Raw genomic sequence first — 72089 nt, forward strand, 5'->3', positions numbered from 1 at the left:
CCGTAAAATACGGGATCGTCCTGTATCTAAAATTGAAATGATGCGGCCTGTATCGAATCAATACGGGATGCAATTTGTCCCATAAACTGGTCAGATGGTGTCACGGTGAAATCGTTCCAAATCGTTAATATAACATTGGTACAAGTTGGAAACTTTTCATACGGTGTGTAAGGGGTCATCTGAAAAGTCCACACATTGTACTGAAATGTGCTAATATTGTGGAGGGTGTGGTAGGGGACCATCTGAAAAGTCCACATATTGTGTTAAAACTGGATTCTTTTTTATTGAAAAACAGAAGTTTCAATATAAATGTTCAGTAAGATGTACAAAATTACACAGATCCAACAATGTATGAATACTATCACTAAGTCATAAAGACAAGAAGTACAGGTCAAGGAAGAAAATAAAGAATTAAAATTAAGTAAATTAAATAAAAATGGTAAATATACATATAAACCAACACAGATGTACACATAAATAAGATAAAAAAGATAAATAATCAAATAAATAAAAATAATAACATTTTTTATAAGTCATGGGTCAGGAAAGTTCTCGGCGTATAAGAAAGGAGATACACTTTTTATTATTTATAACTCAAAAAGCATTTATTGCTAAAACTGAGAAGGATGTGGTAAGGGACCATCTGAATACATTTCGTGGTATTTTTCATCTTAAATGTCAACTCAATTTTATTGTCACTACGCCATTACACAAGTGAAATGAAAAGCTTATGTGCATGGTCCAGACATTGCAGCCTTACATGTAAATACAATAAGTATAAGTACACTCAACAGAATAACAATAAGACAATGTACAGAATAACAAGATAACAGTGTACAGAATAACAATACACAGATGTTTACATAGATTGCATGTTACACAATACAATTACACAATATACAAACTGATAATGTAAATAAATATCTCATGTACAAATGTAAATTCACATTGAATTCAATAACTGTATATACCTCTACCTTGCACATACATTACCACTTGCACATGTACATACACCATTGTCCTATTATTTGTATGTCTATTTATACTCTTACCTTGTTTTATATTCTGTGTTTCACTGTAATGATGTGTGTGCACTTGTTTCTCCTATCACCAAAAAATAAAATAAAGAAATTCCTTGTGTAAGTGAGAACACTTGGCAATAAAGCTCATTCTGATTCTGATTCTTCTGAACAATTAGAGGCAATTAGAGTTGAATTAAGCACAGTATACATAGTATACATAACGTGCAGTGATGTGTAGCATATGATTGTGTTGCCATTAATCCTCAGATGTGCATGAAGGTGTAGATATTAATAAAGATAGATGTGATATATATATATATATATATATATATATATATATATATATATATATATATATATATATATATATATACATATTGAGTCCAGTGAAATGAGTGTTAAGGTCCTAGGGTATGGAGTTGTTAGCAGTTCAGCAGTTTGTAGTATTACTATCTGGTACGGGCACTCCCTATACACATGTAACAGTCTGTATAACACACCTACTTCTAGAAACTCCACTGGCATACCACGACTTAGTCATAATTATTACTTAAGACCCCCAACCTTTCATTTTGGCTTCTTCTGTAGGAGTTCAACCTTAATTGAGTGTGCCCCCCCACCCCCACCCCAGTAATTCACACCCTGATGATATGGTGAAGGTCAACTGTCTAGCAGAATATAAACCTTAGGATGGGGGCGTAGCCAGAGGGGCGATCTGGGATCCATCAACACCTCTGTTCCCCAAACAGGCTTCTCCTGCCCGGAGCACCACATGGAAAGTAAGTGCAGAGTGGAAACTGGATGCCAAAAAAAGTCCAAGCTCCGCACCTCATCCAGATTAGCATTCCTTCCATCTGACACATGTGCTGTGAAGCAGATTATCATCTAAGTGGACAAAGCACAATTTAGAGGAAGGTGAATGCCTCAGAGACAGGGTGAGGAGGTACCTAATAACAACATCATTCACCAAGGGTAATTGCACCATGGGAAAATGAGGCAGTTATGTGATTTGGGAATGGTGACCTGGAGCTTGTGGAATGTAAATATGATGCATCATCCAAGTTGAGAGTGAGAATTTATATTTCTGTTGATATAAAAATTAAGATAGTCTGGCGTCTTAAAAAAGGCCCTCAAATGATGCTGTTATAGGATACATAATGTATCATGAGGAATCAAATTTCCCTTGATCTTTTTTTCAGATAAAAGAGCTTGATGTAGCTACTATAAAAACATACTGTAAACTTTCTCCCCACTCCAAAGAGACCATCGCCACTGAAACTGAACTTCTGCTTAGGGGCGGCCCTGCCATGTTACTATACTGTTACGAATTCTGCTTACTGTAAATAAAATACAACCTATTGCAACAAATTTACGTGCTTGAAGAAGAAATTATAAAGAGGGTGAGCGATTTCGGGTCAGGTTTGGGCTAAAAATGTGATGGTACCAGTTGGGTCGGGTCACACGATTTCAGGTATGGGTTCAGATTCGGGCTTCAACTTTATGCCCTTGCAGACCTTCATTGTGCATTTGTGTAGAGTATGTTTCAGCCTTAACCCTTGAGCATTGTTCATTTGTGAGTCACATTTAAATTGTTTGTGGTTCAAAATTGACAAGAACATACAAATTGTTTTTTGTTTTTTTAAAGATATGTAATAACACTTACTTTTCTAAAGTAAAAACACTAAAATTGTGCATTTTTGGGGGACATTTTATGGTATTTAGACCTTATTTAGCTCTAAATTAAATTACTACATTATTAATTTTCATATAAAATAAGCACATTTTATGTTATCTTCACTTTAATAAAAACCTTAATTTCAGTAAATTGAAAGTGTGTCAAAACATCAAAATATGTGATATGTGCATTGGGTGGCATCTGCTGAAAAAAATAAAAATAAATAACAGTTACCTGAAATGATAACTCTGTCCAATAGATGGCTTCAGTGCTCCATGCATTGGCATCTCTAAGGCTTTTTTTCACACTGCAGGAAAAATCCAATTTTTTAGACTGACTGTTCAAACTGCATGTTATATGTGGACAGATCAGATTTTTTTTCTTTTCAGACTGCAGTCGTTTTTGCTAGCACATCCACATTAGTTGTCATAGTAATGATGCAAACTTGTGTATGTTCACCATGTGTGAGAGTTTAGCAATGGAAGTTTTTCATGAGGGCAGTATCCAAATATGAACATATTCTTCACAGAAAACAGTAACTGGGAGAGGTGGCATATGCAATGTTTATTGCTGCTAAAGCTAAAGTGTCCTGTATTGAAGCATAAAAGGGTCGGACAGCGAGACACTTGAAGTGGACTCGCATCCTGTATTGAAGTGAAAGTGTCCCATATTTGCATGAAACCTTCAACCTTATTGCACTGTGGTGGCTTGCAGCCGACGTGTTACCGCACCTTAGCACAACTCTTTGGGTGAGTAAAGCCAATGTCTGTATTATTTTGAAAGATGTTTTCACTGCTTTGTCTGCCCTGTAACATATACTTGACATAATGGGTGCATTCCATTAAGAAGTGATCATCACTTTTCCCCTCATAGTCTTTACCTTCTGCTGTCAGAAGGCTGAAAAATGTAATAAAACTGTCACTCTAAACTCAAGTAATTTTTTAATTGAAAATTCTCTTGTAATGATCCTACAGTGTGGCCATCATTACTGTTTTCCCTTCAAAATGTCCTGTGAAGGCATCATTTATGACATTTGGAACCTAGTACATCTTCTAGTCGCAACACCTGACAAAACAACCCGTCGCACACAACGAATGACCAAAAAAATACAAATAAAAAATCATATCAGACTGTTCAGATTGAGACACATTAACAAAAATCCAATTTTAATCAGATTCCAAACCACCTACAAATGTGGTTTGGATCAGGCTTGTAAAAAAATTTATTTGTGTTTTTGCCTTTTCAGAGTCAGACCACAAAAACCTAAACGGATTTGAGTCAGATTGGCCTCCCCAAATTGTTGTTTTTTTTTTCCTGCCTGTTTGAACATAGCCTAAAAGACATGGATATATATTTAAACAAAAAAACAATTGTTTGTCAAAAGCATTTTTTTTAAACCACTTGGGTTGAAATGTCAGATTTTGCAATGATGCTCCAATATGCTGTCAAAACTGACCAGGCTGCCACAGTCAAAAATCTGACGTGGCATTATCTGTGTGTGTTTTCTGCATTGTGGATGTTTTATAGTCTCTATAGTCTGTTTTATAGTTCATTAAATGTGTGATTGTGTTCTGCATTGTGTATTTTGTCAAATAAAATAAAAAAATTGTTTTGTGTTGTAATCTTTCCCATTCATTACCTATTGCAGGTAATTGTTGCCATGGAACAACAAAAGTGTTTCTTTTTCTCTTTTTTTTGTCACAATGCCTCAACTCAGCAAAATCTAATCCAATCCAAATTGTGTGTGTGTGTTTAGATAGCAAATGTAGGACAAATAACCAAGTCTTGGACCACTCAGATGAAGGATACCATTTTTATTAAAGAAACAAAATGTAAATGGGTCAAAAATGACCCGAACAACACATGAGGGTTAAAGGTCAGAAAGAGGGCTAAAAACTAAACCTGATAAACTAAAATATGACACAAAAAAACTTTATTAACACTTAAGTGGACTTCTCAATTTCCTCACCTGATGTTACCGCACAGACTGATCTCACTGTGCACTTGGAAACGTTAGGCTGAATTTTCTATAGCTAAAATTGGTCTGTGCTTACCAAAACACTGCCCCCAGTGGTAAAAGTGGTAATTGCTGTTATGGGCACCTGTGAGCTCAATTTTCCAGGTGAAATGTCCATGGAAGGGGTGCCAAGGTGAGTTGTGAAGCGAGTTGTTTTCAGCTGTATAGGGTGTAATAAAGTCATGAGGAATGCATATTTTATAAACTGAACCCCAAAACCTAACAATCAGTGGAGTAAAAATGAAATGTCAGAGGATAAAATATGAGATCAAAATCCCGCCAAATGTATTGCGGTCATGGATCCAAAAATAATAAGCGTGAATCAAAATAATAAGCGTAAATCAAAAAAATAATAAGCGCAGATAAAAAAAATAATAAGCGCAAAAATAAATAAAAAGCGCACATCAAAATAATAAGCACAGATCAAAAAATAACAAGCATGAATCAAAAATATATAAACATTTAAAATATGCTGCAAAAAAACACCAACAAAAATAATCAGAATTGCAAACAAAATCATGTTTTCCTTGGTTATATTACTGTTTTTTGTGCTCTGACAATTTTGCTCATATTTTCATTTTTTTGTATGTTTACTCTGTATTTTTCATTGCTTTTGTTTCCAAGTTCTGTGTATGGTTTTCCAAAACTTGTGAGTAGAGTTTCATGTAAATCAGGGGGCATTTTGCATCCCAATTGGTCCACTAGTTCTTGATCGACAGCTCCTCCTCTAGCCAATCATTCGAAGAGGGGAGGTGCCGTCATTCCAATGCGAATCCAACGGCTGCTGCTCAATATTATATTATAAGTGGTTGATAGATACACTGCTTGTGTCTGTTTTGAGTATTTTCTGCCAGCTTTAGGAAACAATGTGTTGTCCATATAGGCCTTTATCATAGTCTGTTCAGGAGGAGTTTTGTGCAGATGTGTGGATATTATGGGTGGAATGCACAAAGAATAAATTGTGTCCACCGTTAGCTTTGTTTATTTGCATTAGAGGTCTACACAGGCATTAAGTTGAGCCTGAAGCCAGCCCGTACTTACTCCCTTTGTAATTTCTTCTCCAAGCAAGTGCATTTGTTGCAATAGGCTGTATTTTAATCAACATAGGCAACATATATAACAGCATAGTTACAGCTTTTAACAAGGCATGGTGGCCTGTCAGCACACTAGTGCAGGAAAAAACATTGGCTAACCATTTAACAAGCACTGAAACTTTGATGGGTGAAAAAACAACCTTGTGTAACAGTCTAACAGTCACATGAATTCCTCTTTGCAACATGAAAAAAAAAAAGATATACATTCAAACAACATCAATAATATACATACCCAACTAAACTACAAATCCCTCTCCACAGCCCCTCCCGAAAAAATAAAAAGCCAAATAACCCCCCCCCCCCGAAAAAATAAAAAGCCAAATAACCCCCCCCCCCCCCCCCACTTCCTGACAAACAAATCCCCTTTCCCCAGGCTTCTAAAAAACATCTCCTCAAATGCCGCCACATCTCCCCGTACCACTCCCTAAATGAGGGTGCCCCAGCTGACTTCCATCCCCTGAGGATGACTTTTCTGCCAATCATGACTCCGGCTAGGACCCAACTTTTTAAATATCTGTCCCTTATATTAACAGCCATCCCACCACCCAGGATACAGAGTCTGAGGCAAAATGAAAATTGAGTGTCCAATACCTCACACATAAAGCTCTGAACCCCCAACCAAAAATTCTTGGATCTTAACACATCCCCAAAAATCATGTGTTGTGTCCCCGTCTTCTGATTGGCACAGCCAGCAGGTGCGTATGTCTTTAAGACCCAACCTATACAATCTAGAGAGGTCCAGTAGAATCGATGCAAAACCTTAAATTGCATCAGATGGACCCTTGCATCCCTAGATGTAGACTTGATGCTTTTTAGAATCCTAGCCCACACTCCCTCCTCCAATACCAAATTTAAATCTTTCTCCCATAATCTCTAGAGAGAAGACGAAGCTCCATCCCCCAGATTCTGAATTAGCAGGGAATAATACACCGATGCCTCATAACCTTTTCCAAAAGCAGTAATCACAACTTCCAGAGTATCTGCCGCTTTAGGGGAGTGTATACTACTCCCAAAATTAGTACAGAATAGGTGGTGCAGCTGTAAATACCTAAAGAACTGAGATCTAGGAATCTTAAAATTTTGAACCAAATATTCAAAAGATCTCAGCACTCCACTCTCATATAGGTCACCTGTAGAGTGTAGTAACCCCCCTCCCAATCCACTCCAGCAGAAAGGGGACTTATTAATATGCAATTTAGGGTTCAGCCATATACTTGAGGCAAAATTTAAATAAATGTCCGAATTAAACACTGTTGAAATGTAATCTGGGACTTTTACCATTCCAAATAAAGGACTTCGCTATGCTATCAAATTTCTTGAAAAAAGAGAGACGGACATCTATAGGGAGAGACTGTAGCAGGTAGTTGAATTTTGGAATACAATTAATTTTAATAACATTAACCTTCCCAATCATAGATAAATGTAATGAAGCCCACCTACTCACACTGCTCTAAAACATTTTTATTAAAGGGTCAAAATTAACTCTAATTAAATCACACAAATTTGCTGGGAATAAAATGCCCAAATACTTAATGCCCTGTTTAGGCCACTGGAAGGAACCTGGTTGAAAAGCTGTTACTGGGCAGTACGCTGTCAGAGCAAAAGCTTCGGATTTAGACCGATTGACTCTGTAACCTGAGAATTTAGAGGAAGTATTAATAATCTGTGGAGGCTAGGCATAGATCTAGTGGGGTCAGAGACGAATAATAAAATATCATCTGCGTAAAGCAAAAGCTTATGCGCCACACCTCCCGCCGTCACCCCTGGAAAATCATCCTCCTTTCTTATCGCGGCTGCTAATGGTTCCAGGGCAAGATAGAACAATAATGGGGAAAGAGGGCAACCCTGCTTATCCACAGTAAAATAATCTGAAATTAATCCATTTGTTTGTACCGCCGCTACCAGGTGTCTATAAAGTAATTTAATCCATTCAATAAAAGTATTTCCGAACCCGTATATTTCCAAAACCTTAAAAAGATAATCCCATTCTACGATATCAAACGCCTTTTCGGCGTCAAGTGAGATGGCAGCAACCGGAGTCTGGTCATTTGCCACTGACCACATGATGTTGATGAAATGCCTAATGTTATCAGAAGAGCAGTGGCACTGAATGAACCCCACCTGATCTGTATGTATAAGAGATGTCATAATTATATTTAATAGGTTAGCCAAAATTTTAACGTCTAACTGGATCAGGGAAATTGGACGGTAACTCACACTCGCTTGGAGTGTGCTTTTTAAAAATCAGACTGATCCGGGCTTGTGTCATGGTTGGCGGAAGCTTTCCATTCTTTGATGATTCCGTATAAACTTCTAACAAAAGTGAAGCCAGTTTTGTAGCATAAGATCTAAAAAATTCAGTGGCAAAGCCATCTGGCCCCGGAGACTTGCCTGCAGGTAAGGCCTTAATTACCTCATCAAGCTCCTCCAAGTTTATCTCAGAATCAAGAGAATTTTTTTGCTCAGTCGTCAGTTTAGGGAGATCTAATGGTTCCACAAAGTTTCTAATATCTTCATCAGTAGATGAAGACGTGGAACTATAAAGATCAAGATAGAATTCTTTAAAAGCATTATTAATATCAATGGCCGAGGTAGAAATTTCACCACCAGCAGATTTCACTGAGGGAATGGTAGAAAAAACTCTCTCTGCTTTATATATCTAGTAAAAAGCTTCCCTGTTTTGTCTCCGGACTCAAAGTATGACTGTCATGCCCTAAATAACCAAAACTCCACCTTCCGTATTTCAATTGGGTCAATTCTCTGAGGCCATCAGACGACATTCGGCGCTTCAGCTCTGTCTCAGTACTTTTAATATTCCCTTCCAACTCCACGAGTTCTCGTGCTTTGGATTTTTTAATGAATGAGGCATACTGTGTGATCCGACCCCTAAGAACCACCTTAAGTGCCTCCCAAGCCACACCCACAGAGGATACTGAGGACCAGTTGGTGTCCATATAAACATTGATTTCAGCCTTTAACATTTGTTGGAAAACAGGATTTTGCAAAAGGGATACATTAAAGCGCCAACTACATGATTTATTTTTCTCCATATGTGGCAACACCTCTAAACTCACCAGGGCATGATCTGAGACTAAGATGTTTCCAATTGAGCAATCAACAACAGATGAAATGAGGGACTTAGATATATATATAAAAAATCTATTCTAGAGTAAATCTTAGGAACTGATGAAAAAAAATGTATAGTCCCTACCAGATGGGTTCAAAAGTCTCCAAATATCTGTAAGACCAAGATTTTTACACATCCTGTAAAGCGTAAATGTTGCTCTAGGGGGCTTACACACTTTTGCTTCACTATGATCAAGGACTGAATCCATCAATAGATTAAAGTCTCCTCCCAATATTATATCATAAGGGGTGCCAACGGCTTGCGACATCCCTTCAAGATCTATAAAAAAGTCCTGATCATCAGCATTAGGTGCGTAAATATAAGCCAAAATCAACCTTTGCCCCTGAATTTCTGCTAAAACAATAATGATTCTTCCTAATTTATCTTTAATCTGTTTGAGACATTTGAATTGTAGATGTTTACTTATCAATGTAATGACTCCCCTGCTCTTACTCGAGCCAGCACTAAAGAAAACATGTCCACCCCATATCTTCCCAAATTTTTCAGCTTCCTGCAGGGAAAGATGCATTTCTTGAAGAAACACTATATCATATTTCCTTCGTTTAAGAGAAGAAATAACCTTCCTTCTTTTTTATGGGGTGCCCCAACCCACTGACATTCCACATGGAGAGAGACAATCCACTCTTACTAACATTTGACATTTTGACATATTAGAAAAAACAGATTGTGTGACAAAAATAAAATTATAAAGACCACATTCCAACATTAGAGCAACAGTCAAACCCTGAAATTCCCCCGGACCAAACAAAAAAAAAAATAAAATGTGCGCATTAACCCCGCGCACGACAGCGCCAACCGGCGTCATCCCTCTAAACTCAAACAGTCCATGTATGCCTACGAGAGTCCCCGCGACAACTTTGTCATCGGATTGCTCAAAATAATGTACACATTTTGTGAGACAGAATTACATAACAGAAGAAAATCTATAATACAAACTCCAGCCAATAGGCAGAATAAAGACAAAGAACGTGTAGATTCCTCCGCATAACTGTTCTGAAAGTGCAATCCTTCACAAAACAAACTCCAGCCTGTAGCAGAACCAGCAGAAAAAATAAAAATAAAGGGCTGTTCTGTTTCCGAGTGCAGTAGATGACCTAATCCTCCCAATGTCCTGTAAAGAATACTCCACAAAACAAACTCAAGCCAATAGGAGGCATAAACACAAAGAACGTGCATATTCACCCGCACACTGTCCCAAAGGAGTGCCACCCCACAAAACAAACTCCAGCCGCCAGGCGGAACCAGCAAAAAAAGAAACAAAACAGGCGCCCAATTTCCTTGGACAGTTAAGTAAATGTTCCGTGAATCAGGTCCACTAGAGTGCAAAGCGAGCACCACACAATGACTTATTCATTCCATAGGCTTTATGAAGGACATCACTTGTTGAGGACAAGTAAATACTTTGCGGCCATCTTTAGCATCAATTCAACCTGGCCTGGAACTTCAGTGCAAAGCAACCCTCCGTCGATGCAAAAGTTTCTTGAAGGTGTGTTATTCCACAAAACAAACTCCAAGCGGAACCATCACAAAAAGAATCAAAAAGGCGCCCAGCTTCCTCAGACGGTCAAGTGAAGTCAGTTCAATGAGTCAGGCCCACTAGGCAGCAACATGAAAATCACCAAATGGCTTACTCACACAATTGTCTCTATGAAGGACAATGCTTGCTGTGGGCATGCAAATATTTTGTGGCCATCCTTAGTATCTATTCTCAATTTGGCCAAAAACATCAGTGCAAAAGCGACCTTCCATTGATGTAAGAGTTTCTTGCATTCATTGAATCGATCACGTTTCTCTCTTGTCGAATTCGCAAAGTCTGGGAAAAGAATATGTTGTGGTTCTTCCAAGAAAGCCTTCCTTTACTCCTCGCCTCGCGTAACACGAGATCTTTATCGGATGATCTCAGAAATTTGGCCAGAATTAATCTCCGAGCCGGAACTCTGTGAGCTCGCTCGATTTCCAGCTTATGGCCTGTTATGTTGAGCAGACTCGGAAAGAGCTCGTCTAGGAATTTTACCATATCTCGACCTTCCTCATGCTCAGGAATTCCAACAATTCGGATGTTGTTTCGCCGATTACGATTCTCAAGGTCTTCCAGCTTTTCCCAAACACGTTCCAAATCTACTTTGGTCGCTAGCGGGTTAGCAGCTAATTCCCTCTCCGATGACTCCAGATAATCAATACATTTCTCGACGTCCCCAATTCTTGTAACCAACTCAGAGAATTTCGTCAACATCGCAGTGATCCGCCAAGTCCGCCGTGACCTTCGCCAGCATTACAGACATGCTCGACAGTTGACGTTGAATTTCTCCCACCGCACCGTCCAAACTGAGTCCCTTGTCTGCGGCCCTGTCTGGGGTATCAGCTTGAGCACGTAAGTGTCTTTTAATATCTCCAGAGCCCGAGGATTTTGAATTCTTTGACATGTTGACTTCATAGAACAGTTCTGTAGCAGGGTGTATCGAATCTCACTGGTTTAAGACACAAAAATAATTAAAAACTTGCAAAGTGCGCAGAGCTTGCCGTTCACACGTCTGACCCCCGCATGGTGCCATGCGACTCCCCGTACTTGCTTGTTTTGATTATTGAGGCAATAACCTCCCCCCATCCCCCCTGGAATCTACGCCCCTGAATTCAGGGGTTGCTTTAACCAAACATTCTCTGTAATTTATTGATTTTTTTAATTTTATGAATTTAAAATGATGTCCATCATTTTGACAGATAAAAAATAAATACGAAAATAATTTTAACCATGTGCATCAGTTCTGACTTCACTCTCTCTCTCATACACACACTCCCGCTGTGTGTGCCCTGTCTATTCCCTGGTACGATGCATATTAACAGGCGCCATGGCAATTAACACCTGGTAATACGCATCTCTTTAGACCAATTGTTTTCAGATTTCATTTCGTCAGTGTGTAACTACATGAGAATAAATCAGGCACACTGGAAAAGTTCTGTGTAATCATGCATGTATGTATGCACTTTTTCATTCTTTACAAGAGGATGGTTATTTATTATAGCCACACATAACTTTTAAAAATCTTGTTTTAGTGCAGCGGTTAATAGGTAGAACTTTCACCCTTGAACTCAAGCACGGGGAGTCAAAAATCTATTTTATAAGCCTATTCACTGTAATGTATTTGCTATTACAATGGATGCAACACCCCTGAATGTAGGCCTAGTACTTAAAAAATTAAAACAAGTATGATGGATAAAAATAGATCATTATGAAAATTTTACAACTCAGAATGTCAGAGTGACGGATAAAGATTTTTTTTCTAGCCCAACCTCTGAACATGATGCCACACACAACATCCCTAATAATTTCATTTCAGCACAAAACACCACTAAAACTTGCACTTCAAAAAACTGTGACCGTTAAACCAAACCAGATATAAGCAAAACATCAAAGGTTGTGCAAGCATATTATCTCACTAACTTGCATAACAAAACTAATCAAAATGAAAGACTGAATATTTTCCAGTTATTATTGTAATCTAATACAAACCAATGCATCACTTCAAAGCAATGGCTTACAATTCATTGAAATGATGAACAGTACACTTTAACTAAGCCAACCAGCAAAACATTCAAATAAAATTAGCTTTTAAAACTTGCCAATAAATTCACTACACAGGTCTGAATCACACTCAAAAGCGGTCATTTTCAACTACTATGTCAGCTTGACGTACATGATCAAAGCTTTTGATTGGATAAGGGGTAAAGGCAAACATGCCCCTCGGGTCGTCATTGAATGCTCATTAAACATGCGCAAGTTTAAGATGTGGAAATTATATTATTTCTTAAAATAAATGTATGATTATGCTACATATTTGCACAATAGCACCACATTTGGTGGGGCTCAGTCCCACCTGCCCCTAATGCAGAGACGCCACTGTTATGGGCATATCAAGCTTTTCCATTCAGGCTCTCGAGGGCAAATTTAAAATTGGCATAAAATAGTTCTTCTGTGGTCAGCTTTTGTTGCTTTGCTGAATTGATACAAACTATTTAAAAAGTATGTTTGACGCTTTGGGTAGTTTTTGAGTGGACTGAATGTGCAAAATCCAGCAGACTGTGCAATCTGAAAATTGCAAGCACACGAATACCATCAAGTGCAGAGGGAGACGTGAAAAAGAACTTGTTCTATTTACATTCAATATGAAGGTCAACATAAATAAAAACAGAACTTATTTACTTTCTTAAAGTAGAATGCATAAGCGGAGTGTGGGACACAAATCCTACAGTATCGATGTCTTACCAATGTGGCTATTTGTAACACCTGCTGTGAAAAAGCAATAACACACACGCACACAGTTTGCAGTTACAGTGGCTAATTCTGCTAACATACAAGTAGCTGTCCGAAGACTTCAGCTTAAAAAAAATGGGATGCTTAGCATACACACTGAAACTTGCAGCTCAGCTGTTTTATGAGAGAAGTACCATCTCCTTATTACATTATTTCATATTCAATAATTATGTCTATTTAGACAATAGGTGCACTAAAAATAGTAGAAGAAATTATACATTTGTTGTTTTTCAGACCTGCCTCAAGCTTGAATTCACTCAACCTAATGAACCTAAAGATGGAGGTTTTTTGAACCGTATCCTGCCATCCAAGCAGCTTCCATGAGCCCAAGACTGAGGCCACATGTACCCATTACACGTTATATTTGGAGTATCTTCTATGTGTCTCTAATGCCTTTTAGCACTAGCGTTAGTAAGTCCTACTTAATGGCCAGATGCTGCCATGTAAGGCTTAGTCTGTCGCAGCACTACACAACCCAAACAGAACAACTACACGACTTTGAACATAACACATTGAACTTACTAACCACTTCCTCCCAATAACCATTAACGGAGTGATCTGTGTTTCTGTTCGAGACTTCTAGAGAACCTCCAAACACATGTTCAGCAAACTTCATGGAGAGAACTATAATGGAACTGGAGAAAAGGGGGCAGAACAGGAGTGAGAGCTACCTCACTCTGCAGGAAACACGAGGGTGCCAAACAGACCGGATTCTGGATCCAGACCACAGAGCCGAGTGGCATTCCTTCTCTGCTGTGTGATAGCTCTACCTGCCGCTTCTGTCTGACCACAGACACTACAGGCCAAACCAGACTCCATGGAACAGTCATCACAGTGTGCAGAATGGGCCTCGCTGAGGACTTTCAAGTGGTTATGCTACAGGCCATGAAATGTGCACAATCAGTAGATCTTCATGAGGTGGAACACATGCCGGCAAACCAAGATTCTATATTAACTCACGTTTATGCACAAGGACAGTTGCAAAAACAACATGTTTTGCACAGTAAACACTAGGGAAAACACATTTAAAAAATGAACTAGTCATTGGGTTTGTATTAATTTACACGCCTTTATAAATCTGAACAGACTTTAAAAATGCTACAGACAAAAACTGGGCATCGCACACCAAACAATTGAGGATCACATACTACCCGACTTTCAAGTCGATCTGATCCGATCACCAAATAATGTGGAAACATTTACCCTCCCATTCTAGGAGATGCATGGCAGATGTAAACAAACATCTGCTGTTATTGTTGCTGCTACTGTGTTCTGAGTCGCGTTAAACACGGGCCAAACGCAATTGGGTGCGACGTTGAATGTGAAGACGTGGCCAGTATGGCTTCTAGAAAATACAACTTGAGTTGAAGGTGAGTGGTGTGAAAAGTTAAGCTCCACTTTGAGTGCTTGTATGCCATCTCCATTTCTAGAGCTTCATGGCCCACCACACTCGATTTCCTTCAGATTTGAGTCATGGAGCATCATACACTACAAGATTTCCTCTGTAGTCATAGGTAGTCGGTTTGATGTTTGAAAGATGTTTGACATCTTTCAACTAGATGCAATCATAATCTGAGGGTATGAAATCGGAGTCTTTACCCATATGCAATTTTCTGTGAAATCTTTAAACTCCGACTGGCCCAAAGTCTGCAGGCTGGAGCCGACTAGCGTCGACTAGCACCAGTGAGCACCAGCATGGCCCGAGTGCAAAATTGTTACTTAAGATGTGTAGTGAAATCCAGCCTTTAGCTGACTAGCCAATATTCCTGTATAATTAGTCTAGTTTAGGGTGATGTTCACGAGACACCGATCAGACATAGTTCTTAGGAGCTGTAAACACAATAGTTTCTTACTTAAAAAAAAAATAAAAAAAAAATGGTTTAAACATTTTTAACTTTTTATGTTGACATGCCTTCTTAAAAACGTGGCCCTCATGATGCGAGACTATGAAAAAACAGCAAGATGCAACATATCTGCCAAAAACGTCAGTCTGCATGTGTTCCTGGACCAACCAGTGTTGGGGGGTAGCTAACTACAGTGCATCTGGAAAGTATTCACAGCGCTTCACTTTTTCCACATTTTGTTATGTTACAGCCTTATTCCAAAATGGATTAAATTCATTATTTTCCTCAAAATTCTACAAACAATACCCCATAATGACAACATGAAAGAAGTTTGTTTGAAATCTTTGCAAATTTATTAATAATAAAAAAACGAAAAAAAAAAATCACGTACAGAAGTATTCACAGCCTTTGCCATGACACTCAAAATTGAGCTCAGGTACATCCTGTTTCCACTGATCATCCTTGAGATGTTTCTGCAACTTGATTGGAGTCCACCTGTGGTAAATTCAGTTGACTGGACATGATTTGGAAAGGCACACACCTGTCTATATAAGGTCCCACAGTTAACAGTGCATGTCAGAGCACAAACCAAGCCATGAAGTCCAAAGAATTGTCTGTAGACCTCCGAGACAGGATTGTATCGAGGCACAGATCTGGGGAAGGTACAGAAAAATTTCTGCAGCATTGAGCACAGTGGCCTCCATCATCTGTAAATGGAAGACGTTTGGAACCACCAGGACTCTTTCTAGAGCTGGCTGCCTGGCCAAACTGAGCGATCGGGGGAGAAGGGCCTTAGTCAGGGAGGTGACCAAGAACCCGATGGTCACTCTGACAGAGCTCCAGCGTTTCTCTGTGGAGAGAGGAGAACCTTCCAGAAGAACAACCATCTTTGCAGCACTCCACCAATCAGGCCTGTATGGTAGAGTGGCCAGACGGAAGCCACTCCTCAGTAAAAGGCACATGACAGCCCACCTGGAGTTTGCCAAAAGGCACCTGAAGGACTCTCAGACCATGAGAAACAAAGATTGAACTCTTTGGCCTAAATGGCAAGCGTCATGTCTGGAGGAAACCAGGCACCGCTCATCACCTGGCCAATACCATCCCTTCAGTGAAGCATGGTGGTGGCAGCATCATGCTGTGGGGATGTTTTTCAGCGGCAGGAACTGGGAGACTAGTCAGGATCAAGAGAAAGATGAATGCAGCAATGTACAGAGACATCCTTGATGAAAACCTGCTCCAGAGCGCTCTGGACCTCAGACTGGGGCGAAGGTTCATCTTCCAACAGGACAATGACCCTAAGCACACAGCCAAGATAACAAAGGAGTGGCTACGGGACAACTCTGTGAATGTCCTTGAGTGGCCCAGCCAGAGCCCAGACTTGAACCCGATTGAACATCTCTGGAGAGATCTGAAAATGGCTGTGAACCGACACTCCCCATCCAACCTGATGGAGCTTGAGAGGTCCTGCAAAGAAGAATGGGAGAAACTGCCCAAAAATAGGTGTACCAAGATTGTAGCATCATACTCAAAAAGACTTGAGGCTGTAATTGGTGCCAAAGGTGCTTCAACAAAGTATTGAGCAAAGACTGCGAATACTTATGTACATGTGATTTTTTTCATTTTTTTATTTTTAATAAATTTGCAAAGATTTCAAACAAACTTCTTTCACGTTGTCATTATGGGGTATTGTTTGTAGAATTTTGAGGAAAATAATGAATTTAATCCATTTTGGAATAAGGTTGTAACATAACAAAATGTGGAAAAAGTGAAGCGCTGTGAATACTTTCCAGATGCACTGTACAACTAGCGATGTTACTAACTTTTCAGTAGCTTGACAGTAGCTCAGCTGCTTTTAAAACAGTGTAGCTTTTCCAGTAGCAAACTACTTTTTCCAGCAAGTAGCGGTGTTGCGCGACCAAACGCTACATCATGTTTTGGTGAGATTATAACTAACAACCTTCTTTATTGCATATAATCCAAACATTTAACGGCAAATCATCTGATTAATTTGTATATTCTGGCTGCTGCTCAGAATCAGGCAGTGTCTTTCTTCTTCTTTTGTAACGGCAGATCACATTCTAAAATAGTGCATTACCACCATCTACTGGTAGTTTATTACAGCTCACGATAAGAAGAGTGTGTGTTCCATTCAGAAGAGCTCATCCCTATGCCCTAATCACTTCAAAGTGTTTGCCCTCCAGAGTGAGAGCTTCGGAGGGTTGAAGGGTGTAGGGCTCAAAAATATCAGTCATTCGGAACGCACTTCAGCATCATCTATCCACACCGAAGGAGCCGCTTCCGTCGCACCAATAAAATGCTTTAAAACTTTTAGACTTTATGAGGAAATTTAAGCTTCATGTTTAAATATTTGTTTTATTAAAAATTAACCAGAAAATAAATGCACAGTACATTTACTTATTAAATAAATAAACCCAGATAGCAAGAAACTTTGGGCCAAATGGAAGTTAGCTGTCACATCTGGCCTAGATCTGGCATGGTTAAACACATGTGGGCAAACTTTCACCATATATATTTAGCCAAAGCTTTAGAATTGGAGGGAAATTTCTAAACTGGCATTGAGGTATGTGGCCCAGCTGACATTACAGAGCTGAGAGCCATGTGTGGCTTGGCTATGGCAAGCCATGGAAAATGTTAACTTGTGGTTAACATTTGGTTTATATTTGGAAAAACAAATGTAGGCAGGTGTGGAAGTCCACACCTCAGCTTTTTCAACAATGCCATTGGTTGGTCTCATTGTTGTAGCATCTTCTTTCAATTCCTATTGGTGAAGGAGTGAAACTGTCACTGCAGCAGCAACTTAAATACTGGAGAGTGTCCATTTTTCCCACTCTTTTCTCTCCTCACAACTAATCTTTAACATGTTAATTTTAATTCAAATAAAAAAAGATTGTGATTTATTGTGCAGTAAATTAAAGTACTGCGTTGGCTTGGTGTTCTTCTGGTTAAATTCTGGGAGAATGCTGGCATTTATTCTATCAGCCACATACGGGCCACATAAGGGTCGTCAGGCCTTAACCGAACTAAGCCAAACAAGAATTACATACAAGGCCCATGTATGGGCCACACAAGCTTTACTAATTTGGCTTGCTACTGGTGGAGTTATGGCACTGTTTTGGTTCAGTTCTGGCAAAAAAATATCTGTACCAGATTTGGGCCGTGATTCATTTTCTGAGCTGGGCCACATTTCAGCTGTTTATTTGGGCCAAAGCTGCGCCAAAGGTAATTTGCTGACTAGGAAATATTACTGTGTATACTTATTTTATTTTAACTCCTATATTATAATAACATATCAGTGATTGAGAGTTCCCCAGCCACTGAGGGTTGCGTCAGGAAGGGCATCCAGCGTAAAACTTGTTTCAAGTCAAATATGCGGATCATGGATGGTCCGCTGTTGCGACACCTAAAGGGAGCATCCAAAAGATGATTACAATAACATATCAAGCGAATTTACAATAAAATAACAAGCAACAGCCAGTTTCAAACAGAAAGCACTGGTTTAAATGTTTTGAAAAGGTAATTATAATTAAAAGCTTTTTTTTTCTTGCAGTTGCAGCAGCTTTTATTTACATTACACTTGGCAAACCTCCAGATTTATGACATACGGTCCAGTTCCGGTCCACATGGCAGCAAAGTGTCCATCAGTTGAACCCTGTGGAAACGCCCCTTTTAAAGTGCCCTTCGAAGCAGCTATTTATGAGTCCTTCGGTTTGAAACAACCCTTCAACATGGCGGCCATGATTGATCCCCCTTCGAAGTGCCCTTCAGAGGTGAATTTATCCCGTTTGGAACACAGGGAGAGTCTGTCTGATGGTTATGTAAAGCGACCAACCACATTCGTACAGGGGCGAGTAAAAGTGAAATTGATAAAAGAACACCATTTTAATCTATGAAACAAAGAATGTTTCAGACACTTTGTTGTTAGTAGACTACACAACAGCATATTTACCTTTACTTTTTTAAATTAAATAATTAAATTACTTATTGCATTTTGAGGGATTTATTTTCGGTTCAGAATATGTTTATCTGTGCATTATTGGGAGCAGCGATAGAAATAATTCCTATCATCCACAACTATTTGAGAACACATTTTCTCAATTTCTTAGCATTAAATTAACTATTATTTTCATGTAAAATAAATCTAATTACTGGTAAAAGAAATAATTTATTATGACATGTATTATTATGAGACAGTCTATTATAGGGTGACCATACGTCCTCTTTTTTTGGGCCCGAAAAAGGCTTCCGGCCAGGATTTTAATGTCTCTAAACGTCCAGGAGATATTTGTAGAGCAATCTCTGTATGTGACCTGTAAAGCTGGCACTAGCGTGTCAATGGCAAAAAAGTCAGAAAATACAATGTACAAGAACACAGGTGATGGGAGAAACAAGCCCTGAGTCTCTATTCACATATTATCCATATTAAATATTATGTGACAAGCACAAAACTTCAGCCCAAGGAGAGGTTGTCATTTATTCCCATTTCCATTATTAACTGTATTAATGTTACTATTCATTAAATGTATTAAATTAATAAAGTTATTACTTAAATGATATTAGTGTAAATGTTATTATTATTATTGGCTTGATAGTCACATTGAAAAAATATTGCCTCAGTAAGTAGCTTCAATGTAGCTAGCTACTTTTTGATAGTAAATTGTAGTGTAGCTAACTACTTTTTCAAAAGGGTAGCTTAACTACTTTCAATTATAAGTAGCTTGTAGCTTGTCAAACTAGAGTTTTAAAGTAGCCTCCCCAACACTAGTACCAACAATTAAAAAGTAGCACAGATGGAATTAAAAACAAATTCTGTAAAGTTTTCAGATTTTCTCGTTTTGTCTGTTCTCAAAGAAACAGAGAACTTATTTGGATATAAACTCACCTCCCTCTGAACTGTAATTGACGCTAGGGCTTGCCAAAGACTGTGTCATTGCTTCGGCACGCTGGGGATGCTAAGGTGAGACTCTCCCCTTGTTGACACACACACACATTAGTCTCTTAGGCCTGAAATATACATTACACAAGTATGCGTACGTAGATGCGAGCGCTTGGCCAATGCATTGCCAACACGTGGCCCGGTTTGACATACTTACAGTGAATTCTTATGTTACTGTGGTGGTTACAAACCTCAGTACTCAAGGGGGTGATATAGTTAGCTTCAAAAGTCTGTGCATTAAACTGGATGTATTCTGGTCAAACTATTGCTCAGCCATGCGAAATAGTTGACTTGAAAGAGAAAACTCACTGCAGAAATGGACAGTTCACAACAATGTCCGCTATGGACCTTATTAGCACCAACTGTGCTGGTTTTTGTAACTGTGGTGGCTTCTGACAAGTGATTCAAAGATCACATTTTATTGGTTGGGTGTTTCATTACTGGGAGAGGGAAAAAAAGAAATGGACACACTCACCTTAAAAAAAACCTTGCTTTGTTTATGCGCAAATGTTCGCTCCCGTTTGAAAAGCTCCATAGGAATCAATTGTTTCTATTCAAAATCTTCATTGCTGCGAGAAATTGCTGTAAAAATTCACATTTGGTGTGAAAGGGAGCCTTTAAGGGAGTAAAATAATCTAGATAAACTCACTAGTCAACCTCACTAATCAGCTTGTCAATTAATGGACAACTAGCTGACAATTCTTACCCATCCTTAGTTAACGCATTAGTACAAGCAGGAGCAATGCGCAAAGCAAGGGGTGATGAATAATGAATGTTTGAAACCAACGCAATTAAAGAAACATTATAGTTTATTATAAATCAGAAATGCAGACCGTTTCAATTGTTGCTGGGATATGGGGAAGCAGCAGACATTATCTACCATTTTAGCAGCTCTATAATGGAAGTTTCTTCAAGATCCAGGAACGTAGTAACTCCAGTTCTTGCTGACACAGCTGATGGTTGAGGCCTGGGAAGGAATGGAAAAATGTGTGGAGGCCAGCTTTCTCCAATAGAGAGTTCGTCTCCTCTCCCCAGCTATGGAACACAAGCTCATCTGCTGTGCCGTGACACTGGAGGAGTTCAGGTAGGGGGCGCTGTGCTGCGTTCTCTACTGCCTGGGAAAAGTGAGAGGTGATATAGCTTCTTGGACTTGTGTTTGACATCTTGATATGAAAAAATATTGGCCATAATCCACCACATGGACAAAAGTACGTGGACACCCCCTTATTATTAATGGGTTTGCCTATTTCTGCTACACCAATACTAGCAGGTGCACAAAATTAAGCATAGAGCTATGCAATCTCCTGACCTCACTGATGCTCTTGTGTCTGTATGACAGCAAACCCCATGCAGTCACCTTCCAACACCTCGTGAAAAGCTGAACCAGAAGAGTGGAAGCTGTTATAGCAGCAAAGCATGGACAAACACCCTATTAATACCAATGGTTTTAATATTAAATGTTGAACAAGGACATATGGGTGTGGTATTTAGGTGTCCACATATTTTGGCCATATAGTGTACTTAAGGCACTTTGAAGGACATTAACTACCTGATATACAACAGAGCCCTTGTTAATAAAGCTTGACAGAGCGAAAACGCCAGCAACGTCTTGGTGGTACCTACAAACCAGGTGTAGTGCCATTGCTCCGCCCATAGAGAAGCCACCTATCAAAGATACAGGTAAAAGACAAGGACTCGTTCACACTGAAGTAGAGCTGCTTTCATCGAAACCTGGAGAGCTGACTCTCTGCCAGGTGCCTACATAAACAGCATTATATCCAAGAATATAATCTCAGTCATTAATTCGAGACGCTCCTCACAGGCTCACCTAAGCCAGGATTTTGCTATAAAAACCACTTCACTTTTGGAGTGATTGAGTGTGCAGGATGTTAATTAGCAGTAGCTTAAGATTTACAGTCTGTCCAAGATTAAAATAAAAAAATAAAAGAATGAATCAAGTAGTAAAAAAGAAAGCTAGTCGTTCGTTCCACACCATCAAACCTCTTCCAAGCCTGTGCTTAATCTTACACATCTGGGCAAATCTGGGCAGCACATCTGCTGAAGTGCACAAGTGCCCATCAGTCTGTCACAGCAGAGGGAAGGATCAATGTTGAGACAGAGGATGAATGGAGTTCACATATTCTTTAACCATCTAACAGAGATGATGTGGCCATTTATATCTCCAGGACTATTGAATTTAGCCTATATATGACCAAAACAGGTGTACTGCCAGAGCTGCAGATTAGGATAAGGATTTATTTTTTTCTGCTGCTCCAGTAGTTCAGATTTGTACTTGCCCTACCATCAAAAAAATTTAATTGTATTTTTAGCAACACAGTGCATTATATAGTATGTGCAACAGAAAAATATTTTTGGGTGTTTCTTCAACTTCGGGCAAACGCATGTCCCAGGGGTTGACTTTCATCAAAACAAACCGATTTCAAATTTTTTCTTTTTGTTATATAAAGGTCTTATTAAAACTGACTTAGAACCTTTTTGCCAGGCCTTCATCTTATATTTTTAATACTTTTCAGATGTTTTTCATGAACAGATTTTACTGTTTTAGCCTTGTCCCAGACTTCCAATATTAAACTGTCAGCCGATTCAAATTTTTAATTGCGATTAATCACATGATTTCAAAGACTTACTGCGATTAATCACATGATTTCAAAAGACTTAATTACGATTAATCACATGATTTCAAAAAATTACATTTGCGATTAATCACATGATTTCAAAAGACTAACTGCGATTAATCACATGATTTCAAAAGACTTACTGCAATTAATCGCATGATTTCAAAAGACTTACTGCAATTAATCGCATGATTTCAAAAGACTTAATTGCAATTAATCACATGATTTCAGAAGACTTAATTGTGATTAATCACATGATTTCAAAAGACTTAATTGCAATTAATCACATGATTTCAAAAGACTTAATTGTGATTAATCACATGATTTCAAAAGACTAACTGCGATTAATCACATGATTTCAAAAGACTTAATTGCGATTAATCACATGATTTCAAAAGACTAACTTCGATTAATCACATGATTTCAAAAGACTTAATTGCAGATTTCAAAAGTGCTGAAATCTGAATCTATATATACTTCTTTTCCTGTCAAAAGGCATTTAGTTCCTTCTTAGAAAAGAATATAAGATATACAATTCAAAGATAGAAATGCACTAAATAAGCACCGATTTCAGTAAAATTAAACATTTATATTTGAGTATTTGATGCAAAGCACATTAAATCTCTTAAACTATCATCCTCCACAATTTTAATCGGCAGGCAGGCTGTGGCTATCCACTTTGCTACAGCAATCGTGAAGCCTCATTCACATGATTTGCGTCGGGGGCGTCAAGCGCCACTTTGAAATTTGTTTTCCACATTAAGTGTGAAAATATTTTTCATTGTGTGTATTTAGGATACATAAAATGTTAGCTATGAAATTAGCCTTATCAAGACAAAGGAGCTAGTCATTTTAGTTAAAAAACATTACAAATCAAGTCATTTCCATCAGTGTCATTTTCACCACAGAATTCACAAGATTTTACTTTCTAGAAGTCCACTGTGCTAAAATTGCTTGAAGTTTAAGAAACACCCAATCATTTTTGCATTTAACAGCAAGTTTTCTTTCAAAACAAAACTACTACAAATAATTATGTTTTTAATTTGCAATAGCTGGACATTACACTATTGCTTAAGCCAGTGGTTCCCAAACCTGTTCCTGGAGGCCCCCCAACACTACACATTTTGAATATCTCTCTAATCAAACACACCTAGTTCAACTCATCAGCTCGTAAGTGAAGACTCAAAGACCTGAATTGGGTGTGTCAGAAAAGGGAGATACAAAATGTGCAATGTTGGGGGGCCTCCAGGAACAGGGTTGAGAACCACTGGCTTAAACTAGAAAGACAATTATGAAGTCATACACACTTTTGTTGTAAAACACTGGTACATGGTGCAAAACTTTACTGATTTATTTGATGCGCCCAAGACTATCACAAATTATTTCTCACAATTTCAACAAAACTTCAACCAGCTAGACAATGTTACTTTGGTGACATATTTAAATCAGCAGAATTCACAACAACAATGTACAATACCTCACAGAAAACCAAATGTTTATGTTTGCAAGGCATAAAAACACATCACATGATCAATGTAAGATGTTGAAAATCAGACGAAGGTACAAGACTGTGTACTTAACATCTTTAATGAAGGAATAAACTACACTCCCATGAAGCATTAACGATGACTCAATTTAAAACGATGGAAAAATCTAAAACTATCGATTTAAAATGGTTTGTAATAAGTAGATATAAAATATATTTTCATTTTATTGCAAAATATTCAGATACTAATATATACAGTGCATCCAGAAAGTATTCACAGCGCTTCACTTTTTCCACATTTTGTTATGTTACAGCTTTATTCCAAAATGGATTAAATTCATTATTTCCCTCAAAATTCTACAAACAATACCCCATAATGACAACGTGAAAGAAGTTTGTTTGAAATCTTTGCAAATTTATTAAAAATAAAAAACGAAAAAAAATCACATGTACATAAGTATTCACAGCCTTTGCCATGACACTCAAAATTGAGCTCAGGTGCATCCTGTTTCCACTGATCATCCTTGAGATGTTTCTACAACTTGATTGGAGTCCACCTGTGGTAAATTCAGTTGATTGGACATGATTTGGAAAGGCACACACCTGTCTATAAAAGGTCCCACAGTTAACAGTGCATGTCAGAGCACAAACCAAGCCATGAAGTCCAAGGAATTGTCTGTAGACCTCCGAGACAGGATTGTATCGAAGCACAGATCTGGGGAAGGGTACAGAAAAATTTCTGCAGCATTGAAGGTCCCAATGAGCACAGTGGCCTCCATCATCCGTAAATGGAAGAAGTTTGGAACCACCAGGACTCTTCCTAGAGCTGGCCGCCTGGCCAAACTGAGCGATCGGGGGAGAAGGGCCTTAGTCAGGGAGGTGGCCAAGAACCCAATGGTCACTCTGACAGAGCTCCAGCATTTCTCTGTGGAGAGAGGAGAACCTTCCTGAAGAACAACAATCTTTGCAGCACTCCACCAATCAGGCCAGTATGGTAGAGTGGCCAGATAGAAGCCACTTCTCAGTAAAAGGCACATGACAGCCCACCTGGAGTTTGCCAAAAGGCACCTGAAGGACTCTCAGACCATGAGAAACAAAGACTGAACTCTTTGGCCTGAATGGCAAGCGTCATGCCTGGAGGAAACCAGGCACCGCTCATCACCTGGCCAATACCATCCCTACAGTGAAGCATGGTGGTGGCAGCATCATGCTGTGGGGATGTTTTTCAGCGGCAGGAACTGGGAGACTAGTCAGGATTGAGGGAAAGATGAATGCAGCAATGTACAGAGACATCCTTGATGAAAACCTGCTCCAGAGTGCTCTGGACCTCAGACTGGGGTGAAGGTTCATCTTCCAACAGGACAACAACCCCAAGCACACAGCCAACATAACAAAGGAGTGGCTCCGGGACAACTCTGTGAATGTCCTTGAGTGGCCCAGCCAGAGCCAAGACTTGAACCCGATTGAACATCTCTGGAGAGATCTGAAAATGGCTGTGCATCGATGCACCCCATCCAACCTGATGGAGCTTGAGAGGTCCTGCAAAGAAGAATGGGAGAAACTGCCCAAAAATAGGTGTGCCAAGCTTGTAGCATCATACTCAAAAAGACTTGAGGCTGTAACTGGTGCCAAAGGTGCTTCAACAAAGTATTGAGCAAAGGCTGTGAATATTTATGTACATGTGATTTTTTTTCATTTTTTTATTTTTAATAAATTTGCAAAGATTTCAAACAAACTTCTTTCACATTGTCATTATGGGGTATTGTTTGTAGAATTTTGAGGAAAATAATGAATTTAATCCATTTTGGAATAAGGCTGTAACATAACAAAATGTGGAAAAAGTGAAGCGCTGTGAATACTTTCCGGACGCACTGTAAGTAGTTTGTGAGTGTTAGGAGACCGGCTAAATTGCATCATTCGATCACATTGCTGCAGAGCTCTTTTGGCGCACTTTGTTGGCAGTGACTCTCTGATTGGTGGATCTTTCTCTTCAGGATCATAGGTAGTGTAGTTCTTCACCAGGAATTACACTTTTAGACACAATTTCTATACAATTTGAAGAAGTTGAAATAATGTGAACTGATGGCTTCTGCAGAAGCATATACCATCTATTAACAACCACTGAGCTCACGGTAAGTGTTTTTGAAGGTTTATAAGATATCGTTAATAATCAATTCCCCTATGAAGAAAATGAATGGGATTTTTATGTGTGAAACCCAACTGTTCTATAGGGTAAAAGGCAGCTTTCCATCAATTGGCCCAAAACTCTTTCACACTGACAATAGGCCCCTCCTTATTGTTGAGCCTCAACTACTTTTCCATTTGAGCACTTCTCATGTCATCAAACAGACGTGACATGCTTTTCAACCAGTAGGAACTCCATCCTAATACTCAAAAGTCCACATAGTTCTTAAACCCCTTAGTTGTTTGGCTACAAATTTCATGCATGTGTGTTTGCTCTCTCTCCAGGGCTTTTCCCATTAACTACGACACCTAAAATATTGAAAAGCACAGAACATCCAACAACCACTCTCTTGAAAACCTTTTCCATGGAAAGTTCTGGCACTTGTCAGTCCGTCAGCCTGGGAAGTGGACTCAGCCTACAGACCACAGCGTTTCTCCAGCGTGCAGAGTGACTCCAATGAGTATTTATAGTTAAAGGCAAAATGTTATGATTTAGGAAGATAATATTTCAGCAGTCTCACAGGAACATGTGCTTTTTGAATCAGTTTCTTTGGAACCGAGTTCAGGGGCTTTTCTGTCCTTCCACACAGAGTTTTTTTTTTTTTTTTACTTTTCACGTTTTACTCGCAACTATTTCATGATATTTATATATTATTGGCTTGTCAGTTAACCCTTCTCCTACAATTGTCATTGTGTTTAAAGAAATAGTTCACCCAAAAAGGAAAGTTCTGTCATCATTTAATCACTCTTATATCATTCCAAACCTGAATGAATTTCAGAAGAATATCCTGGCTACTCTTTTCCATTTAATTTTTTATTTTTTATTTATTTATCACACATTATACATTTGCACATATACAGTGAAATTCTTCTTTTTCACATATCCCAGCTAAGCTGGGGTCAGAGTGCAGGGTCAGCCATGATACAGTGCCCCTGGAGCAGATAGGTTCAAGGGCCTTGCTCAAGGGCCCAACAGTGGCATCTTGGCAGTGTTGGGGCTTGAACTCCTGACCTTCTGATCAGTAACCCAGAGCCTTAACCGCTGAGCCACCACTGCCACTGCATTTAATGAAAGTGAAAGGGGAATGTCAAAATTTTAAGTTTTAAAATGATTAAAAAGTACCAGGGTTATTTAATGTCAAATCAACTAAATTTCAGAAACTTCCCTGGCTGAAATTTCTTATTTGATTGATACTTTTTCTGAAGAAAAATCTAAATGAATGATGCTGAAAGCAAAATATTAAATGCCATGGATCAATAATTGCAGAAAAAAAAAAAAAAATTATTATTAGGAGGAGGGTCAAAATGGAGCAAAACTACAGGTAAATAACCTTAAGAGAGGTGACAGCATTTTTATTTTATTTTTACACAGAGATAGGCAGAGGTGGGTAGTAATCAGTTACATTTACTTGAGTAACTTTTTTGGAAAAAAAATTACTTTGAGTATTTAACTGTGGGTACTTTTTACTCTTACTCTAAAAAATTTACTTCTATTTCATTACAATGGGCAACATTCTTGTCATTACATTAATAGTTTTCATTTAATAAGTGTTAATAAAATCATAATTTATTGAGAGATTTTTTGAATGGGACTTTTACGACAGCAGAACTTTACAGCTGTGCTCTGTCAATCGAGTTGAGTTCATGACTGCAGCACTTTATTTCATCACGCACTGCCTTCATTTTACACCAAGACAAGCGGATATTTCGAGATTAACGTTACAGCTCCAACAAAAGAAAGCATGCTGCGGTAAGTTTTAGCGATTGTGATAACGTGAGCTTGTCTGTGTTGTGGTGATGGTCATTGTGGTCAAGGTGATTCTGTAACTATGGGCTCTTATGACCTCAGACTATCAGTATACAATTTTTATATCAGTGCTGCAATATATCAGTGCCTACTGTAGAAATTCATGTAAACATCCGCGTTAAAGGGATAGTTCACCCAAAAATGAAAATTCTCTCATCATTTACACACCCTCATGCCATCCCAGACGTGTGACTTTCTGCCCATTAGGGGGCTATATGCACGAAGAATGTGAAAGTGAAACTGAAGTGGATACTGACTGAGCAGGGAGGAGAATTTATAGTAAAAAAAAAAAAAAAAGACTTAAATATTGCTCTGTTTCTCATCCACACCTATCACATCTCTTCAGAAGACATGGATTTAACCGCTAGAGTCATCTGGAGTACTTTATGATACCCTTATGTGGATTTTGGAGCTTTTTTTGGAGAAATTGTCACCCATTCACTTGCATTGTATGGAACTCCAGATCTAAAATATTCTTCTAAAATCTTCATTTGTGTTCTGCAGAAGAAAGAAAGTCATACACATCTGGGATGGCACGAGGGTGAGTAAATGATGAGAGAATTTTCATTTTTGGGTGAACTATCCCTGATCGCAAGTGGTCACAGGTTTAAACAGCGATGTGTCTCATCTGACCACATGTGATCAGATGACCCGAGACACATCTTAATACCAGGTCGAAACGGGGTCAAAGTGTAAATGCATTTGCTCTGCCGATCACATGCTTGACTACTGGAGCGCAAGCAGACAGCATTTCTGTGCATGCACAGCAACTCTGCATTTGATAGATGCAGCGTTTTTCTTATGGACAACAGAGAACAAGCTCTGAACTGAAATAAGCCTAACACACTTCCAAACACAGATATAAGGTGCAGTTTACCCTTACTGTACAGAACTAATGATCTAAATCCTTTCTACACTGAAATTACATTCAGGACTTTAAAAGCTGTGAAATAGCAACAGTAGGCATTAAAAAAGCATGATCTTGCATTGTTTTATTCAGCATTATATATGATTGGGCATGTGGGACATTGTTCACATTTTTCACTGTAATAATTGCTAGAAACTTCTCTACTAATTTACAGATTTTTTGTTGTAGAAGTTTCTAACACAGTCTTTCTTTTCTTGTTTCCTTTTACCGGTGGTTCAGGAGGAACATAAGGTAGCTGCGGTTCACCTTCCATTCACGTGCTCGCTCTGCACAGCGTCAAGGAACCCATGCTGATGACGTGTGATTGTCTGCGCGAACAAGTTGCACGGCGGTATGCAAATATAGACTGACAGACAGGAAGGACATCCTATCATTATATTCGGACTGAATGCAATGATTGGTCGATCATTTTTTTAGTCCTGTCCCTTCCACAGAAGATATATATATATTTTTTTTTTTTTTACATTTAGACCACTTAAATTATTGATTGCTATCAGGATGTGAAGTGACTTTCAACCAGTAAAACAAAAAAAAAAAAATTCTAAAAAAGATTGCACACCCTAGCTTTAAGTAAATGGTGACTGTTGTGTTGCATTGAAGAAAGTAATCAACATTATGCCACAAATGCTGTCGATTGAGCTTAACGTGTATTGAACCCAGAATATTCCTTTAATAAGCCTTGTTTGGGCAGCAGGGAAAGAGGCACACCTGATGTGTGTTTAGCCTAATCACCGCTGCCATAAAAGTGCAGAGCGTGCCTCTTCTCAGGGAGCTGGCTTCTATCTTCTTGTGCGCACTGGAGTCCTTCTCAGGTCCAGGAGTAGACGGGTCGGACCTGCAACCTCGGGCCCCCGGTGCAAGTTAGATGCGACTAGTGGTCGAACGATATTTCGCAAAGGCCGATAAATCGGCTGATATTCTGACTTTTTTAATTATCGACATTGGTCGATAAATTTTCCCGTTTGGCCGATTTTTTTTCTTAAGGGCGCCGAAAATCACCTGCTTGCACGTGAAGCATCTGAGACATGTAAACGTCCAGTCACAGTTCGTTTTGTTGTTACATTCATCGTGTTACTACAATAACAGACTGGTGTGCAACACAGTGTAATTTAAACGGTCTGCATATAAGAGCCAGGGCAGACGTGTTTGAGCTCAAAATGTTAAAGTTCTCCCTCTCTTTACTCAACAATTCCTTTTAACTGTCTTGTCTAATGATAAAAAGGCAAATATCAATAAAATTTATATCATATACCATCTGCTAATATGCACATATCTCATTTAAACAGATGTAATAAACCAACCTTACACAACTTCAGCAGATCCAGCATCCTGTGGAGCGCTCATTTATTTGCCTCTAAAGCACGTATTCTATCAGTCACTCCTCAACAATTCCCTGTAATTTTTTTAATGATAAAAGGCAAATATAAAAAAACTTCTATTTAGGGATGGTCATTTTGTCTACTCTAGTACTCGGTCTAATTACTCCATGATCATAACTGTATATATATATGTCTGCCAAACATCTTTGGCTTCTGAATAGCATCTTGTTGTTCCAGTGTATCGTCTATTCACTATTATAGGCTGTTATAAAATAATCTGTTACAAAATGTACAAAAGATTGCATCAAAATAAAATGCATCATATTTTGTCATTATGTGAAGATTCGCTGCCCAACTCAATGAAAGAATGTGCACAACGCGTCTGTCTGTTCTTCCTTTAGGTTACCGTAGTAATCTTAGTAAGTGCCCACCAGTTTTTTTAGTGACTGTCTGAACCATCTATTTTCAAATCGCGATTTGGCTTAACAGAAGATGCCATCACCATCGTGTTTTTAATATACGTGATAAGTTGAAGTTCAGTTTTGAAGACGCTGCATTCTGTTCCATTTAGCTGCGCTCTGTCTAGCTGTTTGAAACACTCGCAGCACGTTGAGTCCACCGCCATGCACCTGGTGTGTGTGTGTGTCCCGTGTTCGCTCCTGTGGGGAAAGCCACGATGCTCTGTATTGTTGTTGTTGTGATGATTCATGAAGCATTCCATTCAACTCGGAGAGTCGGAATTTCCACCTTTCAGCTGGGGAAAGTGCAACGGAATGACACTTTATGTCGGACTTCTAACTTGGAAACTCGTGTGGAAATCTTCAACTCCCATTTCGTCGAGATGCAGGTGTGTGTTACTTCACGCAAACATGTCGGCACCCAGGGCAGGGAGGTTTACAGTCAGTGACATACATTCACTTTTATTAAATAATATCCATTAATGAGTCAAAGTTCTTACATTAAATGATAATAAAACATGTTTAGCAAACGTTTTGCAGAGACAGGTGTTCAAAACACGGTTAATTACACTGTCTTTTGATTATTGTAATGATAGCATTGCAGCGTCGTATATCAGTTTGGTTGCTATGAGACGTCTCTGATAATCAATGTACCCCTCAAATTCACAACGTAATCAATCTCAAAATTAAAAATAAGCTCCCTTTTTGACACGTGTGTGTTTAGTTGTCAGGTAATTGTCACTGAATTTCAAATTAAGTGAAAAGTCACATCATGCATGATCACCATCGATCATCGTTTTCATGATCGATCATTGCTGCCACGTCCGAGTACTCGAGCCCATCCCTACTTCTATTATATACCATCTGCAAATATATTGTTTAAAAAGAAGTCATTCATGAACCTTACGAATATCCAGCGTTTTCTTCCCGTCGAGTGCTCGTCTTAATATCTTCCTCTGAAGCGCGTATTCCATCAGCCAGAATAAAAACCAGGATCAAAAGTTCCTCTCATTCACAAATCATGACGGTCCGTCTGTGACAATCCAAGTATGCGATCCAGGCCGTTTAAACTGTCAGGAGATTGATCCGCACGAGCGCTTGAGTGTAACTTCAAGGCTGCATCTGAAACCAGGAAAATGCTGCCTCCGGAGGCTGTATACGGAGGTACGATGAAAATAAGGTGCTTTTCAATCTGAGACCAGTTTCCTTAAGAGTTGGAGCACGTGTCGCGGCCAGCGGGCATGGATGCCGGACCACCTTCCCCTCACACTCGCCATGGCCCTTGGGAAGACAGTCTACCAGAGAAGCCACCACCTCCGCCCCTCGCACCACGGAGGGGAGTGCATGCGGCCGTCGGCCCCGCCCTGGACCGTTCCTGTGGAGACCCTTTCCTTCACAAAGCCTCCTTCACCGCAAGGACGCCAGATTCCCCGGTTCGGTTTGTTGCGTACATGATGATATCTAATGACTTCAGAGAAACTAAAATACAGTGCATGTGTCGTATGGACTATTTTTATGATACTTTCATAGTTTTTTGTGATTTTAGAGCTTGACGGCCTCAGTCCCCATTCACTTTCTTTCTATGAAAAGCTGCCAGGATTTTCTCCTTATATTCACCCTTTGTGTTTCACAGCAAAGAGAAAGTCATATGGGTTTGGAACAAAATGAGGGCGAGTAAATAAATATTCCTTTAAACTCACTTTCTTCTGTCTGTTCAACCTACTACTTTACCCAGAGGAAATTTGTACCTGGGTTATGCAAAGTTTCCTTTTTAAAGAAAGATTTTCTGACACTTTTATCTCATTGTGATATATATGTGAACCTGATAGCTCAAATATTTTGAGATAAAGTTTAGCAGAAACCCAAGAATCATCCAGAAATTCTTTTTTGGCCCATTCTGGCAACATATGAAAAGAATTCGAAACTTGAGAAGTTTCATTCTGCCCAATGAGAGAGAGACTTATGAGCAGTGGGCTGAGACTTAATTTAGAACAAGTGGAGTGTGTACGACAGAAGAACACAATAAGGTAAGGAGAGATAGATGGAGGGAGAGAGGGTTAGAGAGAGGGGAAGACAGATAAGCCAGTAGCCGTACCTATTACCATCCTGTGTTTGGGTATCCCTGCTTGGATCTCATCCTGGACAATGGCACTTAAATGATCACACATGGAATCTATAGACTCCAAGTGTTCTGGGCAATCCTGAGAAATCTTGCGCCGATCAAACCACACATGAGACAGAGCCCCTCGCATGGGTGTGTACGGCCTAAAAACACATTTTCAAGTCAAGTGTTGCAGTAAATTAGGCAATGTGATAATTCAATAAGAAACACGTTACCTTAGCACGACTGTAAACTTAATGATATTAGAATATTTTTACAGTTGTCATTTATATTTTGTATTATCTGAATTTCCGCATGAATGGCACCTAAAATATGATCTTACTTTCATTTTAAATTAACACACATAATTTTGAATGAATAGACAGAGTGACTGACAGACAGACAGACAGACAGGTAGTAATCAAATAGAAATTAATCAGTCAGTACTGACTAGTGGATAGGGTTGGGAACCTAGAACCAATTCTTCTTCTTCTTATTATTATTCAATTTTAGATACCGAAATCATATGATTCTCATGACTTTCTGTTCCATTAATGAATGTTGAATGTGCATTTTTCACATCCAGCAATGTGTTTTTTAGATGAAACACTGTACTAAAATACACGGACAGCGTTTCTTGTGCATTTTAGCGGCAACGCGCTTTTTAAACTGAATCTACAGCGCGAAACATACAACACAACTAGAGTAGTCCGATTACCGAACAAATGACTCTTATGAGCCAGTTCTTTTAAATCGAATGCGTGAAACATGCAGTATGACTATTGTAGTCTGATTCCCCAACTAAAAACGATTGTTTTGCATCTACAGCATGAAACATACAGTGTGACTAGTATAGTCAGATTCCCCATGAATGACTCTTATGCCTCAATTGTTTTGAATCTACAGTGCGAAACACAGCACAACCAGTGTAGACCGATTCCCAAACTAATGACTCTTATGAGCCAGTTCTTTTGAACTTACAGCACGAAACATAGAGGGTGACCAGTGTAGTCCGATTCCCAAACGAATAATTCTTATGAGTTGATTCTTTTCAATCTACAGTGCAAAACATACAGTACGACCAGTGAAGTCCGATTCCCGAACGAATCTACAGCACGAAACAAACAGCTCTACTAGTACAGTCCAATTTCTAAACAAATGACTCCTATGAGCCGAATGTTTGAATCTACAGCGCAAAATATACAGTGCGACCAGTGTATTCTGATTCCCAAACAAATTACTCTTATAGCTGATTCTTTTGAATCTACAGTGCAAAACATACAGCGCAATCAGTGTAGTCCGATTCCCAAACGAATGAGTCTTATGAGCAGATTCTTTAGAATCTACTGTACAGCGCAATATATACAGCACGACTAGTGTAGTCCGATTCCCGAACGAATGACTCTTATGAGTAGATTATTTTTAATCTACAACTTAAAACATAAAGTGCGACCAGTGTAGTCCGATTACCGAATGAGTGACTCTTATGAGCCGATTCTTTCGCACCCCAATTCACTGTTTTCAGAGAAACCCACTGAGTATGCCCCTTGGAAAGAAACCTGCTCCGCATATGCACCATAGCAACATTTGTGCCCAATTATCACTACTCAAGCTCTTTCAATGCTTTTTCTTCTTTTCATTTGATATAAAAGGTCTTAATAAATAAATAAGCACAAATTACTTGGAAAAAGAGTAACACTTCAGCAATATGAAAGCATTATTCCCTGAATTAAATAAATACAGAGTTTACAAAACATAAATAAATGATTGCATTTTCTTAACAGTTTTTATTTGTATTTTTTTTTACATTTATCATACATTTTCTTTCCAGCTTTATTTTGCTTTTAATAAATGTACTTTAAACATCAGTAAAAAAAAAATTTAGTTAACATTTTAGTTAACAACCCCTCCAATTTCATTTACATTATTATTATTTATTTTTTTACAATTTATATTAGTAAGTATGTATGGGACATTTTAATCCATATCAGCAGATACAATTGGATACAGTTATGGAAATCTATGTAATGTTTGTACATTATCCATAGGGAATTTGCAAGCGCGGTATATTATAAGCCTACATGTTGCTCTGGTCATCCTGAAAAAAAATTAAAATTGCATTTCTTCCAAATATTTCTTCCTCCAAAGTAAGAAATGATAATGGAACCTTCAAGGTATTGGAACTGTTAAATTGTTAAATTCCCCATCCCTATACTAGTGGACCTTTGCCCAGATTTGCACATTAAAACATATGATTGACAGTGATGTAAGGCTGCTGTAAAGGGAATGCTTACCTGGCTGGTGCTGTGGGGTAAATCACACGGATGTTTTCAAATGCCAGATTTTGCCCTAGCACATCACAAACCCACCTGAGCAATCCTGGCCCTGTGTCACCTGTGAAATGACAAACAAGGTGTGTATGAGTGAATATGAGAGATCATCATGTATCATGTACAGTGTTGCGTAAGTTACTCTAAAAAAGTATTTAACTACTAATTACATCTTCTACAGTGTAATTAGATTACTGTACTAATTACTCTGTCTGAAAAATAATTGCATTACTTATTATTAATTACTTTCTAAAACCCTTGCAACCATGACCAGATGAAAAATACAAGGATAGACATGAAACTTTTCTTTTAATTCATTCAAATAAATCATATAAAATCTAATAAATTATTCATGAACTGGCTAAGGAATTTATGGGGGCTGCATTAAATTAGAAAACATACATTCTAACATTAGACAGTAAATTTCTATATTAAATTCACTACTGTTATATATAGAATCGTTCTATAGTCTATACAGTATTTAACGCAATTACATCAGAAGTAACTGTAATTAAATTACTGAAAAATTAAGAGTAATCCCTTACTTTATTTTTGTTTCAATGAAAAAGTAATTTAATTACAGTAATTAATTACTTAGTAATGCATTACACCCAACAGTGATCATGCATCACGAGAATCAAGTTTAACCTAATCAAAACACAGTTCCTGTACGCCAGTGGGATTGTTACAAACACAAAACGTAGGCCTACATGTAAACATATTTACATGGAAATATTAGTATTTACTTCAGTAATAATAAAGCATTGTTTTTTTTTTTTGTTTACCGATGCTTTGCATAGAACTTTTTTTTTCTCTGAAGAAAATGTGAGTGGTGCTTACTGTCCCATACACTACATGCCAAGTGTTAAATGAACACTACCGACATCTCGCTTCATAAGCGTCGCATTTACACTATGTTCAGCTTTTTAAAAAGCGTCTCGAGACCCATGCGTTCTGTTGCGCTGTGTCTTTGCTTCCCATGTGAACGCCCCCCATCATACTTCACAAGCACGACTAGGATACATCGAGGTGGCTCGCTAGATCAAGAGCGTTTACATGAGAAAGATTTGAATTTGTTAAAATGCACCTGAGCCGTGAAGAAAGATAACAGACGCAGTGTGTTTGCCAGTCTGACTCACAACATTCTTCTGGAGTTTCACTGCGGCCATATTCATCACGTCGTGTAATCTCGCGATATTCACAGCGTGCTCTCACGTCACAGGTCGCGTTCAACTTTCTTGTGTGAGATGAAAGAATTGATCACATTTCTGTTGTTTTCCCCCCATCCCCCCATACACAAATCGGACCACTGTTTTAGCCAACAGAAATTGTAACTGCAATTACAAAGCCATGACCTGACACTAAACAAATATTTGACCTTACAGTTAAAATCTACCTTCTTTATATAAAATCTTCACTGAAAAAAGGGTTACGTTCCAAAAAGGTTGTCAGATTTACAAAATAATTTAATTTGTGATCTACACAAAATTTCCTTTCTCTTCTACACTTGTTTTCTTTTCTTTAGATTAATTTAATTCTCTAAAATGCGCACTCTCTGCTAGATTAAAGGGATAGTTGACGCAAAAATGAAAATTCTCTCATCATTTACGCACCCTCATGCCATTCCAGATGTGTATGACTGACTTTCTTCTGCACAACGCAGATAAAGATTTTTAGAAGAATATTTCAACTCTGTAGGTCCATACAATGCAATTGAACGTGATCAGAACTTTGAAGCTCCAAAAAGCAAATAAAGGCAGTATGAAAGTAATCCATATTACTCCAGTGGTTAAATCCATGTCTTCAGAAGAGATATGATAGGTGTGTGTGAGAAACAGATCAATATTTAAGTCCTTTTTTTTTTTTTTTTTTGTAGGGTGAATGTGAACCAAGTATGTTCAACAACAGTGCAAAAATTATTTTTGTTGCTTGTTAAATTTACTTAATTAAAATGAGCTAATACAGCACAATTCTTGAACATTTTGTAACAACTTAATTTAATTGCATTCAATCTACTTAAAGTTTTTAAATGGGAGTTTACTTAATTTGTGTTGGACCACATGAATACTTTTTGTTGACATAACTAAAACTGGGCAGGGGATTTGTAGTTCCCAGCATGCTTTGCATGGGACTTGATGTGAAGAGTAAAATCTTTTTGAAATTAAATGTTATTTTATGCATTTTTGAGCAACATGAGTAAAGGAGGAGACTTGATAGTGTTCAGTTCTTCAGCTATATAATGTTCTGTTAGTTTGTGATTTTGAACCAATTCTGTTGGGTTACCATTGCGGATTAGAGTGGAGCTTTTGCAGGTTGAGGATGGATATGCAACAAACTTTGTAGTTGCTTTACTCACTGAGCAATTACTACTTAGCATTTACCATATTAACGTATGTCATTGCTAGCTAAATGTTAGCTAACTAGCATAATCTTATAACATAAATCAGGAATGAAACAAAAATATTACTTAAAACTGAAGAAATTAATCATGTTAGGGGCACACAAAAAAAAATCACTTTGAGGCTACTTAATTGGGTCATTTAAAAATAACTTTACTCCATTATGTTGCAGTTACATAAACAGATGCTTTGTAATTTTATGCTTTCTGACAAAGAATTAATTAACTAAACCATGTGGATGTAACTAAATTTATTCATGCGGAACCAATGTACTTGATTAAATCATGTTAATTCAAAGTATTTTTCAGTGTACCTTCCTTTATATGAAGATAAAATTCACGATCCTTCATTAAGACAGAAAATTCATGAAAATGAAGAAGTTTTCCTAATTCCTACGTTTTATACATATACTTTTTTTTAACAAAGATTTTTTTGAACTAGGTGTTTGAAACTAACACACAAAAACAAAAGCTTGAAAAAAACAAGCACTGAGCAATTGGACTTTGGACTTAATACCTTATAATTTCATATGTGACAACTAGCCCCAGTCTCCCCTACATGGTTTAAATGACAACATCTAAGATACTCTGGCCCCTACCCAAGTTTTTCTTTTATTTAAAAAAAAAAAAGTCAGGGAAACAACTCCAAGTAGCGTCACAGCCCTGTCATTACAACACCAAAGCAAACATTTGTGGAACAACATTAAATATATTTTTGTGACAGGTGCTATTTAAACAGCCTTACAGCAGAAAAAACTGCCAAATAATTCCTTTATCACAAGAACAACAAAATACAGCCTATAATGAAATAATGCAAAATGTAATTTCATGGCCAGTAAGAAACATTTTGAGAGGAATGTTCTGTGAACTTACATAAAAATTCCTGTCTAATAAAAAGTTATACAGCTCTGTTACACTGAACAACATCGTTAGCTTGCAGTGATTTAGGAGACATCTACAAGTCACTCTAAACACATACTAGAGTCTTATCTTTTATAAACTAAGTGACGTTTCACTTTGATTCTGGTATGTTTCAGTTGCTGTGAACACTCAGACCACACAATCTGCGTCCTAAATCTCTCCTCCTTCCACCTTTACTCTCACTGTGTGGTAGAGATGGGCTACATTTGTGTATATGTGCGTGTCTCTCTCCAATACTGACAAATGACAAGAATCACATTGCTAGAGACCTGCCGCACATGTTAGATCAATACAGTATCACACTGTCTGTTTATGCCTGCCCTCTATCCACAATATTCCTGAGTCCCATGACGCTTTGGGGCAATGTGGGCGGAACTTCTGGTTAAGCGTAAACAATCGTTATGTTATGTACTAATGCAGCATTAAAAATGACGAAAACTTGAGAACAAATGATCACAGAATTATAGTGATGCGATATTGTTCTTCCTTACCTATCTGTTAATGATTGTGGGTTTCAGGATGATTGCCAAATATTAAAAATAGAAGCATTTTAGTTATTTTGTGTCGGTCATGTGTCTGTCTGCGGGAGAGGGAGAGTGGTAAGGCTCATCACCTGGGCTGTAATTAATCTAACACCTGTCTCTCATTATAGTGATGGTGAAGGGAGACCTGATAAGGCTCACCAGAGCATCAGAGAGGGAGAGAGAGTGGCTCAGAGCAGTGATGTCTGAAGGACCAGCAGCTAAACAGAGACTGTTTATATTGAGAGCCCTATTTGAGTTGGCCACTAAGAGCTGTTTCTTTGTTTTATTTGTTGTATCTGAAGTGTGTGAATAAATACTCAACTGTTCACTGTCTCCTGACTCCTCCATTGCCCACGAACTTGAATCTTTCACAGTGGTGCCGAAAACCCGGCTTTGGAGGATTACGCCGCTATGGAGTCTTCACCGCTGGGTGAAGTTGTCAAGCCAACATCCAGGAAAACCAAATGATGACTCAGAGGCCTTCCTAGATTTATTTAAGAAAATGGCCGAGGTATGAAGTGGCCTCCCGACCAGTGGGCAGCCCGCTTATTGCCCCTACTCTCTGCGGAGGCGCAGCTAGCGGCACAACAACTTCCTGCCGCCAGCCTCCTTAACGATCAACATCTGAGGAAAGCCATCCAGCAACGGGTTGGTCATAGCCCCGAACAGAGTCGTCAGCTCTTCAGGTCCCTGAGCTTCGGGAGGCATGGCCGCCCGTTTGCTTTTGCCCAACAGCTCTGGGATGCTGGCCGGAAATGGTTGCTGGCAGAGGGAACCCGCGGCACCATGGATGTTGTCGATCTGGTGGTACTGGAGCAGTTCGTCTCCCAGCTTCCTTGAGGAATGTCCGAGTGGGTCCAGTGCCACTGCCCGGAGGCCGTCCAGCTGGCAGAGGGCTACATGGTGGAGGACTACATGGCGGCATTTCCAGGAGGCAGCGACGCAGTGTTTTTCTTCTCTCCACCCTCTGTGTCTCAATCTTCCCCCCACCCCCCCATCCCTCCCAGTTCCACCCTGTTCTGGCTCCCCGGAAGAGGGGAGGAGCCCCACCCAAACCCCTCCCCTTGTCCGTCCCTCCTACTCCCCCTGTCTCCCTCCGCTCTCCTCCCCAGATTAGCGAGACCACCCCCATGACTGTGGTAGGAAAGCCTGGGCCGGTCTGTCGGAGCTGTGGGGAAGCCAGGCTCTGCCAGGATCAATGTCTGGTGATGGAGGTGAGGACACTGATCCGGATCTCTGATGCTCCGCAGGCCACCCCCGTTCGGGCGGGGGCGTATCGGATACTGGTAAAGGTAAAAGGGGATACACGTCAAGCTTGTGGATTCGGGTTGTTCCCAAACCTCTATCCACCAATGCTTGGTGCAAGGCAGAGCATTGGATAAGAATAAATGGGTGAGGGTGAGGTGTGTGCATGGTGACATTCACAAGTATCCAGTGGTTACCACTGAGATACGATTCAGGGGAAAATGGCATAGAGTCGAGGCCATGGTTTATTCCCGCCTCACCCTTCCACTAATTCTGGGCACCAATTGGCCTGGCTTTAAAAATGTATTGAGGGTAATGTGTGTGGCTAGGTCCTGCAAAGTGATGTTGCAGTGTGTGACGTGCAACGCTATGGCTATATCCGTACTCAGGGGATTTCCTGAGGGGGATTTCCCTCTGGAGCAGTCACGTGACAAGTCCCTCAAGCACGCCTTTGACCAGGTGAACATAATTGATGGTCAACAGCTCCAGCCTAATGTTGTGCTCACATACCCATACTTTTCTATTATTAAGGAGCGGTTGTATCGAATGACGCAGGACACTCAGACCAAAGAGAATACAACTAAGCTATTAGTACCAAAGAGCTGTCAGGAAACACTCTTCCAGGCGGCTCACTATAACTCAATATAACCCAGTATAATGGCCCGTTTCTTTTGGCTGGGCATTCACGGCGACGTACGCAAATGGTGTGCAGCGTGCCGTGAATATCAGTTGGTGAATCCACCGGCCACCCCAATAGCGCCATTGCGCCCTCTACCGTTGATCGAGGTTCCCTTAGAGAGAATTGGCACGGACCTCGTCGGACCATTAGAGCGGACTGCACATGGCCATAGTTTTGTATTAGTTCTGGTGGACTATGCAACGCATTATCCAGAAGCAGTGCCCCTGCGCAACATCTCAGCACATAGTGTTGCGGAGGCACTCTTCAAAATTATCTCCCGAGTGGGGATTCCAAAGAAAATCCTCACTGATCAAGGCACAACATTCATATCATGTACACTACATGAACTGTAAGAATTATTATGCATTAAATCGATTCGCACCAGCGTTTATCACCCGCAAACCAACGGGTTGGTCGAAGGATTTAATAAGACCTTGAAAAACATGATTCATAAGATCGTACATGAAGATGCTAAGAATTGGGATAAGTGGCTCGAACCCCTGCTGTTTGCAGTACGAGAGGTCCCGCAAGCCTCCACAGGGTTTTCCCCATTTGAACTACTGTATGGGTGTCGGCCGCGCAGCGTGCTCAACGTTATATGGGAAGCTTGGGAGGAAGGACCTTCGAATAGCAAAAATCTAATTCAAGACGTTCTTGACATTAGAGCAAAACTCCACACTTTGGGGCAAGTAACACAGGAGAATTTGCTCCAAGCGCAAGAACGTCAACACCGACTGTACGACAGGGGCACTCATCTACAGGAATTCACACAGGGAGATAAAGTGCTTGTATTGCTGCCCACTTCGAGCTCCAAATTACTCGCCAAGTGGCAAGGACCCTTTGAGGTCACACGATGAGCTAGAGATCTCTATTATGAGGTTAAGCGAACGGATAGGGGAGGGGCACGTGAAATCTACCACCTCAACCTCCTCAAACCATGGAAGGAGGCGGTGCCTGTAACCTTGGTGACGGTAGTCCCAGAGAGGGTGGAACTCAGGCCGGAGGTGACTCCCAAATCAAACTCATTCACCACAGTCCCTTGTGGAGACCACCTCTCACTGTTGCAGCTTACGGACATTGCCCAGTTGCAAGCAGAATTTGCGAACGTCTTTTCACCTCTTCCCGGTCGAATGAACCTTATAGAGCAGACCACCCCGGGAGTGATGGTTCGTAGCTGCCGGTTTAGTTAGTATCCTTCATGCGGTGGAGCCATTGCAGAGGAGCGTGATTGGAACAGAGGGTGAAGGCCCGCCCCAGCAGGTAGTAGCGGAGGGTAAGAACGGCCCACTTAATCGCAAGATACTTCTTCTCGATGGTGCTGTACTTTGTCTCCCTAACGGAGAGCTTGCAACTAAAGGATATGAGTCTGGTAGATTGAATCTGTTATATTTTGTAATTTGTGTGTTTAAGCTTCAGTTTCATGTGAATTGAAAGTTCAGGTTCAGTTAGCGACACTTGATCATCAGGTTCCTGAGAGGCGCTAGGAGGTTGAATCCCTCTAGACCGCGCCTCGTCCCCTTGTGGGACCTCTCTGTAGTCCTTCGGGGTCTACAGGGAGCTCCCTTTGGGCCCTTGGAGTCAGCTGAGCTTAAGGCACTCTCTTTGAAGACTGCCCTCCTGACTGCGCTCACTTCCATCAAAAGGGTAGGGGACCTGCAGGCGTTCTCTGTCAGCGAATTGTGCCTGGAGTTCGGTCCGGGTTACTCTCACGTGATCCTGAGACCCTGACCGGGCTATGTGCTCAAGGTTCCCACGACCCCCTTTAGGGATCAGGTGGTGAACCTGCAAGCGCTGCCCCAGGAGGAGGCAGACCCAGCCTTGACATTGCTGTGTCCGGTGTGAGCTTTACACATCTATTTGGATCGTACGCAGAGCCTTAGAAGCTCCGAGCAGCTCTTTGTTTGCTTTGGTGGACAACGGAAAGGAAGCGCTGTCGCCAAACAGAGGATTGCCCACTGGGTCATTGATGCCATCGCGATAGCATATCAGGTCAGGACATGCCACCACCTCCTGGGCCCTGGCCAGTGGCATCTCTTTGGCAGACATCTGCAGAGCAGCGGGCTGGGCAACACCCAACACCTTTGCGAGGTTCTACGATCTCCGGGTTGAGCTGGTCTCGTCCCGTGTATTGGCAGGCACGAGCAGGTAAGTTCCGGGACAAGCTGGCCGGGTGTACCGCTTGCGCATAGTGCCTTTCCCCTCTCTTGAGGTGCAAACGTGCGCTCTTGACTCCCAGTCATGTTCACAGACTGTGATCCCTGGATGACTTAGCCCTCTGGCAGTTGAGTTTGCAGAGAAACTCGCTGACAGGCCCTGTACATGTGCTAATGAGCCCCTGTACTGAGGTAGGTGCTCCATATGTGCTGGTCCTCCGAAGGCGACCCCATGTGATATCTTCTGCAAAATTGTTTCCCTGACGGAAAACTGCATCTTCCTTGGGCAGAGGCCCCTCTGCCCCCGGTCACCATGCTCTGTAGAAACTCCTCCCCCTTCGGGTTGGACCTACCATGGGACCTCTCCACATGACATACTTCCGACAAGACTCGGTAAGGCCATGTGACGTATTCCACTCTTTTGGGCGGGGTGTGGTCTCCACGGTGTCTTCCCCTTGGGAGGGACACCCCCCGATGCAGACACTTATGGCTCCCAGTCAGTTAACAAATTCCACTCTTTTTGGGGAGAAAAGAGAGGGAAAAGAGGCCTCGGCTGGGCTAGCCTGTCCCTGTAGTTGGGCAGCTGACTTGTTCCTAATGGACAGTTCGACGCTCATAAGAGCATTGGGGGAGGTTATGTGACGGCCTGGTGTGCTGGCTATGAGGCACACAGCAGTCTGCCCGTCACACACCGCCAGTTCACGCAACACAGTTCAGATTGTTGTGGCGTTTTGTATAGGGACCCCTAGTGTCACTACATCGACACAACATCGAGTGAGTGACAGATAGGGAATGTCCTGGTTACTTTCGTAACCTCCGTTCCCCGATGGAGGGAACGAGATGTTGTGTCCCTCTTGCCACAATGCTGAACTACCCGCTGAAATGGCCGGGACCTGGTCTCGGCTCCTCAGCACAAAACCTGAATGAGTGGTTGCATACCCGCTCCTTTTATACCCGTATGTCAGGAGGAGTGGCATGCAAATTCCTTTTTTTAAAAAAGCAGAGGTGTTTGGGGCTCCCAAGAGTGACCCCTAGTGTCACTACATCGACACAACATCTCGTTCCCTCCATCAGGAAACTGAGGTTACGAAAGTAACAAGGACGATTTCATGCATCCTGGCCAGCGCTGAGAAAAGTAACAGGTACCACATTGCTCCTCCTTCTAGTTGGGCAATACCAACTCATTCAACGGAGGGGGGACTTCAGTTTTTTTGTCTCAATATGACAGACTCACAGCCACACAATTGCAAGGTATCTCAAACTAAATTATTTTCAGCGTTGATAAAAATATATAAACAAGAACAGATGTATGATCTCCCCCAATTCTACGCCAGTGAACAAATTATTCCAAGCTTTCAATCAATCCTTCTGTAGGCAGCTGATAGAAGAAGCAGCATCTGGGACTGGAGTGCTGTGCTTTGAGAGTGGTTTCTGATCATAACGTTGCTGTTTTAGACAGCAAAACTTTAGTTTCACTTGATTATTAGGATAACCATTAAAGGTGCACTCAACGATTCCTGAGAAACACTGTTGATATTCGAATTTAACTGCCAAAACAAATACACCCCTCCCTTCAGTGCTCCTTTGGAAGCTCCGCCCCCCAAATTCATGCACTATGCATATGAGATGGTTTTATGCACACCAGATCCAGACACTCACAACTCTCCTGCTACTAAATTTAACATCACAACAACAGCCTACATGTGTAACATAGCAAAATGTATGTTACCCACCTATCGAGAAGAAAAAAGAGCAACTTCTGCATCCATCTTCATACCTCTCGGAGGTCTCTCCACCGCTGAAAAGCCTCGTCGATGCTGACGCGGCTCCTAGCCCTCGACTTATCATAATCCTTCTTTTTTAGTATTTACAAATACTAGATCTTTTTTCAGCCCACCCACATAACGGACAGGTAGCATACTGTGAGGAGATATTTGCAGAAATTGACAAAAATTATTAGATTAGAATTACTGATTGCACCTTTAACTGCACACATTGTCTGGGGAATTTTAAAGACATCTTACAACATTTAAAAAGCAAGAATCTAACTGCATGACACGCAAGCAAGCAGTGAACGGCTACACACAAAACACCAACCAATCACACTTCTGCTATCCAACCGGAAATTCTGCCCACCTACTGAAATACAGTGGACATGCTGAGAACATTGTGGATAGGCAGCTTGGTAATGGATCTATTTCATTAGGAGATGGGACCACTTTGTTTATTTGTACCACAATTTCCAAACAGAATTTTTTAGCAATTTGGTCAAATGTGTGACATTTCTGTTTTTTTATTTTTTTTAATTTTATTTATTTATTTGTTTATTTATTTTTTAAGCAGGTTGTGACATAAGATGAAGTTTTTACATTTACAACCTGATCATTTATTTTAGACCTATTAAAGTGAACGTGAATTGCCGAAACGGGATATCCAACAAGAAAGAAAGTAGTCCGGAACTTGATTTCATCCATCAGGGATCTATTGGATTCTGAAAACTGGGAGTCAGCATGTTTTCTTAAACAATGCTTAAATAGCTATTACAATTAAAGGGATAGTTCACCATGTCAGATGTGTATGACTTTCTTCTGCAGAGCACAAATGAAGATTTTTAGAAGAATATTTCAGTTCTGCTGGCTCATACAATGCAAGTGAATGGTGATCAGACCTTTGAAGCTCCAAAAAGCAAATAAAGGCAGTATAAAAGTAATCCATATGACTCCAGTCATTAAATCCATGTCTTCAGAAGTGATATAAGTGTGGATGAAAAACAGATCAATATTTAAGTCCTTTTTTTGAATTATGTAGGGTGAATGTGAACCAAGTATGTTCAACAACAGAGCAAAAATTATTTTTGTTGCTTGCTAAATTTACTTAATTAAAATGAGCTAATGCAACTCAATTCTTGAACATTTTGTCACAACTTAATTTAATTGCATTCAATCTACTTTAAGTTTTTTAAATGGGAGTTTACTTAATTTGTTTTGGGACCACATGAATACTTTTTGTTGACATAACTAAAACTGGGCAGGGGATTTGTACTTCCTAGCATGCTTTGCATGGGACTTGATGTGAAGAGTAAAAAAATTTGAAATTAAGTGTTATTTTATGCATTTTTGAGCAAGATGAGAAAAGGGGGATACTTGATAGTGTTCAGTTCTTCAGCTATATAATGTTCTGTTAGTTTGTGATTTTGAACAGATTCTCTTGGGTTACCATTGCGGTGAAGAGTGGAGCATTTGCAGGTTGAGGATGGATATGCAACAAACGTATTTGTTGCACTTTCTGTTCAGGTTGCTGCCGGCATGCTGCACGAGTCTGTGTTTGTAGCTTGCTAGCCTGCTTGACATTGCTTATTCTTATACGTTCATCGTTATATCCTTTGCCATTTTGCCACGTGCTTCAGTTTTTTCCATTTTTAATACTGCATGTATTTTACTGCGTGCACCTGTTTCCCTCTTTTTTTTTTTTTTTTGCTTGTCTACATCTCGAATCTCGACTGCGTGCATTCATTTTCTCCTCTGTGTTTTACATGGATTATTGCATCAATCTCAAACATCTGCCGTTCAGGAACCACATCAAACCACATCGATCTCAAACCCTCGCCACTCAAGAACAACCATAACAACAACAAAAAATTGCGGTAAGTCATGGCATTCACTCATGTTATTTCTTCCTGCATTACATGCCACATGTTTACTATAGCTTCTTCCATCAGCAGTGAGGGATTTACATGTGATAAATGTAAGGAATTAGTCAGGCTGAAGGTCAATGAGTTAGAGACATGCATCCAAACGCTAGTGGAGGTCAGTGAGAAAGAGAAGCCGGTAGATACTGTTTCGGATGTGGGTAGTACAGCGAGCAACACACACACTTTGGTTCTGACTGTAGAGCCCCTGATGTCTGGGTGACATCTCGGTGGTATACTCGCTCAGCAAAGCAACACCACTCTCCCATTCCTTTTAGGGTTTCCAATCGATTCTCCCCACTCAGTGATGCACCCACTGAGTATCATGTTGAAAGAGCCTTAGTAATAGGTGATTCTATTGTAAGGAATGTGGAAATAGAGACTCCAGCCACTATTGTTAAATGCATTTCAGGGGCTTGGGCATCTGACATCAGATAAAATTTACAAGTGCTGGCTAATGCTCAACATAGATTTTCTAAAATTGTTATTCATGTCGGAGATCACTAAAGATAATGTTAAAGAGGAGTGTGAACTTGCAAAGACAATGTCAGACACTGTAATATGCTCTGGCCCCCTCCCTGCACATCATGGTGACAAGGTTTATAGTAGATTAGTGTCACTGAACGGCTGGATGTCTGAGTGGTGTCTGGAGAATAGCATAGGATTATAGACAATTGGAAGAATTTTTGGGGTAGACCTCACCTGCTAAAGAGAGACGGACTCCATCCCTCCAGGGAAGGTGCCGCTCTCCTATCTAGTAAGCCTCATAGCCTTAATAGTGATGGTATTTGACTAACTGGGGCCCAAGTCTGGAAGCAGACAAACTGGCTAATCTGAATGTCTGCTAGCTGCCTTGAGACGTCACACAGGTCACATAAACTACAACACATAGAGACTGTATCATATAGAGACTGTGTCTGTTCCTCGAACTACCAAACACAAAACTCTCACTAAATCATTTAGAAAAAATTTGATTAAGGTCAAACTTGGAAAAAAACAAAAAAACAACAAAAACAAAAAAAACACGAAGATAAATATCATATAAAGGTAGGGCTACTAAACATTAGATCTCTTTCAACCAAAGCACTAATTGTAAATGAAATTATTACAGATCATAGTTTAGATGTGCTCTGTTTGACTGAAACAGGCTTAAACCGGATGAATATATTAGTTTAAATTATTCTACTCCCCCAGGTTATTGTTATAAACATGAGCCTTGTCTGAAGGGTTGATGTTACAATTTACAGTGAAGTTTTTGGTGTTATTCAGATGACAGGATATAAGTTTACGTTTTTTGAACTAATAATGCTTTTATATGCTTTTCATATCTAATGCGTCAGATATGAATACAAAATATCTGTCATCTTTTGCCCTTGCTACAATATATAGATCACCCGGGCCGTATTCTGATTTCCTTCAGAATATTTTCTATCAGATCTAGTAGTTACTGTAGATAGAGCTTTAATTGTTGGTGACAATTCACACAGATAATGAAAATGACACATTGATTAGCATTTAGCAATATTCTCAACTCTCTTGCAGTCAGACAAAATGTGACAGGACCAACTCATCACCATAATCATACGCTAGATTTAATTCTGTTATATGGAGTTGATGTTGATACTATAGAAATTCTACTGCAGAGTAATGACATCTCAGATCATTACCTCGTCTCTTGTTTATTGCAATCAGCTAATGTGACTCAATCTATACCACAATACCGTTTAGGTAGAACTATTCTTTCGACCATAAAGATAGCGTCACTAATCTTCCACAATTGTCTCACATACTCAGTAAGCTAAAAAGTCTAGAAGAACTTGATGTAATAACAGAAAATAAAATACAGTCTTCTCTAGCACTCTTGATAGTGTCGCCCCCATTCGATTAAAGAAAATTAAAAAGCCCTGCACCATGGTACAATGATCACACTCATGCTCTCAAGAGAGCAGCTTGAAAATGGAGCGCAAGTGGAAGAATACAAAATTAGAGGTATTTTGTGGTGCATGGAAAGATAGTGTCTGTAGCTACAGACAGGCACTAAAAGCTGCCAGGTCAGCATATTTTAGTAAACTCATAGAAAATAACCACAACAATCCTAGATGTTTATTCAGTACTGTGGCTTAATTGGTTAGGAATAAAGGCTTGACTGAACCAGATATTCCGTTGCAGCACAATAGTAATGACTTCATGAATTTCTTTACTGCTAAAATACAATTATCATCAGAAATAGAATTATGCAATCAACTGTCACAGCACCTCAGAAAACAGTGTCTCATAATTTTCCTCATGAGCAACTTCAATCCTTCGCTGTCATAGGTCATGAAGAGCTAACAAAACTTATCAAAAAAATCAAAAGCCACAACATGCATGTTAGACTCAATACCAACTAAGTTCTTAAAAGAGGTATTCCCTGTAATCTCAGAACCTCTTCTTAATATTATTAACTTCTCACTATCCTTTGAACATGTCCCAAGAAACTTTAAAATGGCAGTTATCAAACCGCTTATTAAGAAGCCACAGCTTGATCCTGGTGAATTGACTAATTATAGACCAATTTCAAATCTCCCATTCATGTCGAACATACTAGAAAAGGTAGTGTCCTCCCAATTATGTTCATTTCTACAGAGAAATGGTATATATGAACAATTTCAGTCAGGATTTAGGCCCCATCACAGTACAGAGACTGCACTTATCAGAGTTACAAATGACTTTCTCTTATCATCTGATCACAGCTGCATTTCTCTTCTAGTGCTTTTAGATCTTTGTGCTGCCTTCGACACCATAGATGACGACATTCTCTTGAATAGGCTGGAGAATTATGTTGGCATTAGTGGACTTGCATTAGTATGGTTCAGGTCCTATTTATCAGACCGCTATGACTTTGTATGTGTAAACGAGTGTGACGAGTAGGAGGGCGTGGCCAGGCCGTGAGGATGCACGGCCAGCGTTGAATTGTCCTAATCAGCTGGGAGTGGGATAAAGACGAGACGGAGGCGTCAGTTCAAGAGAGAGAGACGCATGCAAGCAGTCTTATTTGTGTGTGTGTGTGTGTTTTTGTGTTATGCTGGAGAGCAGTTTTATGTTGTTTTTTGTTAATTTGTTTATTAAAAGTTTACGTTGACTGCTCAGCCGGTTCCTGCCTCCTCCTTGCCCATCCTGTGAATCTGTTACAATGAGGAATTGTCAAATCAAACAAAAGTTAAGTATGTAGTGCCACAGGGATCAGTTTTAGGGACTCTTTTCTCCTTATATGTGTTTCCCCTGGGAGATATTATCAGGAATCGTGGAATAAGTTTCCACTGTTATACCAACGATACCCATCGTTATATTTCTTCTAAACCCAACGAAATTTCACAATTCTCCAAATTAACAGAGTGTATCAATGAAATCAAAGATTGGATGGCCAGAAATTTTCTTCTACTCAGTTCCAACAAAACATAGGTACTAATTATTGGACCAAAAACCTCTAAAACTAAGCCGCTAAAATATAATTTGACTCTAGATGGATATACTGTTACATCGCCTTCTACAGCGAAAAACTTAGGTGTTATATTTGATAACAATCTGTCCTTTGAAAATCTAATTTCCAATGTTTGTATAACAGCATTCTTCCACCTCAGAAATATTGCTATGTTAAGACACATGCTCTCTGTTGCTGATGCTGAAAAACTAATTAATGTGTTCACGACCTCAAGACTAGATTATTGTAATGCATTACTGGGAGGATGTACTGCAAGTTCAATAAATAAACTTCAATTGGTTCAAAATGTAGCTGCCAGAGTGCTGACTCGAACCAAGAAATATGACCATATTAGCCCAATTTTATCGGCGTTACATCGGCTACCTGTTAAATTTTGTATTAATTTTAAAATTCTGTTAACTACATACAAAGTTTTGAATGGTCTAGCTCCACAGTACTTAAGTGACCTTCTACCATGTTATATTCCATTACGTTCATCACAATCACAAACTTCTGGCCTGTTAATAGATCCTAGAATATCAAAATCCACAAAAGGAGGTAGATTCTTTTACTATTTGGCTCCAAAACTATGGAATAGTCTCCCTAACACTGTTTGGGATGCAGACACACTCACTCAGTTAAAGTCTAGTCTAAAGACCCATCTATTTAGCCAGGCATACACCTAATTTATCCTTCAACTCACAATTATGGTGCTTTAGTTAGGTCTGCCAGAACCAGAAACATTTCTCATAATCTATACCTCTGCAATAAATCGAATGGCATGTACACTAATATTATTCTATTTGTTTTCCTGTCTCAATCTCGGGATTCATATCAGATCCGGCCAGCCAGATCCAGCTCCATTCCTGCTTGGTGTCGGACTCCACTGCTATGTGTCACTGAGTGATGATGACAAACTACAGTCGGTGCTAGCCAGACACCACCTCAGTCTTGTACGATGGACTTTACGGATGAACTGATGCCAACTCCAATTGTAAGACATCGGATACTTTATATGCCACTGCCTGAACCTTGAACTTAGGATGGACCCCACCGAACCTCACCGAAATGACCTGAAGGTTGAACTGAGATGCACCTCATTGATCTCTGCCTGCATCACCTTTGATTATTGATGGACTACTGTCTTGAAATGGAATTCATAGACTATCAATTAACTGCCAACAAAAGCCTTCATCAGCCAACTAACAAAGGACAATGCATCTATGTGAACTTCTGCAGTTAATCCAGAATGGACTTCAAAGACATTAGTCATTAATCAGAATCAGAATCAGCTTTATTGCCAGGTATGCTTGCACATACATGGAATTTGTCTTGGTGATAGGAGCTTACAGTTCATACAAAATCTTTGTTTAAACACTGGCCCTTAACACTTACTTAGTTTAAAAATTTAAAGCATGACTTGCACTGCACATAAATAACTAATATTGGCATTATATTCATGCTGTTTAACCAAAGGGGAATTGGCCCCCACAGTGAGCCTGGTTTCTCCCAAGGTTATTTTTCTCCATTAACCAACATCTTAGAGTTTTGTGTTCCTTGCCACAGTCGCCTTCGGCTGACTCACTGGGGTTCTAAATACAATTATTAGATAACTATTTAATTATTTATTTGTAAACACAATTTACATTTACACAATGCTGACTCTAAGACTTTATAGATATTACAGTTTCATTTTCTGTTAAAGCATGATTTTCTAGCTGCTTTGAAACGATGTGTGTTGTGAAAAGTGCTACACAAATAAAAATGACTTGACTTGCTGTATGTTGCTTTTACTCACTGAGCAATTACTACTTAGCATTTACCATACTAACTTATGTCATTGCTAGCTAAATGTTAGCTAACTAGCATAATCTTATAACATAAATCAGGAATGAAACAAAAATATTACGTAAAACTGAAGAAATGAATCATGTTAGGGGCACACACAAAATCAATTTTGGGCTACTTAATTGGGTCATTTAAGAATAACTTTACTCCATTATGTTGCAATTACATGAACAGATGCTTTGTGATTTTATGCTTTCTGACAAAGAATTAATTAACTAAACCATGTGGATGTAACTTAATTTATTCATGTGGAACCAATGTACTTGATTAAATCATGTTAATTCAAAGTATTTTTCAGTGTACCTTCCTTTATATGAAGACAAAATTCATGATCCTTCATTAAGACAGGAAATTCATGAAATTGAAGAAGTTTTCCTAATTCCTAAGTTTTATACTTAGACTTCATTTTAAACAAAGATTTTTTTGAACTAGGTGTTTGAAACTAATGGAGTTAATTAACAGAGGTTCAGGAGGAGCATGTCAATTTTAATCTGACAAATCACAGCCCGCGAGTAGGAGTATATAAGCCGCTGCTTACCTGCTTCCTGTGACAACTCTCCTGACATGAGAGTCTTTCCGGCATTCAGCCCCGCCCATTTCCCATGAACAGACCCAGGCTGTCAGATCATAGGATGCAACTTTGCTGTAAAGTATTCGCCTTCATCAGAACAGCTCTTCCATCCAATCTTGTTATTCAACTCGTTTGTTTTTGCAGTACTGACGGCTACCACATTAAGTGTTATATATTTTACTCTGTCTTTCTTTCTATGCTCCATTCGCAGAAGCAGTTTATAGCGTGAAGTTGCTTCCACAAACTGGCTGTTCTGGCTCTGAATACATGTGAAACAGCTCTCCACTACTGCTCATATGTTCTCCTATCTAAACTTTCCACCCAGAATGGTCCATCACGTGAGCAGCCTCCACAAATGGGCGCCGTTCCGGCTTCATGCCATTCGAGTCCATTACAGTGCCTTTTTTATTCGAAAGCAAGAGAAACAAAGATTAACTATTCAGTCCAACCACCATTTCAACTCTCGTTATTCCTAGATATTTCATACTGTTCACACCTATTGCTATGTGATGCATTTTCTATGCAAGATGTATATCGTGCAGCTGGTGGCAGTCATACTCCTAAGAAGTGAATGGCCACAAGTGAATCCTTCAATAATGATTGCAAGTCCATTTCTCCTGCATATCAGTATGCAGTACAGAGCCAAAGCTCTTTTATTTCCCAGATCATTGTATGCTGTTTCTTCACATAATTTATTGAAATGTATTTCCCAGCACATTTCACCTGCATTTCCGTATGCAGTGCAGAGCTGCAACTCTCTCTATTCCTAGATAATTTATGCTTTGCTTCTAAATGTTGCTAATATTTATTTTTTTCTTCTCTCTAGACTCATGTCCCTGAAATGTTGACTGCATGCTTTTTCCCTTTAATAAGCATTAGCAGTCCGCATGTTTTCCCCTCAAATAAGCATTAGCAGCATTAGAGTTTACCCCTCTACTGGTGCAAGTGCAGCCCACACTCCAGTGGCCGTGGATCTAACTATTCACAGATTTCTTAGGGTTGTGAAATGTGTATACGTTTCACCTAAATATGAATTTTTTGTCATTTCTACAGAAACGCCTGAAATTGCGCCATCCGCAAGGGTTTCACCAATATTACTTCCAGCAGCTCTCTAAGAGAGCCCATCTAAAATCCCTTCCACGGGATTGTTCACAGGTTTTCCTCTTGCTTTCACTATCTAGGAATCACTCCATGACTTAACCGTTACTTTCCAAGCAGCCAAAGACAGCAAACATTTAAGATTCTAGAAAGCACAACTATGGTGTTCCTACCATTTGCTCAAAACATCCCTAAGCAGCACAAGTGGGCTGCCATATGACAAACTCCCCCTACAACGCAAAGTAGTGCAAACATGCCATACAGGTGCCACAACTGCGGCGTCATTCTTGCAAACTGCACAAATGCACTGTCCTAGCACCGCATTCATGGGCCTGTTTTCCTCTTATTAAAAGTCTAGGGGAGTAGCTCATAAATATATATATACACATCGCAAACCACAATTCGGCAAGGTTCTCTACTCGGCACCATCCACCATTCGAATGCAGTGTGGGCTCTTCCGTTCGGACGCAGTGTGAACCTATGTAATTTGAGCCACAGGTTCTCCCTTTCTAATGCAGTATGAGCTCTCCTATTCAAGCGCAGTGGTGCTGCAGTAATCTTAAGAGCCTTTTAGCATTTCCCGTTAACCTTCGCATCATGACAAACATAATAAAGTTGCATTCTAAACTAACATTTTGCTTTCCTCAAAGCTGCATATAAATGTAATTGATATGTTTTCCATAACTAACCTTTTGCTTCCCTTACAGACATATATAAAGGTTATAAATGTATGTATTCCTAACTATCCATTTGCTCCCACTACAGGTAAGTAAAAACTAACACCCTTACAGGTGTTGATGAATCTAATAAAGTAATTTGTGCCCTACTTGATACTGCTGCAACAGTGCCCCACCTGACACTGCCACAACAGTGCCCTGCCCATGCCAAATGTGTGTTCACAGAGTTATTACTCCACAGGCACTTTCAATTCTTAAGTTCCATAAATGTATAGATGTGCATCTACAGCAATGGAAACACCGCAGCGCTCCCACAGGAGCCCCTTTACCATGCCCCTAAATACTCAATCCACTGCGGCAACAGTACTCTAAACTCTGCTCCTGCAGGAGGCCCACTTACTCTACAGCCGCAACAGCATTTTACCATGCTTCTGCCGAAGCCCTTTGTCTTTGCTTCTCAGCAGCTGCAACGAGCATTACAGGAGATGGCTGTCACCACCTCCTGTTCTTTTCAAGCACCATATTTCCCCATCTCTGGGTAGACTATTGAGTGATGCTACCTGCGCAAGCCAGCCGATCTGACCATATACCTATGGTACAACTCCCTACGGCCATACACAGGTCCTTTAATCAAATCCTTTCACCCGGATTGGGCCCTTACGTGAGGCTGCCCCCGTAAACTGGCTGATTAGATGCTAATATCAATGGTACAGCCCCCTAAAGCCGCATAAAGGTTCTTCGTCCAAACCTTCCACCCAGAGCAGGCCCTTGTGTGAGGCTGCCTCCGAAAGACGGCTGTTCCAATGAAGTTTCCTTCACCCAGTTTGGGGGATTATATTTATTGTGCTTAATAGTTCTACTACAGCATATTATCCATTTCACCATTTCATTCCATTCCTAAACCAATTCAAAGACATTTAACCAGATACCACCAAAGGCTATCTGAGTGGCGTACTTTTCCATAAATTGTATTCGGCAAGTCTGCCTCAGCAATCAATAACCCCCCAATTTTTTCTGCTCATTAAACGCTCGGGCACCAGAATGCCTCTAACCAGCGATATCTTAACAAATGCCTAACCACCCTCTGCCTTGGTTATCATTCAGTAAACACAGCTTGCACGCTCGACGCTATGTTTATCCTAGTCTTTTTGGCTTTCTGTGTTGCTTAGAAATCACTGTCAATACACAGTCCGATCCCAACATTCATCCCACCTTCTCAGACCTGCAAATTATAGATAAACAAAACAATCAGTCTCTTCATTAAACAATGCAAACAGATCAAGTTAAAAGAGCCATTCGATTTACATTTTCAGTTTGTCCACTCCCATCCAACCATACCAATCTAAGTCCCCACTTGATCTGCCATTCGCCGATGATAATAACCACACAGCTTCAAGATTCTGGTTCCAAAAGCACCTCAAATCAGTCCTCCAATCTGGCATCCCGGCCAAACAACAAATTCAATCTCTAGGTCACTGGTCCTCAGACACATATCACAGCTACACCAGATTTAATCGTTTCCATATCAGGAAAGCTTATAAAGCACTAATCAGCTAATCCCCCTATCTGTATCACCTGTCTCTGTCACTCATGTCATCACCCGCCATCGTCTCGATACATCCTACATGCTCGCACGTGTATGCATACATGTACATACATGTATGTGTGTATGTACGCCGGTGTGCGTATGTATATGTACGTGTGTGCGTATATATGTGTGTGTGTATATATATATATATATATATATATATATATATATATATATATATATATATACATATCTAAACCAGAGTCCTCCCGTTCGAATCGCAGTAAGAGCCCTCCCGTTTGAATGCTGCGTGAGCCCACCCATGTTCACACGTATAGTGGGCTCTCCCTTTCGAAGCACTGAGTGGGCTTTTCCATTCGGATGCAGAGTGGACCCACATTCAGATGCATGCTGGGCTTACCCGTTCGAATGCCGCGAGCCAAAACAGAGCAGTCTCCCGTTCGAATCGCTATGTGAACCAACTCTCGTTCTCACTTTCCCATTTTCGAATGCTGTGAGCCCATCCACTTCTATGCTTAGTGGAGGTCTCCTGTTCGAATCGCAGCGTAGCCCCCTCGATCAAATGCCGCGCAAGCTCATCCATGTCCTCATATCACAGGCTCTCCCCTCCGAGGTGATGAATGGGCTTTCCATTTCAATCGCAGAGTGGGCCTCGTTCGAATGCATGCTAGGCTTACCTGTTTGAATGCTGCGAGGTAAACCGCTCTCTCGTTAGAGCAGTCTCCCGTTCGAATTGCAGCATAAGCCCTCTCTTTCGAACGCAGCGCGAGCCAACTCTCGTTCTCACCTTCCCCGTGCGAATGCCGTGACCCCATCCACCTCTATGATGAGTGGAGTTCTCCCGTTGAATCCCAATGTAGCCCCTCTCGACCAGCCATCATACAAGAATGCACCTTCAAACAAACACGTAAAGCGCTCCCTGTATATAGCTTTTGGGGTGGAAGAACAATTCAGAAGTATCCTCCAAGCCAATTTACCAAATAGATTTGTTGCCGGCTCGCTGTCCTAAATACTTCCTGCCATAGTCATGGTATCTATCTTTCACCTTAATGCCTTTTTGGGGCCAAAGACGCTTACCACTTCAACACAAGATTACATTAACATATGAACTACTGAAATGGAGTTAATTAACAGAGGTTTGGGAGGAGCATGTTAATTTTAATCTGACAAATCATAGCCCACACATAGGAGTAAATAAGCCGCTGCTTACCTGCTTCCTGTGATAACTCTCCTGACATTCCACCTCCACCCCATCTCCACTTATTCTCTAGATTCATTATTTATCTAAATAAGTAAAGTACGGGGGTAATCAGGACTCGAGTCGAGTCTCAAGCTCCGAACCCTCCAGTATACAGACAGCAAGCCAAAGACGCTTACCACTTCAACACAAGATTACATTAAAATACAAACTACTGAAGCAAACAAAAACAACAGCTTGAAAAAACAAGCACTGAGCAATTGGACTTTGGACTTAATACCTTATAATTACATATTTGACAACTAGCCCCAGTTGCCCTTACATGGTTTAAATGACAACGTCTAAAGATACTCAGGCCCCTACTCAAGTTTTTTTTTATAAAAAAAAAAAAAAAGTCAGGGAAACAACTCCTAGTAGCGTCACAGCTCTGTCATTACAACACCAAAGCATTATGTGACAGGTGCTATTTAAACAACCTTACAGCAGAAAAAACTGCCAAATAATTCCTTTATCACAAGAGCAACAAAATACAGCCTATAATGAAATAATGCAAAATGTAATCTTGAACTTACATAAAAATTCCTGTCTAATAAAAAGTTATACAGCTCTGTTACACTGAACAACATCGTTAGCTTGCAGTGATTTAGGAGACGTCTACAAGTCACTCTAAACACATACTAGAGTCTTATCTTTTATAAACTAAGTGACGTTTCACTTTGATTCTGGTATGTTTCAGTTGCTGTGAACACTCAGACCACACAATCTGCGTCCTAAATCTCTCCTCCTTCCACCTTTACTCTCACTGTGTGGTAGAGATGGGCTACATTTGTGTATATGTGCGTGTCTCTCTCCAATACTGACAAATGACAAGAATCACATTGCTAGAGACCTGCCCCACATGTTAAATCAATACAGTATCACACTGTCTGTTTATGCCTGCCCTCTATAGGCAGCTTGGTAATGGATTTATTTCATTAGGAGATGGGACCACTTTGTCTCTTTGTACTACAATTTTCAAACAGAAATTTTTAGCAAGTTGGTCAGATGTGTGACATTTCTTTTTTATTTATTTATTTTTTAAAGCAGATTGACATAAGATGAAGTGTTTACATTTACAACCTGATCATTTATTTAAGACCTATTAAAGTGAACGTGAATTGCCGAAATGGGATATCCAACAAGAAAAAAGTAGTCCAGAATTTGATTTCATCCATCCATTGGGAGACCGAATGCATATTTTCTTAAACAATGATTAAATAGCTATTACAATTAAAGGGACAGTTCACCCAAAAAAGAAAATTCTCTCATCATTTACTCACCCTCATGCCATCCCAGATGTGTATGATTTTCTTCTGCAGAACACAAATTAAGATTTTTAGAAGAATATTTCAGCTGTAGGTCCATACTTTGCAAGTGAATTGTGGCCAGAACTTTGAATCTCCAAAAAGGACATAAAGGGAGCATAAAAGTAATCCATACAAACCCAGAGCTTAAATCAATGTATTCAGAAGTGATATACTATACATTCTCCTCCCTGCCCAGTAGGTGGCGATATGAACGAAGAACGCAATTCACCAAAAACAGAAGAATGTAGAATTGAAAGTATAGATTTATAGTAAAAAAAGGACTTAAATATTGATCTGTTTTTCACCCACACCTATCATATCACTTCTGAAGACATGGATTACAGTAAACCACTGGAGGCATATGGATTACTTTTTTGATGCCTTCATGTGCTTTTTTGAGATTCAAAGTTCTGGTCACCATTCACTTGCATTCTATGGACCTAAAGCTGAAATAGTCTTTTAAAAATCTTCATTTGTGTTCTGCTAAAGAAAGAAAGTCATACACATCTGGGATGGCATGAGGTATCACGCTTGTAGTGTACAGTGCAGCTTGTATACTATACAATATCAACATGCAATTTATAGTGTAAATAGAAAAGATTTGTAGATTTTGAATTTAACAATAAGGATTTATTCCTAATTTTAAGAAAATTAGCATTATCATCTTGATGTTATTCAAGAAACATTTCCTGGACAGTCACACTTTACGGTTTTGATATTCAGCTCAATATTCAAGAAAGAAATGTTTGAAACGTCATTAAATCTAGATTGAAAATTCAGCACACTTTGCTATTTTATTAATTAAACATATATCCTTAGTTTTTTTTAAATTTTATATATATATATATTTGACACCCTGGACATGTGAAAAAGCATGTCTAATACCTTCTGCTTTTATCACACTGGAAAGTTCGAGAGGGGAGGAACAGCTCTCTGACGGGTGTGATTTTTCACCACACTGTTTTTCTTAGAGTTTTCTTTTCATGTTGTTCTTTTTTAAACATGACCTCATTGGTTCCTCCCCCAGGAGACTTGCATAGAGCACCACTTAGTGCTCATCAGTCAGCGTTGATGAAAGACTTGCCACATTCATAAGCATAGCGATGACTAAAACAACGAACCATTCTGAGTCAGCCAATTCTGAGGTGATTTAAATTTACTCTGGGCCAGAGAAGATGGCCTCCAGATGAGATCTCAAAGTTCATCTTTCACAGGTCAGCCTCTGGTCATTCACACATGAGAAGTCTCTCTTCAAATGAAGCACACATAATTACGGTGTGTTATGGCTTTCAGGGGGGAATTTTCAAAGTGTGAAATGTGCCCACTGATCTTGTTTTTTTTTTTTTTTTGCACACTATGTTTTTATAGACTAAAGGAATGATGAAAATCAGGTAATGGTGCAAACATTTCCAAAAGATTATTGCTGAATGCAGTTTTCAAGGCAATTCCCCAGCTTGCAGATTGGTTCTGAGTGCTAAGTTGTGGAGGATGAAGCTGACTACCAAAATCGTTCATACTTTACTGGGACTGTGCATCATCACACAATCGCTGCTACATCGCGGTTCTTGCGTGGATGAGTTACAGTCTGTCTGGCTGTATACATGATGCACTGTATAGTATACATGACACTATGTTTTTATCAGATATTTGAAGGAAGTTTGACAGCTAAGGAAGAAGTGAAGCTCCTCCAAAATGTCCATGTGTGGGCACATGACTGGATTGTTGTCGCTCCTTCCATTTGCCTTCTTTAACTTTGAAATAGATCTGTTCCAGGAGCTTCCACTGGACGTGGATCTTGGGGGGGGGGGGGGGGGGTGGTTCCACCTTGTTAAACTTTTGGTATTCCCGGTCAAAAATGTCATCTATCCAACATTACCACACACACAGACACACACACAAACAGGCACGTGCACAAACACACACACACACACACACACACACACACACACCCACACACACACACACATGTTGGTGCAGCTATCCTTATGAGGACTCTCCATAGACATAATGATTTTTATACTGCACAAACTATAGATTCTATCCCCTAACCCTAACCCGACCCCTAAACCTAACCCTCACAAAAAACTTTGTTTACTATGTTTTTTTTTTAAAAAAAATTTAAGCTATTTGATTTATGGGGACACTAGAAATGTCCTTATAAACCACATTTATAGCATAATACCCTTGTAATTACCAGTTTGTAACCTAAGAAAATGTCCTCGTAAACCACCCAAACCAACCCCCCCCCCCCCACACACACACACACCAGAACTGTCTATTGGAGTGACCCCTCTCCAATAGAATCAACAGAATTGTGGTGTTCCCGGTCAAAGATGACCTGCCACTGAAAATGAATGGGGAAGATCACTAAAAATAGGACTTTTATTTTGAAATACTTTTATTTTCTGAAAAGGGGCACAATTAATTAATTAATTAATTTATTAATTTAATTAATTAATTATTTTTTTTTAAATTAATTATATTTATTTATTTTATTATTTATCACATGTTATACATTTGCACATATACAGTGAAATTCTTTTTTTTCACATATCCCAGCTAAGCTGGGGTCAGAGTGCAGGGTCAGTAAAGTAACACTTGTGGTGTTCCCTGTCAAATCTAACCATTGAGACAAAGAAAACTGGCCTAAGTCTATTTGCACATTAAAACTGTCATATAAAGAACATTTCATGGAGCAAAAATACCAACACTGTTCATATTTCTGTTATATTTTCTAATGAACAACAAACCAAATCAACAAACACCTGGTGGTTTTGTGTTCTCTGACAATAGCTTTTTGCATGTGCCTTGCAAATGTGTGCTCTGCATTTGAAACACTCAGTGCTTGATGAACGAAAGATCATCAAAGAAAGATTCTGTTGGAGAGGGGTCACTGTGGGGCAGAGACAGTTTTGGTGTGTGTGTGGTAATGTTGGATGCAGTTCAGGGTAGGATGAAGTTCATCTCTGTGAAAAAGAAAGCATGTAATTCTCAAAAGAGTTTGTGCGTGTACGTGAGCATGTGTTTATGTGTGTTTGTGTGTGCGTGCGCATGTGTGTGCGCATGTGCACATGCACAGGTTCGAGACCTTTATGTTTGCAAGCACACATGCATATATTCAAACATGAACATGATGAACATGCTCCTGAACACTCAATTTTCTCTTATTTTTGATCTCCCCCATTCATTTTCAATGGCTGGTCATTTTTGACCTGTGCTAATTGAAAGAAACCAAGTTGGCAAAAAGATCCATTCCAAATTTGGTGATAATATAGCATAATGAGAGATTTATAAGCAATTTTTATAGGCCGGTCATTTTTGACCAGGAAAACCACACGTGTGACTTTGTGCCATTTTGTACAAAATAAAAGCATTTCAAAACAAACTTCCTGGTTAAACATTAAAGCACACTAGTGTGATAATTAGTACAGAATGTTTTAATATTTTATTTAATATTGCCAAAATTATCCACAAATAATGCTTTTTTCACTCAAAAACAGGTGCATAAGCTCAGGTCATTGAGGCCTACGATCAATAAGCTCCAAAAAGAAATACAAAACCTGTGCTAACTGAAAGAAAACAAGTTGACAAAAAGATCTAATCCAATATTTGGTGATAATATATCACCAAATTAGGTAAAACATTTCAACATAGCACAAGGGTTAAAAAAGTTTGTCATTCCTTGTTTTGTTTTTTTCATCCACGTATGTAAGAATGTTAATCTATGTCGAGCACCTCTGTCTTTCGGTGAATGTGCACAACTACTAGGCCAACCATGGGTTAATTTTTATTAAAACAAACAGTTTTCCACTTTTTTTTTTTTTTTTATTAATGTTTTTATTAAAATTCAACTGGAAACTTTTTTACCTGGTCTTCAATATTTACTGTATTTTTTTGTACTTTTAAAAGCCTTTTATGGACAGATTTCACTGTTGTAGCCTTGTCCTAGACTTTAGTGTAAATACTTAACAATAAAAATCAATTATAAATATACAAATTATTCCATTTTTAAAACTACGATAACATGAACAAAAAGTTAAGCAAGACAAAGGAGTCAGCCATAGTATTTAAAAAAGTTACAAATGTAATTTCCATCAGCATCACTTCTAGCACAGAATTCTATTAAACACAATACAGAATTTGAGATGTGCTGGAAATGAAATTGTAGTGGTAATTTTCATGACTTTAAGAAAAAAAGGACACAGATCTCCTGTCATGAATGTAAATACACTGTTGGACATTATTAGTAGACAAAAAGAAGAAAAGAAAATAGAATTGTGAGCATATTTGTATATCACAGTCACTTTGGTCTGCAACTTCTTGGAGTTCATTGGTGCTATCAGGACTGCTTTAACCCCCCCCCCCCCCACTGACTACTCAAACTACTCAAACCTGTGTCCTGCTTCCACCTCTGCAGCAGTATGAAATGTTGGCTGGATATAACAGCATTTATGGCTGTACTTCAAAGCTCCCTACTGTAGCTCTGCCAGAGAGCAGCACATAACTCAACCAACATGAAAGGAAAGCCCGTTGTAAATTTAGTGTAAAATTGAAACAAACATACCAAAGCCAAATAAGTTTAATAAGTAGTAGAACAATGCCACTGCACTGTGAGATTGTTTATCTGATGTGTGGCGTCAGCTGTTGCAGGTTTTTACTTAATGTGTTTAACAGCATTTTCCGTTCATACCCAGGTCATAATTCCACATACTTACAACTATGACGAGATACTGGGTTTTTAAGAATGTGCATGAAGGAGCCAAGGAATTTTTTTTGGCCAATGTGATTTTATTTTCTAGTTTGACTTTGATGTCGGTCAGCTTTTTCTCTGTTCATTCTTTTATAGGGGAAAACTGGAAGAATATCTGTCAGTAGGGTCAAAGATGAAAGTGAACAGTTACTGCAAAGTTATGTTTAATAAGAAGCCTTTACCTATAAAACAATAACTTTAAACAAATATTGAAGTGAATTAAGTTAGGCTACAACTCTCTTTCTTTGATTTAACTCTCTCATGACTGTACCTGGTGGTAAGTAAGAAGTCACATATATTGCCTCTGGATTCATGTCAATTCCTAATTAATTTTATTTGCATTCATTACTAAGGATGCATGATACCACTTTTCTCTCCTGATACAGAATTCGTTACATGAACTTTCTGTATCGGCTGAAACCGTTCCCAGTCTTCTTGACCTTTGAGTTTTTGTGTGTAGTTCACATAACAAATTTTAAATTAAAGCAAAAGGTACTTGAGAATTACACAAAAGGACAAAGGTACAAGACTGTGTATTAACTGTCTTTAATGAACTACAAAGCTATGAAGCTTTGCCAATGATGCAATTGAATATAAAATGATTGAAAACTACAAAATTATTTATTTCAAGATGTTAATTATGAGTCAAGAAACAATACATTTCTAGTTTATTGCAAAATAATTAGATATATACAAATATATAAGTGTTTTAGAGTTTAGAGAGATTCAGAGCTCTTTTGGCATACCTTTGTTTGTCACGATTCTCTGATTGGTGGATTTTCCCCCTCAGGATCATGGGTGGTGTAGTTCTTTGATAGAAATTTCACTATAAATATTTTTTTTGAGAAATTTAAATAATGATAACACTGAAGAGTGGCTTCAACAGAAGCATATACCATCGATTAACAACCTCAGAGGTCATGGTAGGTCTGTATTTAAAGTTTTATAAGTTATTGTTAATAATCACTTGTCATTGGTCAGCCAAACAGGTAGTCCCACCCTAAACTCACATTATTGGTTCAGCCAATATGGCGTTTTCACATTCTTTGGTGGTGTAGAAATTACACACTTCACCTTTAAGCTAGGAGAAAGTGTTTTAACATCGAAAAAAGACACGCTTCATCTTTTAAACATCAGAAATATTTTGTCAGTGGAAACTGTTATATGTTTCACATTCAAAAAGTGATATGATTCATCCTCCCCTCTCGTGAGTTCGCATGCAGTCTGCACTGCCGATATAGTCATGGATGCAACAGGCTTTGTCCACAGCTGAAACGCTATAGTCTCCAGGAGAGGAAAGGCTGGGTGGCTCCAGATCTAATTTGCAAGGCCCATTCCACCCCAACCTCGCTTTCAGGTCCTAGATCATTAGATGCCTCTTCCCAGGGGTCCACCTCTACTTCCTTCATCGTATCCCGACCCTGTCTTTCACCTCGCATTGAAATCAGACACTGGAATGATGAAGTTATTTATTATTCTCAGTCCTCCCTGCTCATTCTCCTCTGGAGGAAATGGAGAGGGGGAGTGAGAGCGAGAAGAAAGAGGCTTTTGCTGGAAAAAGGACTTATTGAAATCTCCTCCCCATCTTTCTCTGTCAACAAGAAATTCGTTCTTCCCCTCGATATGTATCCAAACTCAGCTACCGTACATACAGTGGCCAAATCTCGACTTGGCGGCTGTGCAAAGTAAAGGCATGAAGAAAGCATAGAGACCTACTTGTTCCCACAGAAGCAGACCTTGAGTCAAGCCTGTGTTATTTTAAACAGCCGTACTCTCAACAATGATGTCCCATATGCAGACCTTTTTGAGACCATCCAATTTCCGCTCCCACATGACTCTAAACTTTAAGAGTTTCAAGTGTACATCAAGCCAGGTTTGTATAATTCCAGCTCAAGTTTCAGGGATGTCTTTAACTGCTCTCCATGTCGCAAAACAAAATCACAATTGAGTTCTATTTAAAAACTACTTTTTTGTTTTTGTTTTAGACAGCAGTGAGATTAAATTTACAGCAAATGGAGACTTTTGCTTAAGTCTCCCGCTTCTCAGATATTTCGTCTGAGAATAAAGACCTGTGTGTCTCCTCTAGAGTTTCTCAACAGAAAGATCTCAACAGTGTCTCAAACTGTGCTCAGATCTGCCAAGGTCTGCAATCACAAGACAAGTTTCAATAAGAACTTAAACCTTTCTTTGTCCAGTCATCCAACTGTAAAAGTGGACAAAACTTTTATTTTTGGTAAATTATTCCTTTAACCCTTTGACACAATTGTGAATTAAATTCTGCTCAGAATGGTGCCAGAGGTTTAGAATAGCTGGTATTGAAGGGTTGGCTGGCCATTGCCTAGTGAAACGGTGAATCCCTTCTACAAGAAGAACCAGGCTTGTAAATCTCTTCTCCGCTTCATGGGCGACTGGAGAGGAAAGGGGGCTTAGGGGCGAGGGGTCATAAATCTCTGTTATTGATGCGCCACTGACATATGAGATCCTTGGGGAAGCCCACTCTCATATATTCAAGCTCAAGTTCAGCACATTTCTTCATGGGGTGTAAAGCAAGGGTCAAGTGTCAAAGAGCCTGTCGTGAAGGAGGGGTCAGGGGCATTTAACCATGTCGACCTGGGACAATGTGATCTGTAGCTGTTGCAAATTCAGTTGCCGTTACAGCTGTTGTATGCAAGCTCTTAGAAGTTAAAATTCTTTCTACTATCCCAGCTTAATATGAAGAGACAATTTTAAGTATGCCATTCATAGGTTGACTTCCTGTAAAGTGTAAACTTGGGGTGGGAATGTTTGGGAAACCTGTTTGCAGTTATTGCAGTTCTGTTTGGTGCCACTAGTGGTACAGAAATTATACTCTCTCACATTTATACTTTCTATGATTTTATCAATAAACTTTAGAAATAATTTGTTCTTTTGGAATCATAAAACAGTAAAAAAAAAAAAAGATTAATTTTTGCACCTCATGAATAAGTTAATAATTAGGAAGGTCATATCGTGAAATAAAAAGGAAGAAATTGTAATAATGTGCAACATTGCAAAATATAAATATTTTACAGATATATTTATGGAGAACATTTACTTTTATTTGTAACACTGTATATTTGGAATGCACTTTAAAAGATTGTAAGTTGTAAGCATGTTACAAGTTGTAAAAATAGATCTCATTTGCGGTTATGTTTTTCAAACTTGTGGCATCTCAATTGGAGTGGTGGTGTTGTAGTGGACTAAAGCACTGAACTGGTAAGCAAAAGGTTGTTGGTTCAATTCCCACAGCCACCACCATTGTGTCCTTGAGCAAGGCACTTAACTCCAGGTTGCTCCAGGGGGATTGTCCCTGTAATAAGGGCACTGTAAGTTGCTTTGGATAAAAGTGTCTGCCAAATGTAAATTTCAATTAATCATGTGACCAATGGTGTTTGGTGTTATTGACATCAAACTTGGTACAAAATTTTTCTACAAAATTTGAATATGCGCAAATGTGAATGAAATTTGAGAGCTGTGGCGGAGGGGACGATTTTCAGTGAATATCCATCTATAATTTGCTACAGAAGACTTCTATGACACACAAGTCATACGGACTACTTCAACAGTGCTTGTTTGTACTTTTCTGAGAATCCACAATGGAACAGAGCTCAGACATTCTGCCCATCATCTCATTTTGTGATTCATATAAGAAAGAGCATCACACAGAATCACGGATGAAAGAATCTTTATTTTTGGCAGCTATTTCTTTTAGAAAAGGGAGAAAGTTTAAGCATAGAAAAATTATTTTGTCTTTATTTTGTGTGCTTTAACACATTGCAGGGAAAATCAATGGCACTCATTCAATAATGGTTAATAAAATACCCATGCTACAGTTGTTCTTAAGATTACTGCGCAAAGAGAAAACAAATCAAATCAGATTATTCCTGGCCTGGCCCTGGACATATCATGATAGGTTTTGTTGTGTGATGAATGGTGGTGATTCTGTACTTCCCGGCTAACAAACAACATATGCTTTCACTTTACATTGGAGAGAAACATGATTTGGCAAAGATGGGGAAAGGGTTTTGGTGGTAATGAATATTCCTGTGTGAACAAGGCACTGACTGACTTCAGTTTCAGCTCCGCTATTTTCCAGGATTCGCATCAGTGAATGTGTAAAAGCCATTTTGACTGGGTGGAAAAAGTATGCGCTAAGTGAAGGAGCAGGCGTTGGTGCTGTTCCAAAGCCAAATAGAACATGATCCTAAATAAAGGATGTGAGGGGCTCCTCCAGTCTGTGCATGTGTGTTTGTGTGTGTGAGTTTGTGCATGTACCAGCATATATATGAACATGTGTGTACGTGCCTGTGTTATGAGGATGATGATGGTATTTGCGTGTGTATGGGTATTTCTTGGCACTTTTTGTCTCTGTGGACTTTAAGAAAATAAACTCCCTTAAAGGAATATTCTAGGTTTAATTCAAGTTAAGCGCAATCGACAGCATTTTTGGCATAATGTTGATTACCACACAAATTTAATTAATATCGACTTGTCCCTTCTTTTCTTAAACATAAAAAGAAAAGATGTAAAATCTGGGTTACAGTGAGGCACTTACAATGGAAGTGAATGGTAATCTGTAAACGTTAAAATACTCACTGTTTTGAAAGTATAGCCACAAGACGTAAACTACATGCGTGTAAACATGATTTTAGTGTGAATCACTTACTAACCTTTTCTGTGCAAAGTTATTTCTAATTTTACAACTTCATTGCCATGACAACATAACACTATTAAGAAGGGAGGATGAACGGCTGGCTCACTGGTGTAGTCAAAACAACCTGGAGCTGAACACGCTCAAAACGGTGGAGATGATTGGGAACACCCCAACACTTGACCCCCCTCACCATTCTAAACAGCACTGTGGCAGCAGTGGAGTCATTCAGGTTCCTGGGTTCTACCATCTCACAGGACCTGAAGTGGGAGACCCACATTGATTCCATTGTGAAAAAGGCCCAGCAAAGGTTGTACTTCCTTCGCCAGTTGAGGAAGTTCAACCTGCCACAGGCGCTGCTGATACAGTTCTACTCAGCAGTCATTGAGTCTGTCCTCTGCACTTCAGTAATTGTCTGGTTTGGTGCAGCTACGAAATCGGATATCAAAAGACTACAAAGGACAGTTCGGACTACTGAGAGGATTATTGGTTGCCCCCTGCCCTCTTTTCAAGAATTGTACACTTCCAGAGTGAGGAAAAAGGCTGGAAAAATCACTCTGGACCCCACTCACCCAGCCCACTACCTTTTTGAACTGTTCGGCGCTACAGAGCTCTGAGCACCAGAACCATCAGGCACAGGAACAGTTTTTTCCCTATTAATCTCATGAACAGTTAAAACTGCACCATTGAGCAATAATTAATGTGCAGTACACTATCTATTTATAGTTATCCAACTGTGGCAGCGGGGGCGTGGTCAAGCATCTCTCCGGAGAGAGAGAGAAAGCGGTAAGGGCACTTACACCCGAGCTAAATTTATGTCTAACACCTGTCTCTAATTTCAGTGAGCACGGGAGAGCGGCTTAAAAGAACCACACCGCCAGCAGTCAGAGAGAGAGATTGGCGCAAGGAAGGCCACGGTGATATATGTTGTTATGTCGATGATGTAATGAAGTGGGACTATTTAAGTAACTATTTGCTTGTGAAACTGTTGAGTGTGTGGTACTGTAAGCGACAGGGTGCACAATTAAACGCCTACCTGAACCAGGAAACCTTGCTTCTCGCCTCCTCCTTCCACTAAGAAGTGTTACACTGGTGCCGAAACCCGGAAAAAGTTTGAAGATGGACAGAAGTCGCCCCGTAGAGTCCTCCCAGTTGGCTGAGATCCTCCAAGTCATCGCTGGCTTACATCGGAACCACCAGCAAACCCTGCTTGAGCTCTGGCAAGATCAAGATCACCGGTTTGTGGAGCTCCTACGCGCTCAAGCAGAGGACCGGCAGGCAATCCGGAGCCTCCTCAGCCAGGGGGCGTCCCCAGCTGCGACCCCAGACACCCACATGCTGTTGCTCCCGCCTGCGTTACAGAAGATGGGGACGGCGGATGATCCCGAGGCATTCCTGGACTTGTTTGAACGCACCGCCAAGATCTGGGGCTGGCCGCTCGGCCAGTGGGTGGCACGACTTATTCCGCTGTTGTCCGGGGAAGCCCAGCTCGTGGCTCAACAACTGCCGGCGACGAGCCTCCTGGCTTATGTTGATTTGAAAAAAGCCATCCTACAACGGGTTGGGCGGAGTCCGGAAGAGAATCGTCAACTCTTCCAGAACCTGAAGCTGGAGAGCTCCGACCGCCCGTTTGCCTTTGCCCAACGGCTCCGCGACGCCTGCCGAAGATGGTTGCTAGCGGGGGACCGTGGCATCGACGGGATCATCGACCAGGTGGTACTGGAGCAACTAATACATCGACTGCCAAAGGGGATGGCGGAATGGGTCCAGTGCCACCACCCGGCGTCGCTGGAGGAAGCCGTCCGGCTTGCGGAGGACCACATGGCCGCGATCCCAAGGGCGGAAGAGCCCTCCTACTCTCTCTCTCTTCCCCCTGTCTCATTCCCCTCCCCTCTCTCCTCTCGTCTGCTCTCTCTCCCCAGGGCCCGTTCCTGCCTCACGCAGACGAGGAGGACTTCAGACACCGAGACCAGTTCCCCGGGCGTGGCAGGCGACACCTTCTCCTACCCCGATGCCCCGCCACTCTCCCTCTCAGGGGGGGCGCCCGCCGATGCAAGTGCGGGTGTAGCGCATGGGCCAGCCTGCTGGACATGCAGGGACCCGGACCACTTCCAGGATCAGTGCCCTCTGATGGAGCTGGGGATGGTGATGCGGGTCTCTGACCTCCCGCAGGCTGCCCCTGACTGGGCTGGAGCGTACCGGATACTGGTAAGTGTCAAGGGGGGTACTCCCTTTTTACGATTTAATAAAACCCTCAAAAACATGATTCGTAAGTTCGTGCACGACGATGCTAGAAATTGGGATAAATGGCTTGACCCCCTGTTATTCGCAGTACGAGAGGTCCCGCAAGCCTCCACTGGCTTCTCCCCATTTGAGCTGCTGTATGGGTGATGCCCACGCGGTGTGCTTGATGTATTGCCAGAGGCCTGGGAGGAGGGACCTTCAAATAGTAAGAATAAATTTGCTTAGAGCAAAACTCCACACTTTGGGACAACTAACACAGGAAAATTTTCTCCAAGCTCAAGAACGACAGCGTTGACTGTTTCACAGGGGAACTCAGCTAAGGGAATTTGCACTGGGAGATAAAGTGCTTGTATTACTTCCCACATCAAGCTCTAAATTACTCGCTAAGTGGCAAGGACCCTTTGAGGTCACACGATGAGTGGGAGATCCCCCGCCCCTGGGCGCCCAGCTGTGGCACAAACATGCCCACACGGGATTGGTTCCAGTGGACTACGGGGACGAGATTCCTCCTCCCCCTCCTCGGCCAATCTTATGGTTGGCGGCAGGAGCCAGGTAAGTGCTTTGATGTCCCTGGACTCAGCACGGCCACAGGGCTCGAGTCCCCTCGACGTGGCACCTCGAGCTCCGCCCCGCCACAAGGCCCCACCCGCCGGTACATCCGATGTGATCATTCCCTTGGTCCCCTTCGCCCGGAGTTTGTGCGCGTGGCTCACGCTTTGCAACCCGTCGCGATGGCTGACCCAGACCGTCCGATTCGGCTATGCGATTCAGTTCGCCACACACACATACACACACATATTGTCTTATTGTGTATTCTATATATACTTTATTTTCAATTAAGTTTTTATTTTATTCTATTTTTATTTATTTATTTTTATTATTATCTCTGTCTTGTTGCTGGATTGTATTGTTGTGCACTGGAAGCTCCTGTTACCAAGACAAATTCCTTGCATGTGTAAGCATACCTGGCAATAAAGCTGATTCTGATTCTGATTTGCCATTATCAACTGTCATTGTATTACACTGCAAAAAATTATTTTCTGATATTCATATTTTACACGTCGCTGTGGTTGAAATTGTGTCTCAAGCATAAACGCTGCATTGAAAGCATACTGTGTAAAGTTAAATGTAGTTTGAAACTTGGAAAAAAAAAGTCTCGAGACCACTGCATTTAGGGTTGTGCTCTGTCTTTGAATGCATGAACGCGTCCTGCTGTGATTTTTTGTGCTGCATTATGGTTTGTTGTTTGTACAGCTCAGGCTGTGCCGAATGCCCCTCGCTGACACAGTATGTTTTAATAAAATTAATTGCACAGAGTTAATGCATTAAATCAACAGACTTACATGAAACAAATAATCAAGACAATTAAACTTGTCCTTGAGGAGTTCATATCTTGAAGGATGATGTCAATATGACAATGTTTGTCAAAGATGACAAAGTTCTTTGATTTATGGAATAATTCAATAATTTAAAGAGAGCAATATGATGGTAACAGGGTTGACACATAACCTGTTAACGCATAAGTTAACCTTTAGTCAACTAAAATCTAAAAAAACATTGAATAGTGAATAAAGACAAAATAATAGCTTGTATTTCCATATATTATGTGTTCGTCAAAATATGCATATTTGCTAATATGCTAAAAGTTGGAAATAAAGTGTCGACAGGCCAATTTTTGGATTTTTGCTATATTTGTTTGGGTAAATGTATACAGTATATAACAACACATAGTAAGTTTGCATTTCTATTAACATTTTTA

At 39.9% G+C, this 72089-nt stretch overlaps 1 protein-coding gene across 1 annotated transcript; it reads right to left on the reverse strand.

The window, feature by feature from the left end:
* Positions 1-20860: 20860 nt before the first annotated feature.
* On the reverse strand, positions 20861-36499 carry lyplal1 (lysophospholipase like 1). The gene is made up of 5 exons (XM_051718078.1): positions 36400-36499; positions 35277-35376; positions 32977-33146; positions 21613-21728; positions 20861-21178 (listed from the first exon to the last, which is right to left on the reverse strand). Exons 1-5 carry the CDS (start codon positions 36485-36487, stop codon positions 20957-20959), a joined length of 696 nt encoding a protein of 231 aa, XP_051574038.1. The 5' UTR covers positions 36488-36499; the 3' UTR covers positions 20861-20956.
* Between the last annotated feature and the right edge of the window lie 35590 nt (positions 36500-72089).

Source organism: Myxocyprinus asiaticus, chromosome 15 (assembly GCF_019703515.2).
Source record: "Myxocyprinus asiaticus isolate MX2 ecotype Aquarium Trade chromosome 15, UBuf_Myxa_2, whole genome shotgun sequence".
Classification (NCBI taxonomy): domain Eukaryota; kingdom Metazoa; phylum Chordata; class Actinopteri; order Cypriniformes; family Catostomidae; genus Myxocyprinus; species Myxocyprinus asiaticus.

Coding starts and splice junctions, on each gene's coding strand:
- lyplal1 (XM_051718078.1), bottom strand. CDS start 36,487: ATGAATATGGCCGCAGTGAAACTCCAGAAGAATGTTGTGAGTCAGACT. Junction 35,377..36,399: donor TATCTTTCTTCACGGCTCAG/GTGCATTTTAAC, acceptor GTCATTTCACAG/GTGACACAGGGCCAGGATTG. Junction 21,179..21,612: donor AGGGCTCTGTTGTATATCAG/GTAGTTAATGTC, acceptor CACTTTTCCCAG/GCAGTAGAGAACGCAGCACA.